Source organism: Schistocerca americana, chromosome 1 (assembly GCF_021461395.2).
Source record: "Schistocerca americana isolate TAMUIC-IGC-003095 chromosome 1, iqSchAmer2.1, whole genome shotgun sequence".
NCBI lineage: Eukaryota > Metazoa > Arthropoda > Insecta > Orthoptera > Acrididae > Schistocerca > Schistocerca americana.
Window position 1 is genome coordinate 1,105,127,717 of NC_060119.1, and position 72,089 is coordinate 1,105,199,805.

At 39.8% G+C, this 72,089-nt stretch overlaps 1 protein-coding gene across 1 annotated transcript; it reads right to left on the minus strand.

Annotated features, from left to right (window-relative positions):
- Positions 1-969: 969 nt before the first annotated feature.
- LOC124550686 (UPF0389 protein CG9231) lies at positions 970-28,993 on the minus strand. Its single transcript, XM_047125414.1, has 4 exons — positions 28,806-28,993; positions 24,932-25,082; positions 10,595-10,688; positions 970-2,079 (listed from the first exon to the last, which is right to left on the minus strand). Exons 2-4 carry the CDS (start codon positions 25,080-25,082, stop codon positions 1,887-1,889), a joined length of 438 nt encoding a protein of 145 aa, XP_046981370.1. The 5' UTR covers positions 28,806-28,993; the 3' UTR covers positions 970-1,886.
- Positions 28,994-72,089: the final 43,096 nt, after the last annotated feature.

Sequence of the window (72,089 nt, forward strand, 5' to 3'; positions counted from 1 at the left end):
TTGTTTTATGTTTTAAGATCTCTCTCTCTCTCTCTCTCTCACACACACACACACACACACACACACACACACAGAGAGAGAGAGAGAGAGAGAGAGAGAGAGAGAGAGAGAGAGAGAGAGAGAGAGAGAGAGAGAGAGAGGCTCCATTTCATTCTCATTTCTATGTATATTGTTGCCTACATGTACGGCACACAAGCATCACATGAGGAAACTAAGTACAGTGGGGAACTTTCCACAGACACTGTAGGCTGGTAGTGGTGTGTAATTTGCTTGTGTATTTATGTTACGAATAATAAATACCTTTGCTATTAAAATTATTTCACTTACATTCTTATTAGCATTTCCTCCAGTCTCCGAATTGGTGAATAACCAATTTGTGTACCAAGTTTAAATACGTTCTGCATTACAATAAAAATGGAAGGCAGTAATACCACCTTATGAGTCCCATCTTTCACAGCCAATGGAATTTTATCTGTTTGAAGTTGAGTTATTGCCCATGAGCGATCTTATAAGCTACATTTCTCTCCCCCTTTTCAATTCAGTTGTTAATTTATGTTGTCGTGCGGGTGTGTGTGTGTGTGTGTGTGTGTGTGGTGTGTGTGTGTGTGTGTGTGTGTGTGTGCGCGCGTGCGCATTTTTGAAATATTCATCATATTCTTAAAATAGGTTAAGGAGTTAAACAAATCACTCAAACATGTACATGAAACTAAAGCAACTCAAATACTTAAATGTATGCAGTTTAAAATATTCATCTCCTTGCACTTTATTGTGCCAAATAAAGTATTGTTTTCTGTGATGATTAAAAAAAAAGAGGTAGGGGGGAGAGGGGGGGGGGGGGGGGGGGGAGAAGAGAGAGAGAGAGAGAGAGAGAGAGAGAGAGGAGAGAGAGAGAGAGAGAGAGAGGCAACAATATTTTCTGCATTAATATGGAATACAAAAGGTGATTAACAGAAACACAGATAAAATAACTCAACTTTTTTATGAAAATCACACACTTTATTTCAAACAACAGTTCATAAATGAGGACCAACTTTGTTCATATAATCAAGTGATCGAAAATAATATTACCATTAAATTAACACGCCAGAAATTGTCCACCACTGAATTCCGTGCCAGCACACATCCATATCAAACACTTAAAACATTCCATATCAATCATACCATTTCCACAGATTCATGTTGCCTCAATCATTTAACCTGAATTTTTTTTCAGAGAACGAGACTCAGACACTGGTTTGTTAAACGTCTACACACAATACTGGTATCAGTACATGCAATGTTTCTGCATGAAGACCATACTTTTAACATAGAGAAGTTTATGCTGTTTGAGTATTCGGCTGAAAGTATATATCTGCAAAAAAATTATTAAAAAGAAAAGGAGAGGGAATATTTTTCAGAACTTTCACATTAAATAAGTAGCTAGTTATATTTTTAAAAAAGCGAGGTATCCCCTTTTCTTATTTAAAATGTTTTCTCGTACACTGACAGTTCTTGTAGTGCTGTACAATTTTTAAAGAAGTTCAGTATGGCATTACACACATTGCAATCTCAGTTTTATGTAGAAGCTTTGCTAGTGGTTGTATAAACTCTTGTTTTACCTGTGGCATGCTTCTACAGGCACATCTATGAGGCAATGACATCATGCTACCTGTATCAGAGTAGACTCTGCTACAAATTTATACTAAAGAGTAGCATGCAAAACACACAGCTAATAACATTAATACAATTTTTAAGCAGATCACAGTTTCCAAACAATTCTAATAGATACAAATTAAAAAAAAAATATCTTTATGACTACTGCTCACAGCAACGTTCTGCTGAAATTAAAAAACATGATCTCCAATTTGAGACCAAAAACAGATTTATTAGGACTGAGGGGAATAGCCTCACTTAGCAGTCTTCTCTTCTTCGTTTACTTTTTTGTGCCAATCCAAATTCATTTTCTTCACGGATTCACCTCTCTTTGCAGCCTCCTTGCCAGCAAAGGCGAATATCACACAACCAAGAACTGTCAGTCCAATCATGTAATTGGCTGCACGGATGCGAATCCTGTTTCTGGCTCTCTCAATCACATCCATCCTGTAAAAATGTTGCAGAAATCATAAAAATGAATTCTTCTATGAAACATAGATTTTATTTTTATTGTGTCAAGGTTTTAGCCACTTTTCTGCCATATGAAGATATAAAGACCTACGAAAAACAGATAGTCAAGAGTGACCACTGGTTTGTTGCTTACACAATAATAACCAATGAATAAGGTACTTAAAAATACAAGTTTCACATGTGTTGTTTGAACAATAGCAATCTAACCAATATTGACACATTGTAACAGCAGTCCAAAGGCAAGCTCATCAATGAAGTACAATACTTAGCATTGAAAACATGTTTATTATGAATGTCAACATAAAGTTAGAAGAAAACTCCTAGATGGAGAGTGCTGCTATTTATACAGGCATATTCCATAATATACATACAAACAAAAGAAATAGTGAGAATCTTCCAGAAATGAAATATTAAATATCAAACAACTGCTGGCAGTTGGATTTGTACCGCTGACCCGCAGTATGTCAGTCAGCGACACTAACCCCTATGCCACACAGCTTGAAGCAATATAAAACGCTGTTTGTCGTAGAGATAAGAAGAAGAAGAAGAAGAAGAAGAAGAAGAAGAAGAAGAAGAAGGTGTTTCACAAGAAACAGTATGAGAGTAATAAGGGCAAAAGAAGAACTTGTTGATACGCTACAAAAGAAAGTAAATGGCTGGAGAAACAAAGGTAATTCATGATGGATAATTCAAGATGAAAGTTTTACTTAACATACACTGCTTCAGTTTTCACAATACAATAGAAGTTGTGAAGAAATTTACATTATTAATAATAAATTCATGGCTGTAATTTTCAGCAACTGTAGTATTATTTTTTCCGAATAATTTCAGTCATCAGTTGCAAGTAAATTTTCATTATCTTTACCAGCTTAGACGAATTAGTCATATTCAGAAGCTTATTTAGCAAACAGTCAATATGTTTTTCACAGAAGGATGATGCCATGGTATGTTCAGAAATTTACATATTATATGTGATTATTTTAAATACTGCTTCAGTTATGGTAAATTGTCAAACTGCTCAAAACAATCACATACAATATGTAAATCTTTGAACATACTATGGCATTATCCTCCTGTGAATAAGATATTGACTGTCTGCTAAACTAAGCTTATGAATATGACAAGTTAATTTGTCGAAATCAGTAAAGATAATAAAAATTCATTTGCAGCTGATGACTGAAGTTTATTCTCAAAAGGATCCTCGGGCAGGGACTACTCAAGAGGACGTCGTTATCAGGAGAAAGAAAACTGGCGTTCTACGGATCGGAGCGTGGAATGTCAGATCCCTTAATCGGGCAGGTAGGTTAGAAAATTTAAAAAGGGAAATGGATAGGTTGAAGTTAGATATAGTGGGAATTAGTGAAGTTCGGTGGCAGGAGGAACAAGACTTTTGGTCAGGTGAATACAGGGTTATAAATACAAAATCAAGTAGGGGTAATGGAGGAGTAGGTTTAATAATGAATTAAAAAATAGGAGTGCGGGTAAGTTACTACAAACAGCATAGTGAACGCACTATTGTGGCCAAGGTAGACACGAAGCCCATGCCTACTACAGTAGTACAAGTTTATATGTCAACTACCGTATTTACTCGAATCTAAGCTGCACTCGAATCTAAGCCGCACCTTAAAAATGAGACTCGAAATAAAGGAAAAAAAAAAAAAAAAAAAAAAAAAAAATTCCCGAATCCAAGCTGCACCTGAAATTTGAGACTCGAAATTCAAGAGGAGAGAAAAGTTTTAGGCCGCACCTCCAAATCGAAACAAAGTTGGTCCATTGTAATATGAGACACAACTTAGGTGGAATGAATGACGATACAGCTACAGTACTTTGGTTCGAGTCGTAAGCTTAGCAGTTAAGCTTTACCAGGTAGCCACTGCTATGCATCAGGCACTCTGTCCGTATTTATACGGGTAGCCTTCCTTTTTCACGTGCTTCATCTGGTTTGAATCGTTTGCTTATTTTGCTTTGATCTGATAAGTGCCGTTTTCTTTGTTATAGGTGTTTACGTCACTCTAAGCTGAAAATGCATTACTGTACAGTGTCATGCATTGTTTGTCGCATTCTGATAGTGCATGTTTACGGCCTGTCGCCGCTCACGGCATGTCTTGCTTTTGTTCGCAGGTGCAGGCGGTTTTTTGGATTACAAAAACCAGAAAAAAAGTGCGGCTTAGATTCGAGTAAATACGGTAGCTCTGCAGATGATGAAGAAATTGACGAAATGTATGGGGAGATAAAAGAAATTATTCAGATAATGAAGGGGGATGAAAATTTAATAGTCATGGGTGACTGGAATTCGAGTAGGAAACACAGTGGGTGAATATGGATTGGGGGAGAGAAATGAAAGTGGAAGCCGTCTGGTAGAATTTTGCACAGAGCACAACTTAATCATAGCCAACACTTGGTTCAAGAATCATAAAAGAAGGTTGTATACATGGAAGAATCCTGCAGATACTAGAAAGTATCAGATAGATTACGTAATGGTAAGACAGATTTAGGAACCAGGTTTGAATTGTAGGACATTTCCAGGGGCAGATGTGGATTCTGACTACAATCTATTGGTTATGAACTGCAGATTAAAACTGAAGAAACTGCAAAAAGGTGGGAATTTAAGGAGATGGGACCTGGAATTTAAGGAGATGGGACCTGGATAAACTGAAAGAACCAGAGGTTGTACAGAGTTTCAGGGAGAGCATAAGGCAACAACTGACAGAAATGGGGAAAAGAAATACAGTAGAAGAGGAATGGGTAGCTCTGAGGGATGAAGTAATGAAGGCAGCAGAGGATCAAGTAGACAAAAAGACGAGGGCTAGTAGAAATCCTTGGGTAATAGAAGAAATATTGAATTTAATTGATGAAAGGAGAAAATATAAAAACGCAGTAAATGAAGCAGGCAAAAAGGCATACAAATGTTTCAAAAAGGAGATCGACAGAAAGTGCAAAATGGCTAAGCAGGGATGGCTAGAGGACAAATGTAAGGATGTAGAGGCTTATCTCACTAGGGGTAAGATAGATACTGCCTAAAGGAAAATTAAAGAGATCTTTGGAGAAAAGAGAACCACATGTATGAACATCAAGAGCTCAGATGGAAACCCAGTTCTAAGCAAAGAAGGGAAAGCAGAAAGGTGGAAGGAGTATATAGAAGGTTTATACAAGGGCGATGTACTTGAGGAAAATATTATGGAATGGAAGAGGATGTAGATGAAGATGAAATTGGAGATAGGATACTGCGTGAAGAGTTTGACAGAGCACTGAAAGACCTGAGTCGAAGCAAGGCCCCCGGAGTAGACAACATTCCATTAAAACTACTGACAGCCTTGGGAGTGCCAGTCCTGACAAAACTCTACCATCTGGTGAACAAAATGTATGAGACAGGCGAAATACCCTCAGACTTTAAGAAGAATATAATAATTCCAATCCCAAAGAAAGAAGGTGTTGACAGATGTGAAAATTACCGAACTACCAGTTTAATAAGTCACAGCTGCAAAATACTAACGCGAATTCTTTGCAGACGAATGGAAAAACTGGTAGAAGCCAACCTCGGGGAAGATCAGTTTGGATTCTGCAGAAATATTGGAACACGTGAGGCAATACTGACCCTACAACTTATCTTATAAAATAGATTAAGGAAAGGCAAACCTACATTTCTAGCATTTGTAGACTTAGAGAAAGCTTTTGACAATATTGACTGGAATACTCTCTTTCAAATTCTTAAGGTGGCAGGGGTAAAATACAGGGAGCGAAAGGCTATTTACAATTTGTACAGAAACCAGATGGCAGTTATTAGAGTCAAGGGGCATGAAAGGGAAGCAGCAGTTGGGGAGGGAGTGAGACAGGGTTGTAGCCTGTCCCCGATGTTATTCAATCTGTATATTGAGCAAGCAGTAAAGGAAACAAAAGAAAAATTCGGAGAAGGTATTAAAATCCATGGAGAGGAAATAAAAACTTTGAGGTTCACCGATGACATTGTAATTCTATCAGAGACAGCAAAGGACCTGGAAGAGCAGTTGAACGGAATGGACAGTGTCTTGAAAGGAGGATATAAGATGAACATCAACAAAAGCAAAATGAGGATAATGGAATGTAGTCAAATTAAGTCGGGTGATGCTGAGGGAATTCGATTAGGAAATGAGACACTTAAAGTAGTAAAGGAGTTTTGCTATTTGGGGAGCAAAATAACCGATGATGGTCGAAGTAGAGAGGATATAAAATGTAGACTGGCAATGGCAAGGAAAGCGTTTCTGAAGAAGAGAAATTTGTTAACATCGAGTATAGATTTAAGTGTCAGGAAGTCGTTTCTGAAAGTATTTGTATGGAGTGTAGCCATGTATGGAAGTGAAACATGGACGATAAATAGTTCAGACAAGAAGAGAATAGAAGCTTTCGAAATGTGGTGCTACAGAAGAATGCTGAAGATTAGATGGGTAGATCACACAACTAATTAGGAGGTATTGAATAGAATTGGGGAGAGGAGGAGTTTGTGGCATAACTTGACAAGAAGAAGGGACCGGTTGGTAGGACATGTTCTGAGGCATCAAGGAATCACAAATTTAGCATTGAAGGGCAGCGTGGAGGGTAAAAATCATAGAGGGAGACCAAGAGATAATTACACTAAGCAGATTCAGAAGGATGTAGGTTGCAGTAAGTACTGGGAGATGAAGAAGCTTGCAGAGGATAGAGTAGCATGGAGAGCTGCATCAAACCAGTCTCGGGACTGCAGGACTGAACACCACAACAACAACAACAACAACAACAACAACAACATTACAAATGTCTCACAGTTATAGTGTACCACTGTGTATATCTACACTTTTTCACACAATCTGAAGTAAGTAAGTATAGGCAACATAAATTAGCAACATTTTAATATCAGCAATTATGGAGAGGACAGATTGCTACTCACTGTAAAGACGACATGTTGAGTTGCAGACAGACAAAAGACTTATTTCTTCAGAACCCCCCCCCCCCCCCCCCCCCCACACACACACACACAAAAATCACTGTCTCACTGCTCTGGTTGGATTGCAGCTATCACTCTGAACAATGGCTGTTGTTACTTGATTTAAAATATTTCATTTTGTATTCTTAGCTACTGTATGTATTCGGCTATTTACAAGTTTCTTCTACATAAAATTAATTCTATCCACAATGGTTAGACTCCATGATTGTTCTTTCAGTTTAAAGGGTACTGTTTAAGAGATCAGCTACCGGTCACTTATGAAGGTGATTTATTTAAAATACAGTTTCAAGCTTATGCCCATCTTCAAGCAATTGCATTCAGTTTTATCTTTTCACAATCACTATTAAATATAGATAGTGTATCCAAGTGGTAGTAATCAACCCCTAAGCAGTCATTTGACACACCATATTCCTATATTCACACACTAATTCCACCGAAAATGTTATAAACAGTGGATGAAATACTCACAGCATCCAATATGTTAGCGTTCAAATGTATATACAATGGGTGTTAACAGTTCCTTTTTTGTTTTGTCCACAGTTATAACATTTTAAGTGGAACTGGTGTGTGAATATAGAAATATGGTGTGTCAAATGACTACTTTGGAGACAAATATGCTAAATGTGTCAAGATGAAAAGTAATGTAATCGCCTGAAGATGGACATAAGCCTAAAACTACTCATGTTGTCAATAAACCACCTTCCAAAGTGACAGGCAATGGATTCTTTTCAACATAATCATCTGTAATAGATAGTGAAACTTCGAAGCATTAACCCACACCTTTTCTCCAGCCATTCACTAACGCATTTACTCAAATCTAAGCCGCACTTTTTTTCCGTTTTTTTTAATCCAAAATAACCACCTGTGGCTTAGAATTGAATGCAAAGTAAGCGGAAGTTCTGAAAAATGTTGGTAGGTGCCGCCACAACTAACTTCTGCCATCGAATACATGTAGCGCTACACAGGCATGCTTTGCAGGCACAAAGATAAATACTGGTGCCAAAACCTCTGAGTAGGCAAAAAAAAAAAAAAAAAAATTTAAAAAAAGGTGGAAGACTAACTATTTTCTCCGCCCCGAGTTTCAACCACCGAATTTTCATACCTCCATAAGGATGGAGTGCCTGACGCATAGCAGTGGCTACCTGGTAAAGCTAACAGCTAAACTTACAACTCGAACCAAACTACTGTAATTGTATCGTCATTCATTCGACCTAAATTGTGTCTCATATTACAATGGGCCAACTTTGTTTCGATTTGGAGGAGCGGCCTAAAACTTTTCTCTCCCCTTGAATTTCAAGTCTCAAATTTCAGGTGCGGCTTAGATACGGGAAAGATTTTTTTTCCTTGATTTCGAGTCTTATTTTTCAGGTGCGGCTTAGATTCGAGTAAATACGGTATGTATGTAAGTTGCTCCGAAGTGATAACCTCAAACAGCCATCAGGTTCTACTGCCAGAAATTCAGCTGATGCTTGTTTAAAGTTATCCCCTCACAGTTACGTACAAATGTGATGAACACCTGTAGAAACAGTGTAGGTTAACGCTTCCATTATTTATTATGTATCAAATGCCTGAAAACGGCCACACAGCTGAATTCATACAATACTGTAAACTACAAAGAAAAAAGGATATTTCATTGAAGTAATGACAGCTAGTGTGGCACACTATTCGAGTCAGAAATTTTTTTTTTTTTTTTTTTTTTTTTTTTTTTTTTTTTTTTTTTTTTTTTTTTAGATACTGATGCAACTAAAATCTAAATATCTGTGTTTTATAATCTGACTTTATAGTACAAACATTCAAAGACTATCTGGCAGTTTATACATATGAACGAAAAACAACTGAAGCCAACTTCCCCATACTATCACTTTAGGGGAATTGAGAAGGACTGTGGAGAAGATGGCCCTCATTTCTGGGTCAATCATAAGTAGTCTAAACACTAGCATAGGGTATGGTTAACTTGTTCCAGTCCAGAATATTATTTGTTAATCCATTGCCCACCCGATCTACAGTATATCCTGGTTCAATCTTATGCTACACTATTCCCATGGGCCATACTGTGTGGAAGACAAGTGCAAGATCCCTCCTATGCACCACATCCAGCACATCCTATTCCAGCCGTCACAGGCGTATCCTACCCTACCCTATCCTATCCTCCAAGAGGCAGGGTCACCTGCGAAGGCAGATTTATCATGCACCAGCTCTGCTGTAAATTCTGTACAGCATTTTATGCGAGTATGACCACCAATCAGCCATTCACCTACGTAACTGGGTCTAGGAACACTAACAAAATTGGATATTAACAACACAATCATGAATAATACACTACAAAATAGACAAGAAAGCAGAAACAATAAGGAAAAGTAGACTGCCATATTTTGCGCATTTGGAAAGAATGAAAGACATGAGGCAAAAAAAAAAAATTTTTTTTTTTTAACCTTTGGGAAAGCATATAAACAAAAAGCACCTTCATAGGAGTTAAAAAATATCTAAAAATATACAAAACAGAAGAGAAAGTAGCACAAGAAAATATTCCATAAAGTGGTAAAAATAGATGTATTCTAAGGTGAAAATAAGAAAGCGAGAATTAAGTGTTCTAAAGAAAGAAAAAATGAGACAATATAACAATGAAAGAGTATTGGAGGACAAGAAAACAATAAATGAAAGTGATTTCATATTAGCACATTATGTTTACATGGGTGTTATGAGGTGAATGAAACAGTGCTGATTCAAGACATGGGTAATATGTATAACAATCCATGAAATTCAAGGACTAACACACTACAAATTTTTACTACATACATCATGGAAATCACTTAAGAATCCAAACATAATGGCATTTGAAAAAGCTAATGCCTCCACATCACCACAGGGAATGCTCCACAAGTTGCTGTCAATAATCTGGTTACAATTAAAATGTAGAGGTCACTTCCTTTCCTTTTTAATCACAGCCAACAGAAACCTTAGGTTTGACAATGTGATCTATGTGCAAAGTGAACTCTCTACTTAGTATTACTAAAACACACAAAAATTGGTAACTGATGCATTGCACCACTTCCCATGATGGATTCATAGTAATTTTTTAGTGTTTTATTACCTTCACATTTTTAACTGGACAAAACAGCAACCTAAGTTGTCTATGTTATTAAAATTTCAATAACTCAGTTAAAATCAGGTCTTTTGCTGTTTTACTCCTTGCATGGTATTTCTGCAACTAATTTTATGAAAATCAGTATTTAGTGATTGGTTGTTATCTTGTTTATATTAATTATGTCAATAGTGGAAACTAAAAATCCGCACATTCATTAAATGCTGAATGAGAGTGGTTGTTCTGAAATTCTTTAAAATTCATTTTCTGTCACATGGAATAATGTTTTCATTTAATATAAGACCTATCCTGAAGTTGAAACTGTATTTTATGCGGAACATAAACAGTTATTTTTAAAACTGAATTGTTACCAGTACAAAGGTGAGCATTCTATCAATCAATGTAAATTGTCAATAGTTCTTTTTTTACTACAGTACTTTACTGATACTTACGATACGCTATCAGGAACATCTGCTATTGATTTGTATTTTCCTGTCCAGACTAGAAACCTTTTCTCCAAGTTGTCCAATTTACGGTAATTACCCACTGAAAAAGCAACAGATCATTTAATTGGCATTTAAGCTGGAAAAAAAAACAGAGGTCAGCATGATAAAGTGAAAGGATAAATCTCATCACTCCAGGTGAAGCTACCATTCGGCTATTTTCTTAAAAAAAAATCTTCTGTCTACCATACATTTATTACATAAATGAGCAAATTTTAATGAAATGATTAAGAAATTTAGTTTTGTCTCATCAATGACAACACTAATTCTTAGTGGCTTTTCAAACAACTTTCATTACAGCACCGTCTTTGTGCATAAACTTCTCAGTGTGTTTTGTCTTAAATCACCAACTCAATATGACACAAATTGCCAACACCACAACCACAATACTAGAAGGAAAGATTATCTCCACATCGAGCAAAAGCATTTCGCTCTTGTATGAAAGAGGGAAAATTCAGTGATAAGAAGTATCAAAGACACAAGAAGTAATAAATCTTTGTTTAAATTGACCTGACTGTAGCCAATTTTAGCTAAAATCAAGATCAAGGCCAGCAGCAGTTGTGGTGCTTATCTATTGCTCACAGGTTGCCAACACGTCAGTTTTGTGTTGCCAGTGGGATGATTGTTTGGCATGACCAATGAGAGGTGAGGAGTGAGGCAATGTATTTCTAGCACCAAAATTCAAACCATTTGCCAGTTTTTGGTATATTAGTGAGATTCAACAGAAATATTTTATGACAGTGACACTACAAAGTGGACTAATTTAAGTGATTCAGGTCCGTATGACATTGTCCATTTATGCCTATCTCGTGTATTAATTGCAGAGGCATGAAAACTTGTCAAACATGGTAGTGAAATGGCTACAAAGTTAATCTGTGAGAGCACACTGAGTAATTGGATCAATGTTTTTTTAACACTGGGAGAAGGAAGGTAGATCAATGTTTATTCACAATGAAGTTTCACATCTGATATATTTACAAACATTGATCCACATCCCTTCTCCCATGATTTTATTGAAAAAACATTGGTCCACTTACTCAGCGTGCTCGCACAGATCGATTGCATAGAAACACAGAGCAGGGAAATATTTCACAGCTTTTTCGAATATATCATGAGTTGTGACACTGTCCTTGGTTTGCAGATACTAGTACAGTTTAAATAGATGTGACTCGAACAAGGAGCACTTAAATTTATAATCCTCATTAACAGCAAAATTTCACACTTTGGAACACATCATCCATCTGCTGCTCTCCCATTGGCTGTATAACACAAACAGCTGACATGCCATCTTTTGGACCCGCCATACCTCACGGCAAGGACCGAAAACATTCCTGCACGAAACATGTAAGTATGCCTCTGGCCCTATTCTAGACTTTTACCACCCATTTTACTTTTTGGAAAACCTTCAAACTAATGTTCTTCAAAGAAGTGGAAATTCCTGTTAACTATCTGTGACAATACATAGACATAGATGATAAACCTAAAGATTGTGTAATAAGCACAATGTTTTTAGGGATGAATACTGATTATCAGTTAATGTGGACTGAGCACTCAAGGATACTGGGATAAAGAATGTTAACAACATGTTATGCTCTCTGGGTTTCCATCACAGTATGTAACAGCCAATGTCTTGTGGTGACATACTATTCCTACGTACACTATTCTTAGCTGTGGGATTCTATTCTGGGAACTGAAGGCCGGAAAAATAGACACAATTTTTAAATTTCAGAAGAGGGCCATAAGAATATTATCTAGAAGTAGTAGGCATACTCACTATAAAGAGCTATTTAGAAAACTGGACATGCTTACTGTACCAAGTGACTACATCTCTCAATCTGCGGTGCACAACAGGGATAACATTGCTAAGTATTCTACTAATAGTTCTACGCCTAACCATGGAACAAGAGCCAGTATGGACTTACTTTTACCAAGGAAACACAAACAAAAAGCTCAAAGCAGTATTTTATATCAGGAAATAAAATTATATAATAAACGGTCCAAGGAAATGAAAGATGTTACTAGTACACTGCTGTTCAAAGAGGCAGCTGAAACATTTTTCACAATTAATGCACGATACATAATTAAAGGTTACCTGGAGGACACAGAGTAGCGAGTAATAATGAAATGAGTTACTATGAGGGTGAGTAAAATGAAAACCTTAAATTTGTAATAACAAATCGAAATTTCACGGCGTTCTTCTGTAAGTTGGTAAGCATGCTACAAACAGTGTGCAGAATGGCCTGTAGGTGGCAGCATAGTGCAGATGCACACATACCGTTGCAGTATCAGTATAAAGATGGCCACCCCACTTGCGACTTGCACCAGGGAAGAACAGCGTTCTGTTATTCGGTTTTTGCGTAGAGAAGGTGTGAAACCTATTTAAATTCATTGACGAATGAAGGTTCAGTACGGTGACGCATGTTCGTCAGAGCAGCAAGTCTATAAATGGCGTAGGAAGTTCGTAAATGGTGTGACTTCAGTGGAAGATGCTCCTTGTCCAGGTCAGGCACAATGAGTTGTGACTTCACAGAACACTGCAGCAGTTAAAGCCATAGTGAAGGAAAACCACCGAGTGACACTGAATGACATTGCAGCTTGTTTACAGATTAGTGATGGGTCAGCACACCACATTGTGCATGATGTGCTCCAGTTTCGCAAAGTGTCTGCAAGACGGGTGCCGCAGGAGCTGCCTCCAGAAATGCGAGAACGACGCGTTGATGCTTGTGAAGAACTTCTTCGGCACTTTGAACGAGAAGGTGATGGCTTCCTTGCAAGAATCGTTACTGGGGACAAAACCTGGGTTCACTTCCACCAATCAGAAACAAATACGGCGAGCAAGGAATGGCGCCATTCCTCATCACCAAAACCAAAGAAGTTTCGAACAGAGCCATTGGTAGGGGAGGTTATGCTGACTCTTTTGGGATGAAAAAGGTGTCATTTTGGAGCATTACATGCCTAGAGGGACCACTGTCGCCAGTGCATTATCACAGATCTCCTAAAAAAATCATCTGCGGCCTGCAATCAAATCAAAGTGACGTGGATTGCTGTCAGCATGTGTCCTCTTGCAACATGACAATGCAAGGCCCCACACTGCCCGTACAACAGTTGTAAAAATCATAGACCTGCATTTTGAGTGTCTTCCTCATCCATCATACTCACCAGACCTTGCCCCAAGTGATTTCCATATGCTTGGACCACTCAAAGATGCAATAGGAGGAGGAAGTTCCGTTCTGATAAAGAGGTACACCACGCGCCGAATGAGTGGTTGCGCCGACTACCAAAATAATTTTTTTCTAAAGGAATTTATGCACTTTGTAAGCGCTGGAGGACTTGCATTGAGCTGGGGGAGATTATGTTGAAAAGTGATACAGCTTTGTAGCACTTCTGCACTATAAATAATATTTTTAAAAAATATTGAAGGTTTTCATTTGACTCACCCTCATACAATAAATGATCACTCTTCACTTAAAACTTCCAGGCTGATAGGCCGTGGTCGAAGTATAAAAGTCTCCCCTGACGTTTCGTCTCCGACTGCGGAAGACATCCTCGGAGGTACAGCGGCAAACTGCTAAGAGAACTCGAGGAAGCACTGATTATATAGGCAGTACAGAGGGTGCCACTGTTGATCATGTGGCGTCAGCTATGAGATTGTCTCTGGTAATGCCAACATTACCGATTGGAAGTAATCGATCATCATGCTTGCAGTGCAATGCTCACATCCAAATTTTATCCAGTTTAACACCTTCGTCTTTCCTGTTAAAAATTATTACGGTGTTTATCAATCTCGATAGCCTCTCTATACATGCGTGCATAATAATGCGAGGTTTTCGATATGACGCTTGTCTCGCTGAATTTTATTTCATGATCACCTTCCTGGTAAACATGTTCCGCTATGGCCGATTTATCCGTGTGCCCCAGACGACAATTCCTCTTATGTTCAACAAGATGGTTGTTCACACTTTTCTTTGTGGTACCAATATAAACCTGTCCACAACTACAAGGAATTTTAAATACTCCCAGTGTAGCCAAAGGGTGTCGTGCATCTTTTGCCGATCTTAAATATTCTTTTATTTTCCTGGTGGGTCTGAAAATAGTTTCCACCCCATACTTGTTTAAAACTTTCCCAATGCGATCTGTGACCTTACTAATGAACGGAAGAAAAACTTCGCCCATTGGGCGACTGTTGTTTGTCGTTGCACCTGATTCTCTGCCTACAGCAAAGTGCTCAATCTACATCCTTGCTAGAATAGCCATTCTTCACTAAAGTTGACCGTAGATGTTCAATCTCATCTTTTAAATAAACAGGTTCACAAATTTTGTATGCCCTGTCTACCAAAGTTTTCATTACACCTCTTTTTTGTCTAGGGTGGTGGTTTGAATCTTTTTGCAGGTAACGATCAGTATGTGTGGCCTTTCTATACCTTATGGCCCAACGTTCCGTCCCGTCATTTAATCACAGACACATCCAGGAAATTCAATTGCCCATTCCTTTCATTCTCCATAGTAAATTGGATTTTCGGATTAAAAATTCCTTGTAGTTGTGGACAGGTTTATATCAGTACCACAAAGAAAAGTGTGAACACCCGTCTTGTTGAACATAAGATGAATTGCCGCCTGGGTCACACGGATAAATCAGCCGTAGCGGAACATGTTTACCAGGAAGGTGATCATGAAATAAAATTCAGCGAGACAAGTGTCACATCAAAAACCTCGCATTATTATGCACGCATGTATAGAGAGGCTATCGAGATTGATAAACACCGTAATAGTTTTAACAGGAAAGACAAAGGTGTTAAACTGAATAAAATTTGGATGTCAGCATTGCACCGCAAGTGTGACGATCGATTACTTTCAATCAAGAATGTTGGCATTACCAGAGACAATCTCTTAGCCAATGCCACGCGATCACAGTGGCGCCCCCTGTACTGCCTATATAATTAGCACTTCCTCGAGTTCTCTTCGCAGTTTGCCACTGTACCTCCGAGGAATTCTCCCGCAGTCGGAGACAAAACGTCAGGGGAGAGTTTTATACTTCGACCACGGCCTATCAGCCCAGAAGTTTTAAGTGAAGACAATACCAGCCGTGAAAGCCTACATTGTATGATCAAATGATCACTGTTTCCTACTCCGGCAAGAAAGTCAAGTGTCAGGATCTGAACTGCATGGCAGTAATGCCTTGTTGACGCAGTCTTTGCAGTTGGACAGATGAGAGGAGAGTATGCCCCATGGGCATACTCTAATGTTGGTGGCCCAGGAACTGGTTGTCTAAAAAGGCTGGAGTTATCGCAAGGGGCATAGCAGCATCTTCATGGCCCAGAAGTCATCAGCAGATGTCATTACTGTGTGTGGCAATGGAAATCAAAATTATGTTTTCATTTTATTAGTTATCATAAGATTTGTTTGTGTAAATCAAACAACATTGCATAACAGGCATCAACTGAATGAGGCAATGCATCTTTTAAGACAGTGACTTCACACTCAGGAGGGTGGGATTCATTCTGTCTGGCCATCCTGATTTGGGTTTTCCTACACCACTTCAGGCAAAAGCCATGATGGTTCCTTCATTAAGGCCACGCCTGACCACTTGTCCTAGCCTTAAAGCATACTTTAGTATTTTGTATAATCTACATTTTGAGATATTCATTTTTATTATAATATTACCACGACAACTTCTATATTACTTGCATGAAATAAATAAATCAATAAACAACAACAACATTATTTTAATCCAACGAAAAATACTACAAACACAACACTGTAAACTTAATTATCATTTCTGCAGCATTATTCTTATTATTATTCTTATTATTATTTCTCTTTCCTGTCACAGACTTTATGTCTGGTTAAAAATGGAAAGCGGTATATGTTACATTGCATTTAGGAACTTTCAGGCAATTGAACATGTATCAATAATTACAGATTCCTGTAGTTGCATGTATACGTTTGGATGTAGCTGTATTGCGTTGATGTACTGGTGGATATTGTGTGGTATGACTCCAGTTGTTGATAGTATAATTGGTATAATGTCAACTTTATCCTGATGCCACATGTCCTTGACTTCCTCAGCCAGTTGGATGTATTTTTCAATTTTTTCTTCCTGTTTTCTTCTGTATATTTGTTGTATTGGGTATGGATATTTCGATTAGTTGCATTAATTTCTTCTTTTTATTGATGAGTATGATGTCAGGTTTGTTATGTGGTGTTGTTTTATCTGTTATAATGGTTCTGTTCCAGTATAATTTGTATTCATCATTCTCCTGTACATTTTGTGGTGCATACTTGTATGTGGGAACGTGTTGTTTTATTAGTTTATGTAGTATGGCAAGTTGTTGATGTATTATTTTTCCTACATTGTCATGTCTTCTGGGGTATTCTGTATTTGCTAGTATTGTACATCCGCTTGTGATGTGATCTACTGTTTCTATTTGTTGTTTGCAAAGTCTGCATTTATCTGTTGTGGTATTGGGATCTTTAATAATATGCTTGCTGTAATATCTGGTGTTTAATGTTTGATCCTGTATTGCAATCATGAATCCTTCCGTCTCACTGTAAATATTGCCTTTTCTTAGCCATGTGTTGGATGCGTCTTGATCGATGTGTGGCTGTGTTAGATGATACAGGTGCTTGCCATATAGTGTTTTCTTTTTCCAATTAACTTTCTTTGTACCTATTGATGTTATGTGAACTAAAGGGTTGTAGAAGTGGTTATGAAATTGCAATGATGTAGACAATGTATTTATATGAGTGATTGCTTTGTGTATTTTGCTAGTTTCTGCTCGTTCTATAAAGAATTTTCTTAAATTGTCTACCTGTCCATAATGTAGGTTTTTCCATGTCAATAAATCCCCTTCCTTTCTGCTTAATGTGAATCTTTCTGTTGCTGAATGTATGTGATCTATTCTATATTTGTGGCATTGTGATCGTGTAAGTGTATTCAGTGCTTCTAGTTCTGTGTTACTCCATTTCACTACTCCAAATGAGTAGGTCAATATAGGTATAGCATAAGTATTTATAGCTTTTGTCTTGTTTCTTGCTGTCAATTCCGTTTTCAGTATTTTTGTTAGTCTTTGTCTATATTTTTCTTTTAGTTCTTCTTTAATATTTGTATTATCTATTCCTATTGTTTGTCTGTATCCTAGATATTTATAGGCATCTGTTTTTTCCATTGCTTCTATGCAGTCGCTGTGGTTATCCAATAAGTAATCTTCTTGTTTAGAGTGTTTTCCCTTGACTATGCTATTTTTCTTACATTTGTCTGTTCCAAAAGCCATATTTATATCATTGCTGAATAATTCTGTTATCTTTAGTAATTGGTTGAGTTGCTGATTTGTTGCTGCCAGTAGTTTTAGATCATCCATGTATAGCAAATGTGTGATTTAGTGTTGGTATGTTCCAGTAATATTATATCCACAATTTGTATTATTTAGCATGTTGGATAGTGGGTTCAGAGCAAGGCAGAACCAGAAAGGACTTAATGAGTCTCCTTGGCATATTTCATGCTTAATCTGTATTGGCTGTGATGTGATATTATTTATTGAGGAAACAATAAAAAAACACACAAAAACACACACAAATTTCAAGCTTTCACAACCCAAGGTTGCTTCATCAGAAAAGAGGGAAGGAGAGGAAAAGACAAAAGGATGTGGGCTCCCAACACAGTATATGCAGTGTTGTCTGAAAGCTGACGCAGTCCCTCAGCCACATACTCCCGACGATGAAGTACCACGGTCGTGGAACCCTTGTCAACCGGAAGAATGAAGATGGATTGGTCAGCCTTCAGATCACGGATAGCCTGGGCTTCAGCTGTGGTGATGTTGGGAATAGGATTAAGGTTTTTTAAGAAGGATTGAGAGGCAAGGCTGGAAGTCAGAAATTCCTGGAAGGTTTGGAGAGGGTGATTTTGAGGAAGAGGAGGTGGGTCCCACTGTGACGGAGGACGGAACTGTTCCGGCAGGGTTCAGTTTGGATAGTGTCTTGGGGAGTTGGATCATTAGGAGTAGGATTGAGATTATTTTTCTTCGTGGCAAAGTGATATTTCCAGCAGAGACTACAAGTGTAGGACAGCAAATCTTTGACAAGGGCTGTTTGGTTGAATCTGGGAGTAGGGCTGAAGGTGAGGCCTTTGGATAGGATAGAGGTTTCAGATTGGGAGAGAGGTTTGGAGGCAAGGCGCACGGCCAGCACATCTTGGCACAGTGTTACACCATCCAGGTTATCTGGATACTTCCCACTGACACCAACTTATCAGAAATTCGGAGATGGGAACTTGCCCTTCAATATATTCTCTCCTTCCGTTACCCACCAGGCCTCAACCTCCACTAATTTCAAGTTGCCGCCCCTCGTAACTCACCTGTCATTCAACAACATCTTTGCCTCTGTACATCTGCCTCGACTGACATCTCTGCCCAACCTCTTTGCATTTACATATGGCTGCCTGTGTCTGTATACGTGCAGATGTGTGTGTGTGTGTGTGTGTGTGTGTGTGTGTGTGTGTGTGTGTGTGTGTGTGTGTGTGTGTCCTTTTTTCCCCCTAAAGTAAGTCTTTCCACTCCCGGGACTGGAATGACTCCTGGGCCATGTCAAGTCACCCAGGCCTTGACACCAACCATGTCAGATTTTGATGACACTTGGTACAATTACTTCTTTTATCATCCTGAAAGCACTTGTAAAATTTTTTTACTCTATCTCTTATAGTTTTTTTTAATAAATTTTTAAAGTTTTTAGATTTGGCGTTGTTTCAGCAGTCGTAAATCGTAACTTAAACGTGTACTCACAACTAAAAAAATTTGTATATTAAAGAATACTCAAGATATCAGTATGAAATTTTGGAATAAGTTTTTAAGCTAACGGATGTTTAGTTTTACAAAAACTGCAATATCTAGAGTCTCAGGCCTGATAGAAAGCTCAAATTTGTTTTAAAATACTCTTAATTGTATAGGCTATTAGATAAAAGAAAAATTATGTTGGCTTTTTAACCTGTTTAATAGTTATCTAATTTTTAAAATAATATTAATTATATTTTAAAAATAAAAAGTACCAAGTGACTTAGACACCGAAAATAAGTTTTTGTCTTCTTGGAGTAACAATGTACGCTTGGATTTTGTTCTGTTACTCCTGTGTTTTGAAGCAAAAAATTCAGTGTTAAATAGTGCTTGGCTAGTATTTTATTAAGTTTATTCGAACTTTCAGTAAGCAGTGTTACTTAGTTTACAGAGATTCTTTTCCAATATCCTATAAAAGTAACCAGAACAGTAATCAGACCAAAAGTGAAATCAGTATGTCAGATATTCAAACCTGTAGTGTAAGATTATTTAAAAAATCTGACTGTTTCCAAACAACGTACACACCTTCAAAAAAGTTACAACCAATATCTGAATTGAGTGAGGAAGAAAAAGGTTTGATCCACTTACGATCTCTAATTAATCTGTGTGAATTTAAGAATATATGTTCACACCACAGCTACTACTTTTTAAATGTTTTTGAAAAGTATCAAACAACATGTGTAGACCCACTAAAAAAAAAAAAAAAAAGCCCATCAAAAAATTGTTGAGAAGTGTAGGCTTGGATCTTTCTAAACAATTACTGACAAAAAATATTAGCATAAAACCTGGACAAAAGCTTTGCTCAACATGCCGTAACTTTTGTGAGGAAAAATTAAGAGTTGAAGTCAATGAAAGTGAAACAGATGATGAAGTCACGGTTGAATTAGAATCATTGGAATCCAGAAATGAATCCCTCGTACAAACAAACGTTGCTCTTGATAATTTAGATTTAACACCGATAAAGCTTCATGGCTTGTCAGAACAAAGTAAAGGGTCTTATTTTAAAAGGAAGGTTAGCAGTATTGAAATGACTGCAAAAAAGGCGGTTTCAAAAGCATTAAAATATTATGCACCAAGTTCTGATGACGAAGAAGATACAAGTGTGGTTGAGAAAGCAAAGGATTGTGATGTAATGATTTCTCTTATGAAAGAGAAGATTTCATCTGTTGGGAGGTCTAGAAAAATCCAGATTCTGACCTTGGCTCCAGATTCAGTCGAAATAAAGTGATGAAAGAATTTAATGTAAGTGAGTACATGGTGCGACAAGCTAGAAAGCTAAAATCTGTAAAGGGTATTTTGGAAACTTCTGGTCCAAAAAAAGGTAAAACTCTTTCTGGAAATAAAGTAAGACTTGTAACAGATTTTTATGAAAAGGATGAAAGTTCCAGAGTGCTGCCTGGAACAAAAGACAAAGTAAGTGTTCAAAAAAATGTGTACATGCAAAAAAAGACTCATTTTGTGTAACTTGAGAGAACTCTATTATTCTTTCAAACGGGAGAATCCTGAGGTAGAAGTAGGATTTTCAAAATTTTGTTTCTTGAGACCTAAATGGTGTATCCTTGCTGGTGCTGCAGGCACACACACTGTATGTGTATGCAGTATCCACCAGAATGTTAAACTAATACTGGATGCTGTGAAAATTGAAGAATCTTATAAAGACCTAATTAATATGCTTGTGTGCAACACGGAAAACCAAAACTGCATGCTACATCATTGCGACAGCTGTCTTGCAAATACTGTACTAACTGAGTACTTAACTGAAAAACTAAGTGGAGATTATGATTTAGAAGAAGAAATTGTAATCAGTCAGTGGGTTAACACAGACAGGGCGGAAATGATCAAACAGTCCGTCAGTGTTTAAGACTACATTTCTTTATTGGTTAGGTCATTGGAAAAGCTCACCCCACACTACTTTATAGCAAAATCCCAATCAGCAGCCTTTAAAAGATTGAAAGAAGACCCACCACCCAAAACAGCAATTATTGTGATTGATTTAAGTGAAAATTATTCCTTTGTTATACAAAATGAGATCCAAAGTACCACTGGAATAGAGGTGGTTGTACTCTACACCCAGTTGGAGTTTTTCTAAGAAATGAGGAAAACAATGTTTTTGTTTCCAACCACTGTTTTATTAGTGATGACCAAGAACATGACACTGGTTTTGTTAACTTTGTACAAAAAGAAATTACAAAGTGGCTGTCATTATATCATACTGACATTGACTCAGTTCACTACTTCACAGATGGCTGTGCTGGGCAGTACAAAAATAGAAACAGTTTTAAAAATTTCACTAAACACTTGAGAGACTTTAATTTGAAGGCCCACCACTCTTTTTTTGCAACAAGTCATGGGAAGTAAATTTGTGATGGCCTAGGAGGAACTATTAAAAGAATTTTAAGGAAAGCCAGTCTACAGCTTTCAGACGAAGAACAAATAATGACAGCAATCTGTGTGTACAAGTTTTGTGAAGAAAAAAAATATTGAAAACCATTCATTTTCACTTTATTGACAAAAAAAGAAGCTGATTTGCTACGGTTAAAACTAGAAAAACTTTTTTCAGCAACCCGAACCATTCTGGAACAAGAAGTTTTCATAACTTCAAACCACTTCCAACAACCTTGAAATTAGAAGGACTACAGATAGTGTAAAACCCTCCTTAGTCTTTTCTTTCCATTCTTCTTCTGATTGGGTTCATGTTGAACCATCCATAAATAGCTATGTGGCTGCAAATTATGATGGTAACTGGTACTTTGGACTGGTAAAAACAATATTCAATGATGAAGAAGATGCAGAAATTCTATTTCTACAGCCTTCAGGACCAGCTGCATCATTTTATTGGCCTGAAAGAGAAGATTCTTGCATAGTGCCTTTGGAGCACATAGTCTGTGTAGTAGACGCACCTCAATCAAGCAGCACTGGAAGAATGTATTACTTCAAAAAAGACTGTATCAAAAGAACTGAAAGCTCTTGGATGAAGTGGAAAAACAGTTTGAATCAGCATTAATGTTTATTAAAAAGACAAAATTACTCAAAAAATTCAATGTTTCAAGCAATCAGTTGGGTTATACATAAGTGTCGTAAGTACACTATCTTTGTACATAATTCTAATAATGTAATCTACTATAATTAATAAACATGTTAAAAAGCCATCATTATTTTTGTTTTATCAAGTAGCCTATATGTTTAAGAGTAAATTAAAACAAATTTGAGCATTCTATCAGGTCTGAGACTCTAGATATTGCAATTCTTATGAAACAAAACATCGGTAATATATATATTTCATAGAAAATATTAATACATTTTAATAGTATCATTTTTATCTTCAGATATGTATAATAAATAAACTTGCTGCAAAAATTCATGATGTTATCTAAAAGAGTTTTTAAGATAAGCAATTTTAAAGTTTTGAATACAAATTAAATTTACCATTTCCGAAGGTTCGGAAAACGCAAAGCATAAAAACTTTAAAAATTTATAAAAAGAAACTATAAGAGATACAGCAAAAAAAAATTTTGCAGGTGTTGTCAGGATGGTATTACAACCATTTGAGCCAAATTTCATGAAAATCTAAGGAGGTGGGTGTAAAATTTATTTTTTATTGGGTGATTTGATATGGAATGACCCTCCTTACCCTCTCCCTTAAAACCGACATCCTTTTGTCTTTCCCTCTCCTTCCCTCTTTCCTGATGAAGCAACCTTGAGTTGCGAAAGCTTGAAATTTGTGTGTGTGTGTGTGTGTGTGTGTGTGTGTGTGTGTGTGTGTGTGTGTTTATTGTCTCCTATCATCATACCAACGCTTTCGTTTGGTAAGTTACAGAGTCTTTGTTTTTAGATATATTTTTCCCACATGGAATGTTTCCCTCTATTATATTCATGTTAAATAATTTAGTTAGATGTGAATGTGTTGAGGTGAACTTCTTTAGCCAGAAATTTGCTATTTTATCTTTTCCAGGGGCTTTCCAATTTTGCATAGAATTAATTGCTGGGGTGACTTCATGTTGAAAAATTATCACTTCAGGCATTTGTGGTATCATCTTGTATGTGTCTGTTTCTGCTTGTATCCACCGTGCATGTCTGTTATGTTTGGTGGATTGTCTATTTTAATGTGTGTGTTATCTATTGTCTGGTAAAATTTCTTTTTGTTTGTGTTTAATGTTTGGTTTTGTTTCCTTCTATTTTCATTTTTTTTTTGTATCTTCTACGTCGTTTGGCCAATGCTTGTAATTTCTGCTTCTTTTCATCTAATTGCTCTATCGCTTCTTGTTGTGAGATTTTACCTAACCTTTTTCGTTTTTTGTCTGACATTTCATTTCTTATAAATTGTGTTAGCCGTCCGATGTCTTCTCAGTTTTTCTATTCTGATCTGCAGCCTGTGTTGCCATGCTGGTTTTGTGGGTTTCTTCCGTGTGTTGGTTGGTTCGTTCTGATCTATGCCTAGTGTGTATATTTAGTGTAGTGAGTGCTCCTGTATAAACCAGTAGTTGTAACTCTTCCATAGTTGTATTTTCATTTATTTTGTTGTGTATGATTGTGTTGATAGTTGTTATTGTTATTGTTGTTTTGACTTGTGGGTTATTTGGTGGTCTATGCAAGATTGGTCTAATGTCTGTATTTGTGTCTTTGTATTCTATATACGTCAGCTCAATTTTTTCTTTTATATCTAACATGTGTGTCACTTCGTGTTCTATTTGTGCTTGTCCTGGTGGCTGTCTTAAGATTTCGATTTCCTCTGATTGTTTAATTGATGCGTGTTGTTCTTTGTTTGTTTGCTCTGGGATGTTTGAGTCCATTACTGTATTTTCTTCTTCTTCTGAGATCAGCTAGTCATTGTTCTGTTAAAAATTTTAATTCTGTGTATCTGGTAATAAATGTTGTGTACACTTGTGATCTGTATCCAGTTGGTTCCTACATTTGTTGCTTGGTAATAACAGAACATGAGGTGTCTGTTGACTTCATCTGACCATCTCATCCTCTGTCTTTGTTTTCCTTCTATGGTGATTGCAGGAAGCATATCCTGCAAAACACCTCTATTTGGATTTAAATCATTTTCCGTGTGGCTAGCAGTGTCATTACCATTGTGGACGGGCATAGGGTTCAAGCGGCGTCCCCGACCATGACGGTGCTTGTCCGAGGCTTCTTTAGTTCTGTCCTGAACCGACTAATCACACTAAAAGGGGGGTTAGCCCTATTAGTGGTTTGTTCTTTTCGTCACCTTTTACGACATAAATATCACACTGTGTAAAGATTAATGGAGTAGCTCCCAGTGTCAATGAGTGGGTACGGACCTGCAGTCTGCACCACAAGCAATAACCAATATTTCAATGAAATCATTAACCAAGATCTGGCTAGATGCTTCATGAATTACATTCGTATAACTTTTCCTCCAACACCTATATACTGTGACCTGCCGTTATCTTCCATCAGTATTCAGTACAGAACAAATTAACAAATTAATCTCTCATACCACGGCCTGAAGTGAATGCTCCTGCTTTTGGGGCACTGGTGGCTGTCTCTTGCACAGCAGCTGTTGTCTTGGTTGCTGCAAACTGAGTGTTATGAGTGGCAACCGCTACGTGCTGCTGTCTCTGCAGCAGACTTTTTATATGTGGAAACATCTAAAAACAGAATAAAAATCACATTACTATGCTGAAATGTGTGAACACCCCTTCTCTCTCTCTCTCTCTCTCTCTCTCTCTCTCTCTCTCTCTCTCTCTCTCTCTCTCTCTCTCTCCCTCCACTAGAGAACATTAAGATTATTGATCAAGACGAACCAATGTGTCAGTAAGCCAATTAAAAACATTATTTAATGTGCTTCACCTGCTGTGGGGAAAAGGCATACCAAAAACCAACCCTTACAGCTATGAGAAATAAAACCAAAACCACACACCTCAAAAATCTAAAAATCAAACATCCCTAAACCAATTAAAACACATTCTATACACCATAAATACACAAAACATCACAACTTGTGAAGAAAAAAAGAAAAAAAAATTACATACCACCAACAAATTCCAGCACTGCAAACTTGGTTGGCCCCAACAACAACAACAACAACAACAACAACACCACACACACACACACACACACACACACACACACACACACACACACACACACACACACTAAACTCCATGCTGTCATGACGTCACACAACACCCTTACGTCACGGGTCAAAGCTGACGGGTGGGATCGGACACCTCCACTGACCCGATGTGTGGAATTGGATGCTTCCATTGGCCTTGGGTTACTGTATGGTGGAACAAAGTAGAGATTGGTCTGCTTAGCTTAATGGATGGAATTAGCTGCATACCCACCATTGGGATGGAGCCTGTGCTGGACACGACCCCATCACGCTTGTGGGTAAAAATGGAGATGGCAGCAGGAGTATACAGGCTAAAAACTAGATATAGATGGGTACCTTTAGGATATCCAGAATCCCACTGCAAAACAGGGAATGTGAAACACAAGAATGGCTAGGGAAACACCGGCTATAAAATACCTTCCAACTGCTTCAATAGACATTTCAGTGTAACAATTGGATGTACGGATCAGAGGAAAAACAAAACACAACACCAAGCAGAAGAGAGAGTATGATTTACTGGAGAGTCAAAAACAAACAAAGATGTTGGAGCCAGGATTCATGGGGTCCAGGCTAAACCAGAGTGTGTCATCTTTCTACGGAAGCTGGTCACAGTATTCCAGGTAGAAATATCTGCCATCAACATGTGTGTGGCTGGAGAGTGTTTGCATGGGCACTACAAAAACAGTAGCATCTACGCTTATTCAGACAACCAAGCAGCTCCTGAAATCTGTCAGCCCATGTGATGAGATCAAAGATTGTTGCAAAATAAAGCCCTTGTGACACCATGGGTTGCTCTTTAAGAAACTGAAGGCTTCCAACACCGAGGACTCATTTATGCAATTACTGACCACTACATGACAAATTGCAAACAGTGTACTAAATTTACATGTAAAACAGATAACTAGGTAATAGATTGCCAGTCTTTTCGAGATACAGTAATCCAGAGATCGATCTTTGGTCCCTTTCTCTTTTAGTGGTTTATGTCAATGACATGACAACCCTTCAACTCCCATCCAGTAATCTATGCTGATGACACCTCTCTCTTATTTTATGATAAAGACTTGGAGATATCACACTCAGCTGCAACTAAGGGCATGATGAAAGTAACTAAATATTTTCTACAAAAAGGCCTAAACACCATCAGTAAATCCCAGCTACTTACATTTAAACAATTAGTTCCCATGAGGCTGAAATAAACAATACTTGTGATATTACATCAACAGAAACAGATAACATTAAATTTCTTTGTGTCGAACTGGACAAAAATTTCCATTTGGGAAACAAAATTTCTTCTGTATGTGAGAAAATCAGCTGCTGCCTGTATCTGATAACTCAGTTGGTAAAAATAGTCCCTACTCGAATACTAAAAATTATTTACTGTGGAACAGTTTACACATTTCTTAATTGTGGTGTTGGACTGTGGGGTTGTGCAGCAGACCTGCACCTGAATAGAATATTAGCATTACAGAAAAGAGCCATTGGTTAATGCATGGACTAAAATCCAGACAGTCCTGTCATGAAACCTTTGTCCAACAAAAATATGTAACCGTATACTCCTTGTATTTGTATAAACTTAATATACTTTTTCTGAATAGTAAAAACGAACTAAATAAGTGCACTGATGCACATAATTATCATACAGAAGTAAGGATAATTACTTCACGCAGAGGAAAAAATTAAAAATAACCGATAATAGTCCTTATATTAATGGGCAGATATGGTTCAACAAGCTGCCATGGACATGCTTTGAAAACTTGTGAACCAAACTGTTCCACAGGGAGTTAAAAGCCTTCTTAGTAAATAAATATTTATATTTACTCAATGAATTCTAATCTACTTGCCCTCTGTTGTAAGATGTAATATAATTCAACTATTAAGAGAAATGTATGTAGCATTACTGTGAGTAAGTGTAATATAGATATTATTTTAATCACCCTTTGTACGGCATTTGCAAAAGACGTCAGCTTGCTGGCCTACAAGCAGAAAATGTAAATAAATAAAGATGAAAGCAACAGGGTAAACCTGCTGTAAGTCCCTGGTTACTCAGGAATCAAGTGACAATGAACAATCCGATAGCCTGCCCAGGATAGGTGTGACAACTTCTTTTATTGCATTGGATCCTATCCTAACCATCACGAAGGAATGGTTAAATCATAACTATGAAACTGGATCAAAAGGCAACATGGACTATGATCCAAAAACAAACAACATGTCAAGCTCATGATGCCGATGCCCATGCCATGCTTTAAGAGAAGTTCCTTAACCCAGGGCTTGAACATAAGATATACTAAACTCACGATAGGGCTAATGAAAGGCCATGTGAACTTTTAAGACAAACCTACACATGAGGTGTATAGAGAAAGGAGACCCTAGGCGAAGTCTTCCGTACAGGTGATGAACCAGCACCATATACTCTCTCCCAATGTGGAGCTTTAGAGATCAAATAACCTGAGCTGATATGAACACACAATTAGTTACATTAACCAAAAAGCTCAGCCCTGCCTGGTTTGCATTCTTTCCCACTGTGTTGTCCTAAAAAAAAAAAAAAAAAGGGATTGCACACATACCCGATACCTTTCTTTTGCATAATCATCTGGGGCAATGCAACTAAGATAAAAAAAAAAAAAGTTTGTTCTACAGAAACATGACGTAACAATGTCATGTAAAATTGATAACACAACTACTTGTGGGAATGTCTTCGGAACCTCTTCACATACCTACAGTTTGCCACATAACTTGCCAATACAATACATGATATTTGTGGGTGCCATCAAGAATGAATCTAGCATAACCTGTGAAATTCACAATCACTTACAATCAGAATTAGCGGACAGCAATAACAATAACATTACTAAAGGGACACTACTTTGTGGACACTTCCTGCATACAATGCTTGACAACTTACTGAGCTGAATAGTAACCACTATTCATTGTTTCAACATTAAGAGCCAGATGCGGTAATGAACATTTTCCCATAATTAATTATAAAATGTAGGAGGCCCAAGAGAATGAATCTGCTACAAAAACGTTAACCAGTTAACACATCCCATAATTGTCGGCACCTACTAAAAACAATGTTTATAACGGCAAACTTCTCCCTGGTCCACCAACTAAAGACACAGCTGGAGGGTACTAAGAAAATCGACAAATATTTATGCAACGCGATATGTATTCCAATTAGTGAATGACAGCTGTGCTAAAGTTCTTCCAATTCATGACAACTGTTACAAAAAGGGCATAATAAAAATATAAATACCTTATGCCGTTGGAATTTCGTTCTGTTGTATCATACACGAGCACAATTTCACTGTTAATACTATGACCGAGTAATACAACTACGTGAAATTTTGTACACAGATCAACCCTAGCACTGGGCTACTACGCGTAACAGAACTGCGCTGGTATATATACCTCACTCCACTTAAACTCTTTGACCTTGATAGCAATTAGCAACCTCCTCATGGCTACGTAGTCAAAACATTTGAATCAATTGTGAAACTTTGTCACAAAATATGTCACGAAACAAATAAGATTGCTAAGACAAAAGCCATGTTTTAATTTTCAAGGTGTACTAAGACCAATTTAATAGCAATGTGCATTGTCAAAGTATTTCAGTAGACTAATGTGTTTACATTTACGTCATGAGTGTTCCTGCCTCTGTCATGCGGGAGCCTCTGTCATGCTTAGTCGCGGGGAAGCGGCAAGAGAGGTGGGAAAGGGAGCGTTCTGTAAAGTTGATGACAATTCAATTACTACAACACCAAAAAAAGTAGTTTACAGTCGCCAATAAGTTTTAGTCTGTCAAAATTTTCTTTCCCGTGTGTTGCTGCTAGCATCAGAAAATCAGTACATACTACTATTTTTCTGAGCTAGTAGAACAGTTCCCCAAACCAGTTGTAAAATTAACACTGAAAGATGAGAAACGAATTACGTATTTGTGCCAGTGCTGTAAGTATGTCTGATATTCCATTTTTATAACGTTGATATCCCTATGCAAACGCCAATTGTGCGAATTTGTAATGTGGAGCTTCGTAATAATCGGAAAACGTACCGAAGAACTAAGCCTGTTTCCAAAAGTGAGATTTTATCGACTGAATGCTTTCTATTGTTAACAGCCTATTAAACAGACGAGGAATACGTGAAGTTATTACGAAGGTGAATGATGCCTGTAAGGTGTACCGGTAGTGTAATATGACGTGAATGCTACACTAAATCAGTGAGTGAAAAACGAATGTTAAAAACGTGTTTTTTTTGTTTTAGCTGTCGTAAAATATTAGGCTACAGAGCGTAATTAAGCGAAAGAGCATCTTCTCGCGCAGAGAGACAGTTCTTCCGCAATTTCACGAAGCGAAAACATAAAACTGACACTGAGATAGTAGGCCTGTCGGTATTTTAGAAATTTGGAAATTACCACATAAAGAAAGTACCTGTAGACGAGAGACAGGGAGAAAGAGGTTTGAAGTATAGACAAAAAATGAAGTAAAAGCAACAAATTATTTGGTAAGACGATAACAAAACTGTTACAACAGCAGCAGTGAGCGTTATTCATGGGCGCCCATAGGATAGTTCGTCGGGTGGGCTACCAGTATCGGGTGGGGGGTTTGGATTATTTTTAATATTTTGAAGACGAATGGCGATGTTTCTCACGCTGCAGTGCGCAGCCCCAGTAGAACAGTAGGCAGAATTTCTGTCCAATTAGAACTGTTATGGGCCTTGATTGCAGACTTCAGTTCTATGTAGTCGCTCAATTTTGCCATAGCATTGAGGATGATATGGCGTTGTGTGCTGAATTTTCATTCCACATACTATGCCCAAACTATTAAACAACTGCGATCTAAACTGTGCTCCTTGGTCAGTGATTACCTGCGATGGTACACCAAATCTTGCAATCCAGTGCTGGTAGAAGGCTGTTGCCACTTTTTCAGCTGAACTATCTTCAAGTGGTATGACTTCCATCCAAGATGTGAAACGGTCAATACAAGTTAAACACTAAGTCATGCCATTAGAAGGAGGAAAAGGTCCGATGAGGTCAATGTGTACAACACTGTAACGTTCATCAGGTTCTTCAAACTTCTCTAGCGGTGATTTTGTGTGGCGAGTGACCTTGGTTTTCTGGCAACTGACACAGGATTTAGTCCACTGTCGCACATCACTTTTGATGTTTGACCAAATTGCACTGCTACTCAACAGATTCACTGCTGCCTTTATGCCAGGATGAAAAGCTAAACCGTGAATATTTGATAAAGAAAATGTTGAGGAATATAAGGTCTGATATTTGCAGTGGATGTGTCACACCACAATATTTTCATGATGGAAGTTGATATGACTTGAAGTTTAAGGAATTGTTCCCTGTTCGGAGTTGCTGTAGTTCTTGATCTTGTTGCTGGTTTTTCGCAATTTCATCATAGTCCAGTATTACTACTTCATCAACTCTGGATAGGGCATCTGCAACAATATTGTCATGGCCACTGACATGACGAATATCGGTCGAAAATTGTGAAATGTACTGCAACTGTCTCATCTGTCGAGGAGATGCCTTATCATTGTTTTGCTTGAAAGCAAATGTGAGTGGCTTATGATCAGTGAAAATTATGAAGTCTCTTCCTTCCAGTAAATGCTTAAATTTTTTACAGAAAGGTAAATTCCCAATACTTCTCGGTCATAGGTACTGTAAAAGAATGCAACAGGTCTCCAATTTCCATTTTCCAGTTGCTGGAGCACAGAACCAACAGCAATATCTGATGCGTTTGTACATAATGCTAGGGGTAACTTCGAGTTAGGAAAAGCCAATAATGCAGCATTTACTATATCTTGTTTAGATTTCTCAAACATTTTCTTTGCTTCTTCAGTCCACTGAATTTGTCTAATATCCTTCCTTCTTGCTCCCTTAAGATAGTCATGCAAAACAGCTTGAGTCTGTGCCGCATCTTTAAGGCATCGACGGTAGCAGTTGACAATGCCAAGAAATCTGCGGAGCTCATGAAGTTCGTCAGGCAACTTATACTCTAAAATTGCTTGTACTTTCTCAGGTAGTGGACGGGATCCAAAGCTCATGACATTAAATTCATACAGTCCAAATGGTGTGATTACAGCTGTTTTGTGCTTATCTTCTTCAGCAATAGGTATTTGATAATAGGCCTTAAAGAGATCGATTTTAGAAAATATGTTTTTGCCTTGAAGAATGCAATGGAAATCTTCTATTCTAGGTACAGGATAACGGCCTGGAATTGTTCTTTCATTTAACTGTCTACAATCTCCACACGGACGTATTGAGCCATCCTTCTTAGGTACAATATGGAGAGGACTTGCCCATGCAGATTTAGATGGTCTAATGATGCCATTATCTAACATGAATTTAAATTCTTGTTTTGCCATCGCCATGCGCTTTGGGTCTAATTGTCTTGCACTAGAAAACACACGCGGGCCTTCAGTGGTAATATAGTGTTTGACATCATGTTTAATTTCGCTAGATACCAAATTATGTTTAGCTATGTCTGGATACTGTAACAGTAGATCTGTAAATTTTATGTTTTGGCTCATGGTGCTCAGGACGTTTTCCTCTGAGATTGACTTAACTTTACCCTCAGCATTGAGCTTGGTTACATCATCTATTAACCTTTTATTATGGACATCTAATAATTGAAATTTATTCAAAAAATCGGCACCCAATATAGCTTTATTGATCTTCGCAACTATAAATGGCCATTGAAATTGACGTCGCAGTACCAGATCAATAGTACGAAGTTCGATTCCGTAAGTAGGAATTTCGGTACCATTTGCAGCTTACAATTTATATGGTGACTCACCATTAACATTTGCATGAGCGGGAATTACAGAAACATCCGCCCCACTGACGACTAAAAATTGCAATCCCGTTTTTTTGTCGGTTACAAATAAGCGGGTTTTGCGGCAATGGACTTGGGCAGCAGAACTTGCCGCTAATTCAGCTGCTGGGTCGCGTTTCCCTTTTCAGTTCATCTACATGGAGGTGTGCATTTTTCAGGCTTGCAGCTCTGCCCAAAGCAAAAGTGGTAATAACAGTACTTGCCCTTGGGGTTGTATTTATTTCGAGACTTACTGCGACTTCTTTTACATTGACGCTCACAGCTTCTGTTACGAGACCTGCCTCGATAACCAGTTGACAGCGCGCTCATTTGTTGCCCCAGCCCCGAAAATTCTCGTCATCAAGTCACTCATTGTTATCGAAACATCCTGTTGGCTACAAGCACCACTTTTTGTACCGAACAATTCGTTACGGTGATTTATTTCTGTTATTCTATCAGCCATTACAGCCACCTTTTCGAGTCCCTCGTCACTGACAATTAAAATGCTCCTTATAGAATCCGGAAGTTTTTCTAGCCAAAGTGTCTTTAGGACTTTTTCTGACACATCTACACCTGCCAAGGCTTGCATTTTGCGTAATAACTGACTAGGTTTTTGGTCTCTCAAATCAATTCCAGTAAGTAATCTCTTAATACGCTTATCTTCACTTTCTTCGAAAATATTCAGTAGACGTTCCTTAGCCAACGAATATTTATTCGCATCTGTGCCGCAAATAATGTCCCAAATATTCTCGATGTATTTTGGTTCTAATTGTGACACTAAGCGATTAAATTTAGTTTCTTCTGTGACAATTTTGCAAATGCTGAACTGTGCTTCTACTTGATAGAACTAAATTTCGGGTTTTTCACTCCAAAAAGGCGGAATTCTGATGCTAACCTTGTTTGCTTCCAGGCGATCTTCGGAAACGCTCCGGTTTGTCGTCATATCTTCTTATTATCACGTCAGGGTCACCAAATATAACTGCTGTAACGTAATATTAGCAGCATTTCCCAAAAGATGTTGCTTGACGATATTTAGTCTAATTTTAAATCACCAAGAACACACGCCACTTCACCTGCTTAAGACTTCTTTATTGACTTTATTTAGCAGCTATCCCAGAATCATCATATCTTTGCTACCAAAGAATAAACAAAAAAATTTTAAAGATAGTACATCATATTATCAGTAATGAACTATAACTATTAACGGTCTTGGCATCTTCATAAAATATAAAAATTCCATTTAGATTTCATCACTGTTGCCTTTACAAGTTCTAGTTCGCCCTTGCCCAAGGGTGTAGGCACCCTTGGCGTTATTTCTGGGGATACTGCTTATGAACCAAAGCGAAGAGCATGGAATTTGTAAATGTGAATAGTCCATTGGCAAAGCACTTCTGCATCTCACATCATCTGATAGGTTTTACGTTAGCATGCCAGCGGCAAAATGTTAACAGTAAATTGTACTTCAAAATCAGTAAACTAATGTAATGTGATCAACCATATATTTTCACGTTTAATTATGTCATAAAGTTGTGTGTATCAGTGTGATAAAGTGTTTCAGTTTCAAATTCTTGCGTTTGATTCCTGGCGTGAGTATATGTGACACTGTTGATGGTCAGCCGTCCATCGGAAGAGGACGTTATATTTGGCACCACTCTCGGAGATTTCTGAGCGGAGGCCCCTCTCATTTTCACTCATATCTAAAATGATCCAAAACAACGCAAATAAATCCGTTGAGCGCCCTTACACTAACTACACACGACCAGTACCTTCACTTGACACAAGCCGCTGTGAAGAGAAGAGCGACCCAGTGTGTTCCACGAACACCCATGAAATCAACTCATCACGATTACCATCAACATCTGCGCCCGTACTATGTAAACCACTGCGAATAGCATGACAAAGAGTGCTTCCCACATTAGGTTTAATATCCGTTCCATTCGCATGTGGAGCACAGGAAGACTAACTTCTTAAATTGCTGTGCGCGTGCTGTTCTTAGTGTAATCTTATAAAGCCCTCTTACACCGAAGTGAATACAAGCGAATGCGCATTCACGGACATGAGCAGGTGATTCGCTTGTGGGTACTATCCCTGACTTGGACCTTTAGACACCTACTCTGCTGCCTCGCTTCATTACTTCAACATGAGGTCATACTGCAGGACTTGTTCAAAGACATTCTGTAACGGCGCCGATTGCCTTTCCGTGACTTCGTTGGTGATCCCTCTCACCTGCACTGGCTCGACCGGAAAGTGTTGTTCCTTGTGGCTAACTCTCCCTCTATCACCCATAAACCGATTTTCCACTTCCACTATATTATTGGTCATCATCTCGCGCCATTGTTGGCTCTGAGCACTATGGGACTTAACATCTGGGGTCATTAGTCCCCTAGAACTTAGAACTACTTAAACCTAACTAACCTAAGGGCATCACACACATCCATGCCCGAGGCAGGATTCGAACCTGCGACCGCAGCAGTCACGCGGTTCCGGACTGAAGCGCCCAGAACCGCACGGCCACCGCGGCCGGCTCGCGCCATTGTTTAATTGTCTTTAAATCGGTTCTTGCTACGTCCATTTCCCACTTGTTGTCTTCAATGTATGTGGCAAGCTTCGTGTTTTGTGCTTCGATCTTTCCACGTACGTGCGTAGCGATTGAGACAGCTGTAACATAAGCTTTTGGTATGCTACAGAATCAAATCCGGCAGAAGTCGTGTTGTTGCGGGCGTGGTTTTCATGTCTGTGGGTTCATCTACATCTACAACTACATGATTACTCTGCAATTAACATTTAAGAGCTTGGCAGAGGGGTCATCGAACCACAATCGTACTATCTCCCTACCATTCCATTCCCGAATAGCGCGCGGGAAAAACGAACACCTAAACCTTTCTGTTCGAGCTCTGATTTCTCTTATTTTATTTTGATGATCATTCCTACCTATGTAGGTTGGGCTCAACAAAATATTTTCGCATTCGGAAGAGAAAGTTGGTGACTGAAATTTCGTAAATAAATCTCGCCGCGACGAAAAACGTCTTTGCTTTAATGACTTCCATCCCAACTCGTTTATCATATCTGCCACACTCTCTCCCCTATTACGTGATAATACAAAACGAGCTGCCCTTTATGGCACCCTTTCGATGTCCTCCGTCAATCCCACCTGGTAAGGATCCCACACCGCGCAGCAACATTCTAAGCGCAGCAACATTCTAACAGAGGACGAACGAGTGTAGTGTAAGCTGTCTCTTTAGTGGACTTGTTACATCTTCTAAGTGTCCTGCCAATGAAATGCAACCTTTGGCTCGCCTTCCCCACAATATTATCTATGTGGTCTTTCCAACAGAAGTTGTTCGTAATTTTAACACCCACGTACTTAGTTGAATTGACAGCCTTGAGAATTGTACTATTTATCGAGTAATCGAATTCCAACGGATTTCTTTTGGAACTCATGTGGATCACCTCACACTTTTCGTTATTTAGCGTCAACTGCCACCTGCCACACCATACAGCAATCTTTTCTAAATCGCTTTGCAACTAGACGGTAAATTACAGCATCATCTGCGAACAACCTAAGAGAACCGCTCAGATTGTCACCAAGGTCATCCATATAGATCAGTAACACCAGAGGTCCCAGGACGCTTCCTTGGGGAACACCTGATATCACTTCAGTCTCATGTGTTACCTGAGTTGTTTGATGTCTGGTTTGTGTGGCGCAAGTGCGCGGTCATCAGCGCCCGTACAAAGCCCCAGTTTTTTCACAGTACAATTTTTTTCACAGTCCAATCTAGCCACTGTCACGAATGATGAGGGTGATGAAATGATGAGGACAAAACGAACACCCTGTCCCCGGGCAGAGAAAATCCCCAACCCAGCAGGGAATCGAACCCGGAACCACATGATCCAGAGGTAGCAATGCTAGCTACTATATTACACGACGAGCTTCGGATTACCCGAGTTGTGCACAAGGGGGAATCTTGGCCCGCGTTAATGCTGTTTGTTAGTACGTGGTAGCTCATGGCCTACGTGGACAGCGCCAGGTCGGGGAGGGGGCTTCAACTATCCTACCGCCAGAGTGCTCGCTCCTCCATTAACAGAACACTCTGGTTCTCTGAAACAATTTTGGATTCGCTTAGCGGTCGTAATTCAACGCACTAACATTCTGTTTGCGATCCATTTCAAATAACTTTTTCGTATGGGCTCTCGCACATCTATACATAGCGCACCACAAGGAGCAACAACCGAAAAATCTCCACCGAATTCTAAGAAGCAGCTCTATTCTCCCTAATAACTGGTGACAAACACTCGTTATCTTACATACGGTACATATGCATATCATTCAAAGACAAAATTATTACCCGTCCAAAACACATGAACTACTGCAAAACTATGACGCTGTTGTATACGACTCTGAAATTGCAGTACTGTAAATTCACGCAACACAGAAATTACATTTTTCCTGTAAGAAAAAGTTACACATTAAAAATTACGTAGCATCTAACGCTTCCCGGAAGATCCGCGGTGTCTAAAATATCCTACCACGTATCACCAAACAAAAGCCATCCACTGTTCTTGTCTAACTATTGGGTGTCAGTTCTTTGGTGGGTCGAACTTTCGCCCCATAACAGGGAATTTCCGTAGCTGCGAGATTCGTGTTGAACAAGTACACTATCTAACATTCACTGCCTATCCCTGAATGCCAACTTGTCCGAAATCCAAGGACCAGAGCTATTAAGTGAATCTATCACTGGCTTCTATCACAAAGAAAATGGAAATGGAAATGTCGTGTGGCTAGGGCCTCCCGTCGGGTAGACCGTTCGCCTGGTGCAGGTCTTTCGATTTGACGCCACTTCGGCGACCTGCGTGTCGATGGGGATGAAATGATGATGATTAGGACAACACAACACCCAGTCCCTGAGCGGAGAAAATTTCCGACCCAGCCGGGAATCAAACCCGGGCCCTTAGGATTGACAGTCTGTCACGCTGACCACTCAGCTACCGGGGCGGACTATCACAAAGAAAAACGCGTAACCGAAATCCAATTACTGGACCTCAGATCGCCCGATTAGCAATTGAACTTTTTTGCGAATTTGTGTGAATTTGTGTTTTATTCATCTCATGACGTACATTTGCAATCCATTTGGTTTGCGTACAGGAGACACGTCAAAATTTTATAATACAGTTACAATCATTTTTACACAAATAATAGCACTACAATAAATAATAAAATTATAAGTATATTTCTTGGAATATGTAACATATTGTATCCAGTTCAAATTTCCAGTTTGTCCTGATAGATTCAGCCACTGAGTAAAAACATTTCAGTCAGTACCTGATATAGCTTTATGTTAAGTAAATCTAAATTCATCTGCATTAATTTATTCCTTTTTAATTTATTACAAATTTTCACTTCCATGTATTGAGGTCCCTGGGCATATAGTCTGAGGCGGTGGGTGGGGAGCATAAAATTTTCTTTGATTCTAGTATCATGTGAATGGACAAACTGGTTTCCCTCAAATAATTCATGTCTGTTGTACGAAAATATTATAATCTCATATGCCGGTATGTATAGGGATGGCAGAGTTAAAATAAGTTTCCTAAATAACAGACGACATGGTTCTTTATGATTTGCAGTGCACATATTTCGAATCATTTATTTTGTATTTTTAATATCCGCACTATGTTTGACGAGTTACCCTGACAAATAATACCATTAATTGTCACTGACTGTCTCCTAGTAACTTTTCCTTCGTGGCTGCGTGTGGTTAGTGATCAAAGGACACATGATGGCGTGCTGTTATCCACATTGGGAAAAGTTTAATGAGCTAAATCGATGACCAGAACGCATTTATTCACATAGGGGAGTGTATTCCTGAACATGAGCATGCAACACGTTTAAAAATTCTAGTACTATGGTTCTGGAACGAGGAAGTGCATTCATAACAATAATCCAGCAGCGATTGGACTGGGTCAGGAGCGCAGCATGGACACGCATACACTCACAAGGGAAGTCTCAGACATTCACAGAATTAACGAAAATAATATTCACAAATTGCGAACCAAAGCTGAGATGTCAAAACCGGCAGCCGGCCGCTGTGGCTGAGCGGTTCTAAGCGCTTCAGTCCGGAACCGCGCGACCGCTACGGTCGCAGGTTCGAATCCTGCCTCGGGCATGGATGTGTGTGATGTCCTTAGGTTAGTAAATTTAAGTAGTTCTAAGTTCTAGGGGACTGACGACCTCAGATGTTAAGTCCCATAGTGCTCAGAGCCATTTGAGCCATCAAAACCGACTTGCCCGTCGCAACGAAAAGCAAACATGAACCTAATAAGGATCACGTCGCATGGAGTGAGTCGTGTCCAGGTAAAGTACAAGTTCTTTCCCATCTGAATTTATTGAAATGATACCAAATTTAACACAAGTGAAAAACCCTTAACGCTCCTCACAAATGACTTTAAAGTAAAGGAAAGTTCCTAACTTGAGAAGCCTGATCAAGTTCCTGTGTAAAATGTCGCTTAAGTGCGAGCACCACACATTCTCTACGATCATAGCGACACTGATGTGACTCTACTCGTCTCTGACCGGGTGGCTTATGTCTCAAATCCAATCTGCCTTGCCTCTAAGAACTGAGAGTGAAAAAACTTGGTGAGAGCTGACCAATCCACAACATGTACCCGTAAGTGGCGCTAGGCATCTCCTCCAATCAGGAGACAGGAGAGACCACACCTTATACACATTTTCAAAATTTTCCGTCAGTTTATCGTCTAAAAACTGAATGTAAACATCCCTGTCGTGCTATCTGGCAGAGCCAATCTTGAGAGCCTCTGCTAAGAAACCTGTGCAGATAACGATCCCAATCCCACCATAGTGGAGCCTTGGAACCGGCTTCGAAATTTCAACTGCCATTCCCAGACTTCTACCACAAAGCTAAATCAAGAAAATAAAACTGAATTTACCAGTTTATATGTATTTGTAATTATATCCACATTCATTCATTCTAGCGATCACACCTATTGAGGACAGGTACACTCTTTGACATAAAACTTGACCGGCGGCCGGCCGCTTCCGAGGCTAAGTCCGCGCCGATCGCGACATGGGACAAAAAAACTGGCCAACTCGCTAATTCTCTAAGTCCGGTTATCTGCACAATCTGGCAACACTGTAGACTGCGGCACTTCCTGGAGGAAAACTTGTCCCATGATAGAGAAACTCTAGGCTGATTACGCCTGTGGTCTAGCGGTAGCGTGCGTTGTTTCTGTTCATAATGTCAGTGGATCGAGAGCAGCTGGCATAAAATATTTTTATAGCCTCTTCTGTCTGAATGCTGAAGACGTGAATGTAATGGTAGCGCAGATTCAATCTATTTCGCTTTGTGACACACCGATATCAAAATTTTATCCAGTAACGATTTTGCGGCAGATTTCCTGCAGACTGTCCTCCTCTGGACGCCGTATGCGACAAAGCTCCGGGATCCATTTGCTGGCTACTGGCAGCGGCCGTGGCGACAGCAGCGGCGCTGCACTCCCCCGTTCTTTATCGAAAGCGCCTGCTACCGCTCATCGCTTTTGATGATTTAAAACGCTTTATTATTAAATGTTGCTCCACAGAAAATTTCTACAATTTCCATTCACGCTCAAAAGCAACGGAGACAGACGCCCTGATTAGTAGGCGGGTATTATATTACATTAATCGGCAAGAGCTGAGTATGGCCCGAAATTAATTTTATAGACTGGGACGAAATTAAACCACCTCACTACATTCGATGAATTTATAAATGCTTCATACCTCGTTTCTTTTCCTTTCGAACTCAATTATTTGTGCAACTTTTGGTCAATGTTTGGATGTTTTCGTCAAGCCAGAGTGAGCGTCTGTGGTGTAAAGTGTATTACAGTTCTTGTTTCATTCCTTATGGTAAGTCTATGCGATAAACTGTGTGAATACCTTGCAATGCATGCTCTGTAGCAGTGCAGGAACACTGCACATTTGGAGTTCCATGTATGGGTTCATGAAGTATTTATTGTTGATCGGAAGTGATAGTTAAGGTCATCAGATTTAAACCAGAAAAATTTGTCGTTTTGAAGGTTTCAGAGAACGGAAAGGAATTGCTAACGCCGGTGTTAGAAAACGTCTACAGTTAAATGGTATTGCAAAAATTTAGAAGAAGGGAACTACATTAATGAACATGTGCACTTCATAAACAACCTTCTGACATGTTAGACCTATATGACGAACAAAGCTCAAATTTATATCGTTGACAGTCGGTTTGAATCTTTTCAGGGTCTATTTTACAGTGAAGCACCTTGGAATTTGCAAAGCAGAAATCCATGATATTAACTTAATTTACTAAGTCGAAATCGGACGAAGATTGATGTTTAAAGGCATTCTTCAGATTTCGCATAAGAAATTTTTACTAGCAGTTTGCAACTCCATTAATTAAAATGGAAAATAAAAGGTTGTACTCAGCGGCTTCTACCGTGATTCGAACTGCTATGTCTTATAGTACAAGCACTGCAACGCACAAGGGAACCTCTGAGCTAACGACACACTGGCGGCCAGAGGCGGAATATAGTCACTGTGATGTTGCCTGAACCTCAAAACGCAACCTTAAACACACGAACAGAGGAGGTGGAGATTACTGTTTTAACGTCCCGTCGACAACGATGTCATTAGAGACGGAGCACAAGCTCGGATTAGGGAAGGATGGGGAAGGAAATCGGCCGTGCCCTTCCTAAGGAACCATCCCGGCATTTGCCTGAAGCGATTTAGGGAAATCATTGAAAACCTAAATCAGGATGGCCGGGCGCGGGATTGCACCGTCGTCCTCCCGAATGCACACACAAACAGGTGTTACTTATGTGAAGAACGCCGTTCTTGGAGTCCAGAAATTAAATATACTTTCTAATTGTGTCATCTTGTAGTGGATTATATCGTACGAGTCTTCGATGTGGAAAACGAATGTCAAGTGAATTTAGCGAGGTAACGCCGACCTTCACCCGGAAGTAAATGCACTATCAGAGTGTTGACAAATACTTGCTACGACGCTGCCATTTCTAGGCTCTCTGACGAGGCAGCTCTTCAGCGAAATGCTTGCCGTGATTCTCCGATACGGTTCTTCAGAGTGGAGACGCGCGCGCACGTTTGGTTTTTATGCGGCGTTCTCCCCTGATGGTTTCTGACGTCGCCTTCTGGGCTATGTATACATATGGGACATTCAATTATCATTAATCCAGAATGATACAAGTTTCAGCTTCCGGCGTGGAAGAAGGCTGTTGACGCCGACATTATATCATTTCAACGTAGGGAAAGCAAAACGGATCATTCAATGTTTCTCATTCAACATAAAGCATGTGAGATAATTTTCCGTAACGTTCATAATCATCTAAAAATACAAACGAAGTAAAAATACACCGGAAGCTTATTCGAATTGAATATAACGCTTTGCACCTCGATGTCGAATTTGTCCACTTGCAATCTTTTGCAGCATACACATAGAATGTCATGATTACCACGAGAATGAAGAAATATGTTGGTAAGGATGGAAGCAAGAAGAGACGCAGTCAACAAATATTCTATTCCTCATGGCATTCATTTCATTTGACACGTAAGAAGAGGTAAAGCGGGAATTTACTTTCGTTAACACGAAAGATATGCCGCACATATTGATAACGAGGAAGTCTGCGTCTTCATACGTTTCCTCCTTGAAATCTGTATGCTCTATTATATACTAAGTAGCCCGATCATTGTTTCAGTAATGTTACCCTCTTGTTTGACCCCGTAACGATGAACAGATTCCAAATGCATGTCTCCCTTCGTGGGTTGTTTTTTGTGTTTTATTGCTTGGAATTCCTGAAGCAGACCACTGTGCCTTCCCCCCTCGTGGGTTAGGTCTCAAAACTAAACCGCTTTGTATCCAATGGCATAATTTATTCAGACAGCATCAGCATAAGACTATCAAACAAAGCCTTCCATTTACAGTTGCAGCACTCTAACCAGCACTGACCAAAGTGTAATCCACGGTCATGGTCCTAAATTACCAGCTGTCTGCTACTGTGGCAAAGTCCGTACTACACTGTCGATTCCGCAGCACCATTTTATCTGGTAACACTGTGTAGTTGCACAGTTGTGCTACCAGGTCTGTCCTCACACTGTCAACTTTATGTATCTCACTTCTCCTGTAGCGTAGATCACGAGGAGCCGAAGTAAATGAGTGTATTCTGCATGACGTAACATTCAGTATTCCCTTCTTTCATAGCCACTCTTCATGTGCATCGATACCAAATAGGAATGCGAAAACTCTTGCGAGTGAGAGAATGACAATAACAATCGTAACAAGAACAAGCAAATAATGAATGATGTTTATTCCAACGCAGAACGAGAATGGCTTTAAATATAAAAATCTGTATCTATATCTATATCCATATCTATTGATCTTTGAGTTGGCACAATGCAAATATATTCTTAGCATTTAGTTACTGAATTTAGTTCTGGATGTTTGCAGAGAAAAGGAAAAGTCGGTACTTCTCGCTAGTGTAATATAATGTGAACCAGCAACTACCCTTTCCTTAGAACACGACTCAAGCAGGTCCTCAAGTAGGTAGCAAGGCACTGCTGCATTCTGTTCCCTGACATTGCTCTGATGACGGTTAATGCAGATAGTTCCGATTATGAAATACAAAACGTATTGCAGGTTAGTTCCTAGGATAGTAACATTAAATTTGCGTTGTAGACGGCACATGAACGTGACGACTATCCATATTACTCATCAATATAAAAAGACAATATTTAGGGAATTTAGCAGGATTACTCAAAATGAATTCTGAAATTGGGTGACTGACTGCACAGGTGCTAAACGTCGTCAAGAGTATACGATGTCCTAGTCGCATTAGGAATATGAAGATCGTCTTCGACAGCTCGCAACTTTCACATTGTTATCTCCACCCTACTCCAGACAGCCCTCGGTGGAGTTGCACTACGTTGCCGATGTTATGGAAGGCCTTCAAACCGACAACAGACCACATATTGAAAAATACAAGCGAATTCTCTTGCAGCGTAAGCTTATTGTAACTAATCTAAAAATTATTGGAGAGGAACATTGTCCTATTCAAAAAAAGTAAAATGTTACACACTGTTGACGTCAAACGGACATTATCTATGTCCTGTCTTGTGTCCTACTCATCTATAATATCAAGTGTACTATGTAAATGATTATATATAATGGACGATAGGGTAATGCATTGATACCAGATGGTGGAGGCCGGCCGGTGTGGCCGTGCGGTTCTAGGCGCTTCAGTCTGGAACCGCGTGACCGCTACGGTCGCAGGTTCGAATCCTGCCTCGGGCATGGATGTGAGTGATGCCCTTAGGTTAGTTAGGTTTAAGTAGTTCTAAGTTCTAGGGGACTGATGGCCTTAGAAGTTAAGTCCCATAGTGCTCAGAGCCATTTGAACCATTTGAACTATTTAACACAAAATGACATTAAAAATTAAAGTTATTCACGAGCAGCTAGTTGAGAATATGTATGAACATTAAATGACACGACGAACTGAAATAATATGACGAAGAGTTCAGCGCTCACTGGGAATAGAGCCCCACACATATCGTTGTTGACTACACACAAAGAGACGTCAGCTACCGAATTTTTCTCCACCAGCTGCTCAGAATAGCATCTTGAACTTACAGTCATCTCGCAAATAGTTCTGTGTCTCACTGGGAGTTAAAAACGTCAGATATCGTTAGTGTTGACAACGAATGAAAATACATTAAAAATCAAAATTATTATCCACCAGCAGATAGGTGTTCTCATGATAGAGCTTGATAATACATAATTAAATCTTTAGTGCTGGGGCAGGATTCGATCCCATTCACGCGTAATATGTGAAGGTGTTGAGGAATCTGCAGTTTTGAACAAACAACAAATTGTAGCCGAGCTGTATTGTCACGAAGGGATCAAATTCCGCGTTAAGGGCGGTCTGAGTTGCATTCCCAGTTTAGAACCAATTTTATCGACATACAGAAGCTCAAATAAAAGATGGAATAAGTGTCCTGTGACCATACATAGCGTTTGTGTCGTCACTTGAAATAAATAACTAGTATAAGAAAGGTTACTGGTGATAGAGTTTCTACATGTCGCCACTCCAGACTTTATTGTGGTTCAACCTACCGCCTACTTGGTAAAGAAGGAATATCATCTTTAATGTGAATTTTCAGACCACGCAGCCATTATATCTCCTCACTTGGTGTAGCCAGGAGAGAATGGAATCTGTCTCTCCCTATCTAAAATCATTGACGGAAGTGGGAATCGAACCCAGACCATAGGTATAACAACCTACCATCCGTCCAACAGACCACGAAATCCTCTTCTCTGCGAGTCATTTTTCTATCGTAACGCAGTTGCGCCACACTGGATGAGAATTCTGACACACAGGCTCCCTGTAGTAATTTGCAGCATGTTCAGTAAATTCATTTACTTGGTTGACCGAATCACCATGAACTAGCTGCCTCGGCTACCCAGTGCATACATTCGACTATTTTGTAATCACAGAAATAAAATCACGTAACTGCCACCTACACACAACTGCCAACAGTGTAGGATGCAGAAGTTTAAATAGGAAGTGTTCCTTTCCACTTGAGCTATTCTATTGCGCTATCTGTTACTAGAAAACGTCGTTCAGTCCAAAAGAAAAGCTGTAACTGTTTGTCTCTCAGAAGTCAAGGCCTGGCCATATGCAGAATCTCACAGTGCTGTGGAATCCAAAAGTTCTGGAGGAATAGTTGCCGAGCTCTGGAGCTGCTGTAGCTACGTGTCAGCTTGTAGCATAGATAAGATGTCGCGAGTTCGAATACATTCAGTGCTACATTTTTTAAAACGCAATTCTGCTCTCTGCTGAAGGTATCAATCTAATGGAACTTTGAACATAATTCCCTTCACTTCTCAACCCAAAGTAGTCGCATGTGGAAAAAGGGCTAACTACTGTGACATTTTGTTCTATTCAGGTTTAATAGACAGCAGGCAGCAGATGCATCTCGAAGATGTGCAGGGAGAGCGCATCGTTCCATAATATGTCAGAAAAGTATTTTCTATATTAGCCGTCGTGTGGTAGTGATATTTTATTCTTCTTCAAACTTTGTTTGACAGCTTTAACTCAGAACAAGTTTTCTACATGCATGTAATCAATAAACTGCATGTGCATTGTCAGACTGTCATAGGTAACATCTGAGAATTCGCATATATCGTTGATGATTAATTTCTCTCTCATGTTTACTATTGTTTTAACAACACTAAAGGAAACCTTACGAAAATTGTGCACTGTATTATAAGAAATGAAATAAAACTAACCATGGTAACCTTACGACGAAAGTATCTGTACACAAGCATGCCTCTATCGACACGAATTAGTAAAATACTACTCACTTAGATTTTGATTGGGTCTGTGTTTAATTGGTATGCTGTGTCATACTCAAGAGGTATGCAAATGTGGCATTTCATAAATATAGTTACGTATTCCTAGAAACCCAAAATTCGCTTGTCAGCAGCGGAAAGAGGCCTTACCTGTTGTGCAGCATTGTAAGTTTTTCAACATTGCACTATGAGCTGAAAGCATTTTCTTGCGATTTCCTTATTGATGTTTGATCTGACTGCTTGTAGCTCTTTCACAGAAGGGATAAAAACGTTACAGTCAGTGAGACTGGAACTGCGAACCGTAACAGACGCTTTTTCACAGCTCAGCACGTTACCACAGAGCTGGCGAGGAGGTATGGGTCTTAGCTCCCTATTACGAGGGCAATAGTAACTAGAACTCGTAAACCGCTATTTGAATGTCGAGATTAGTTGCTGTTTCCACCTGCAACGACTTTCCTGGGCTGGAAACCGTAAATTTTCAATCTTTTGTTACCCTGCAAGCGATAATAACTCAGATTATTCAATGGAAATGACAGGTAAAATCAAGTGAACTTTGAGGCTTAATTCCGTGCACACCGGGAAGTAACTCGTGGATCACAGAGTTGCCAAACATACATTGCCTTGTTGCCAAATCTCAGTTACAGTACCAGCAGGAAGAAGAGGAACCGATGTGATCCTACAGCGGTCTGGGAAGTGACCATAGCTGGTGTCTCCAAGTCACGGCTGCTACGGCCTGGAATACGTAATGCGTCTCATTCGCTTTCTGTAACTAGGTTTAGGGACTGGAGCGTAGTTACTAATAATACTCAGAACTGACTGCAAACTGAGCATCATAAATCAGTAACTCTCATTGTTGTTTTTATATTTCTTTCGTAAGTGTACTCAAAACTAAGAAAGTCATTCACAGGCGTTTTCGTGCCTCGCCGATAGTCGAGCACAACATACAAATAAAAATAAAAAAGAATGTGTGTGTGTGTGTGTGTGTGTGTGTGTGTGTGTGTTTGTGAGAGAGAGAGAGAGAGAGAGAGAGAAATAAAAAGCAATGAGAGAGAGTGTAAAAAATTGTTGTAAAGAAATTGAATCATGGTATTTAAAGAAATCTTTCATTAAAATGACACGTTCCATATCATTACGAAATGTCGTATTCATGATCTATGGAACAAGAGTTAATCTAATGTAATCTAATCTAATGGAATCACATCATATTGATGATTAGCCATGAAGAGTCATGAATTACCGAAATTTTGGCCAATACCAGTAACCAAATCTAAACTTGAAAATAAAAGACGACAATTTTTGTAATAAACCGTGACTGCTATCAAGACCCTTTCGTCCCTGTTATCGAACCACGAAAGATGTCTGATATACCTCCATTCTGAAGTAACAAAGTGTGCATGCATTTAAAGATGAAGTGCATGATGTGAAGTTCTGTGACGGAGATACGAACCCAACACGTAATCCGATTGTTAACTAAGAAAAATCAAATGTTACGTATCGGTTTTTCTTACGAGCCGCTAGGTGTCTGAATCTAAAATAAGGATACAAACTTTTGTGCCTAAGCGACAATCGAACTGCACACCTACCGTGCATCCACGAATATAGCTTAAGTTTCAGTTGCTTACTCATGAACAGTAAGATGTGTGCGTGTTTGACCAGAAATAACGACACCTGTTGCCATTGTTGGAAACACATGAACAGACATTGAAATTGCGCGTTAATTTTCACTAGCAGGTGGGTGTGCACTTGATAAAGCTAGAAATGAAATTATGAATATTTTTGTACTGGATCAGGTTTCAGACCCACATACTTACCTTTGGAGGAGACCTAGAGAAGATTGCAGTCTTGGGAAAAGGAACGAAATGACTGAACTATACTGTTCCGAGAGATTCAGATCCTCGAAAGAGGAGATACGAATTCGAATCACAGTCCAGCACCAAATTTTTAAACGTCTCTAGTTCAATCAAGTACAAGTAAAATAAGAGCCCTGTCCCTTTAAATGGCTATCGGTTCATCAAATAAAATAAAATTTTCTAATGTAAGTAAGCTTACTGGCGACTGTATTTCTGTTTACCATGACTTCCGCTGTGTCATTTCCCAACGTAAACCGGCTCTGCCCAGTTGGTAATGAAGGAACGTGATGTTTAATGCGGATTCTGGACTATAACGTCTTTCTCTTGAGGTTACCAGAGGTAAAATAAATCTGTTTGTGCCTCTTAAAAGTAAATGCCTGAACCCACGCATTGCACCTGTGATAGCTCGTTCCACCATACCATTGTGGCCACATTACCCAGCCCCAAGAGTGTGCTGTAACGGATGATGTGCTTAGCTTACAAAATTAGTCACGGTGGAAAAAATGCGAGTCTATTAAATGGTCGAGTAGAAGCAAGCTTCTGACGCAGAGATTATGCTATTCTCATGTCAGCAGGATGTAAAGACTCTTCTAGGCATCATAGGCTGGATGTGAAGCCATTTTGATTTTTCACAAATTCAGCAAATTTCTTAGTTCGAGAAAATCCACTGCAAAGTGTGAAGTTGCCGGATAATTCGATTATTACTGTTATTATTAATATCATTTTATTCATACCGCTGCTGTAACATCATTTAATGCCTTTTGGTCACTATAGATGTAGTTTCCCATGAACAGGTTCTTTCCCTGTCTACGGAATCCTTTTCATGTTAATATCAAACACCAGCAATTACTCGTAGATTACTTTAAAACTAAAGTAATTGACGAAGACGTTACTTGGTAACAAAAACGCACTGCCTTTCTTCATTTACTTTCGCCTAGAAATGGCTATCGAGTACTGACAAACCAAAAGGCAAGAGATCTTACTGCCTTCCGATATACGTTGCTGTTAGTTCTTCCACATGATTTGGTCGACATGACCTGTTTCAAGTTGTGTATGACAGACAGTGTTTTAGAAAATCTATTGTTTCCCTTTGAAATAAACAGAAGTATTTTCATTCTAAGCTGTCCAAGTACAAAATTTTCGCAATATTAGTTCAAATTTAATATTCGCTTCTATAATGTAGGAAAGTATTTCACAGTCGCAAAACTCGCATCCAAAACGTTGACCTTACACTTAGTCGCTGACCATAAATTCTAGCTCAGAGTGACACCAGTTTAAATAACCTAATGTAGTGAAGACTGTTTGCCAGTGTTCTTTCTCACCGGAAAATACGCAATTCACTCATTTGGCTCCATAAGTACACTGTAACAGTAATTTCTGTGTGAAATTTGTCAGTAAGCTTTTGCCTTCCAACCGGCAAAATACGGCAGAGTACGGCCGGTAAACAATTCACAAACCACGATTTAGTGCCAATAAGACGATTTCTTTAAACATTGTCGAAGCTGAGGAAATTTAGTTTCTGCTTAAATCGTCTTAAGCAGCAACAATCACAGATATCTCAAATAGGAAAAAGCTGAATATCCAAGTACGAAGGTTGTAAAACAAACTTCTCACAGTTTGTGTCAGGTTGATCTTTTCGTCTGATAACACTGCTTAAGTATTTTGTCTAAGAGGTATCACAAGTAGTATCCCTGTAGCTGTGGGAATCATTGGTTGAAAACGAGTTTAACACCAATGGGTACAGTGCTGCTAAATTTTCACAATTATTATCAACCTAAGTCTGAGTTCATCCACAAACTGAGGCGTATTTATAGTATTGGAGCTAGACTGTGTATCCTTGTCTTTCTTGAGTGGTCATTGGAAGGCGTTTACACACACGTATACAATACTATGAATACTTCGAACGCTATAGTTAACGTTGCTCTCATAAACTACTTTTTTTTAAAATTCTTCTGGGTCTTCAGCGTGCAATATGTGTTGTAGAGACAGTCTCAGACCAAAAAATTGACCGCCGAGTCGTTCACGTAAGCTGGACAATACAGTCGTGCTCCTCTCAGAATTCTATGTCTGGCAATATGCTCGATCTAGCAACATGTAGACTGCGGCACTTCCCAGAGGAAGTCTTGACTCCAGTCTTAGTACATTACTCTTGACTACGACCGTAGTCTTGAGGTAAAACGCGAGACCAGCTAATATGATATTGTAGATTCGCTTGAATTACACTCATAGCTTCAGCACCGAGAGGAAAGGGGCGATAAATATTTTGTCGATATGTGCTTTCGGTCGCCAGACGTCGTATTAGCTGGTCTCGCGTTTTACCTGAAGACTACGGTCGTGTTCCAGCAGCGGTATGAATAAAATGATAGTAATAATAACAGTAATAATCGAATTATCCGGCAACTTCACACTTTGCAGTGGATTTTCTCGAACTAAGAAATTTGCTGAATTTGTGAAAAATCAAAATGGCTTCACATCCAGCCTATGATGCCTAGAAGAGTCTTTACATCCTGCTGACATGAGAATAGCATAATCTCTGCGTCAGAAGCTTGCTTCTACTCGACCATTTAATAGACTCGCATTTTTTCCACTGTGACTAATTTTGTAAGCTAAGCACATCATCCGTTACAGCACACTCTTGGGGCTGGGTAATGTGGCCACAATGGTATGGTGGAACGAGCTATCACAGGTGCAATGCGTGGGTTCAGGCATTTACTTTTAAGAGGCACAAACAGATTTATTTTACCTCTGGTAACCTCAAGAGAAAGACGTTATAATCCAGAATCCGCATTAAACATCACGTTCCTTCATTACCAACTGGGCAGAGCCGGTTTACGTTGGGAAATGACACAGCGGAAGTCATGGTAAACAGAAATACAGTCGCCAGTAAGCTTACTTACATTAGAAAATTTTATTTTATTTGATGAACCGATAGCCATTTAAAGGGACAGGGCTCTTATTTTACTTGTACTTGATTGAACTAGAGACGTTTAAAAATTTGATGCTGGACTGTGATTCGAATTCGTATCTCCTCTTTCGAGGATCTGAATCTCTCGGAACAGTATAGTTCAGTCATTTCGTTCCTTTTCCCAAGACTGCAATCTTCTCTAGGTCTCCTCCAAAGGTAAGTATGTGGGTCTGAAACCTGATCCAGTACAAAAATATTCATAATTTCATTTCTAGCTTTATCAAGTGCACACCCACCTGCTAGTGAAAATTAACGCGCAATTTCAATGTCTGTTCATGTGTTTCCAACAATGGCAACAGGTGTCGTTATTTCTGGTCAAACACGCACACATCTTACTGTTCATGAGTAAGCAACTGAAACTTAAGCTATATTCGTGGATGCACGGTAGGTGTGCAGTTCGATTGTCGCTTAGGCACAAAAGTTTGTATCCTTATTTTAGATTCAGACACCTAGCGGCTCGTAAGAAAAACCGATACGTAACATTTGATTTTTCTTAGTTAACAATCGGATTACGTGTTGGGTTCGTATCTCCGTCACAGAACTTCACATCATGCACTTCATCTTTAAATGCATGCACACTTTGTTACTTCAGAATGGAGGTATATCAGACATCTTTCGTGGTTCGATAACAGGGACGAAAGGGTCTTGATAGCAGTCACGGTTTATTACAAAAATTGTCGTCTTTTATTTTCAAGTTTAGATTTGGTTACTGGTATTGGCCAAAATTTCGGTAATTCATGACTCTTCATGGCTAATCATCAATATGATGTGATTCCATTAGATTAGATTACATTAGATTAACTCTTGTTCCATAGATCATGAATACGACATTTCGTAATGATATGGAACGTGTCATTTTAATGAAAGATTTCTTTAAATACCATGATTCAATTTCTTTACAACAATTTTTTACACTCTCTCTCATTGCTTTTTATTTCTCTCTCTCTCTCTCTCTCTCTCTCTCACAAACACACACACACACACACACACACACACACACACACACACACATTCTTTTTTATTTTTATTTGTATGTTGTGCTCGACTATCGGCGAGGCACGAAAACGCCTGTGAATGACTTTCTTAGTTTTGAGTACACTTACGAAAGAAATATAAAAACAACAATGAGAGTTACTGATTTATGATGCTCAGTTTGCAGTCAGTTCTGAGTATTATTAGTAACTACGCTCCAGTCCCTAAACCTAGTTACAGAAAGCGAATGAGACGCATTACGTATTCCAGGCCGTAGCAGCCGTGACTTGGAGACACCAGCTATGGTCACTTCCCAGACCGCTGTAGGATCACATCGGTTCCTCTTCTTCCTGCTGGTACTGTAACTGAGATTTGGCAACAAGGCAATGTATGTTTGGCAACTCTGTGATCCACGAGTTACTTCCCGGTGTGCACGGAATTAAGCCTCAAAGTTCACTTGATTTTACCTGTCATTTCCATTGAATAATCTGAGTTATTATCGCTTGCAGGGTAACAAAAGATTGAAAATTTACGGTTTCCAGCCCAGGAAAGTCGTTGCAGGTGGAAACAGCAACTAATCTCGACATTCAAATAGCGGTTTACGAGTTCTAGTTACTATTGCCCTCGTAATAGGGAGCTAAGACCCATACCTCCTCGCCAGCTCTGTGGTAACGTGCTGAGCTGTGAAAAAGCGTCTGTTACGGTTCGCAGTTCCAGTCTCACTGACTGTAACGTTTTTATCCCTTCTGTGAAAGAGCTACAAGCAGTCAGATCAAACATCAATAAGGAAATCGCAAGAAAATGCTTTCAGCTCATAGTGCAATGTTGAAAAACTTACAATGCTGCACAACAGGTAAGGCCTCTTTCCGCTGCTGACAAGCGAATTTTGGGTTTCTAGGAATACGTAACTATATTTATGAAATGCCACATTTGCATACCTCTTGAGTATGACACAGCATACCAATTAAACACAGACCCAATCAAAATCTAAGTGAGTAGTATTTTACTAATTCGTGTCGATAGAGGCATGCTTGTGTACAGATACTTTCGTCGTAAGGTTACCATGGTTAGTTTTATTTCATTTCTTATAATACAGTGCACAATTTTCGTAAGGTTTCCTTTAGTGTTGTTAAAACAATAGTAAACATGAGAGAGAAATTAATCATCAACGATATATGCGAATTCTCAGATGTTACCTATGACAGTCTGACAATGCACATGCAGTTTATTGATTACATGCATGTAGAAAACTTGTTCTGAGTTAAAGCTGTCAAACAAAGTTTGAAGAAGAATAAAATATCACTACCACACGACGGCTAATATAGAAAATACTTTTCTGACATATTATGGAACGATGCGCTCTCCCTGCACATCTTCGAGATGCATCTGCTGCCTGCTGTCTATTAAACCTGAATAGAACAAAATGTCACAGTAGTTAGCCCTTTTTCCACATGCGACTACTTTGGGTTGAGAAGTGAAGGGAATTATGTTCAAAGTTCCATTAGATTGATACCTTCAGCAGAGAGCAGAATTGCGTTTTAAAAAATGTAGCACTGAATGTATTCGAACTCGCGACATCTTATCTATGCTACAAGCTGACACGTAGCTACAGCAGCTCCAGAGCTCGGCAACTATTCCTCCAGAACTTTTGGATTCCACAGCACTGTGAGATTCTGCATATGGCCAGGCCTTGACTTCTGAGAGACAAACAGTTACAGCTTTTCTTTTGGACTGAACGACGTTTTCTAGTAACAGATAGCGCAATAGAATAGCTCAAGTGGAAAGGAACACTTCCTATTTAAACTTCTGCATCCTACACTGTTGGCAGTTGTGTGTAGGTGGCAGTTACGTGATTTTATTTCTGTGATTACAAAATAGTCGAATGTATGCACTGGGTAGCCGAGGCAGCTAGTTCATGGTGATTCGGTCAACCAAGTAAATGAATTTACTGAACATGCTGCAAATTACTACAGGGAGCCTGTGTGTCAGAATTCTCATCCAGTGTGGCGCAACTGCGTTACGATAGAAAAATGACTCGCAGAGAAGAGGATTTCGTGGTCTGTTGGACGGATGGTAGGTTGTTATACCTATGGTCTGGGTTCGATTCCCACTTCCGTCAATGATTTTAGATAGGGAGAGACAGATTCCATTCTCTCCTGGCTACACCAAGTGAGGAGATATAATGGCTGCGTGGTCTGAAAATTCACATTAAAGATGATATTCCTTCTTTACCAAGTAGGCGGTAGGTTGAACCACAATAAAGTCTGGAGTGGCGACATGTAGAAACTCTATCACCAGTAACCTTTCTTATACTAGTTATTTATTTCAAGTGACGACACAAACGCTATGTATGGTCACAGGACACTTATTCCATCTTTTATTTGAGCTTCTGTATGTCGATAAAATTGGTTCTAAACTGGGAATGCAACTCAGACCGCCCTTAACGCGGAATTTGATCCCTTCGTGACAATACAGCTCGGCTACAATTTGTTGTTTGTTCAAAACTGCAGATTCCTCAACACCTTCACATATTACGCGTGAATGGGATCGAATCCTGCCCCAGCACTAAAGATTTAATTATGTATTATCAAGCTCTATCATGAGAACACCTATCTGCTGGTGGATAATAATTTTGATTTTTAATGTATTTTCATTCGTTGTCAACACTAACGATATCTGACGTTTTTAACTCCCAGTGAGACACAGAACTATTTGCGAGATGACTGTAAGTTCAAGATGCTATTCTGAGCAGCTGGTGGAGAAAAATTCGGTAGCTGACGTCTCTTTGTGTGTAGTCAACAACGATATGTGTGGGGCTCTATTCCCAGTGAGCGCTGAACTCTTCGTCATATTATTTCAGTTCGTCGTGTCATTTAATGTTCATACATATTCTCAACTAGCTGCTCGTGAATAACTTTAATTTTTAATGTCATTTTGTGTTAAATAGTTCAAATGGTTCAAATGGCTCTGAGCACTATGGGACTTAACTTCTAAGGCCATCAGTCCCCTAGAACTTAGAACTACTTAAACCTAACTAACCTAAGGGCATCACTCACATCCATGCCCGAGGCAGGATTCGAACCTGCGACCGTAGCGGTCACGCGGTTCCAGACTGAAGCGCCTAGAACCGCACGGCCACACCGGCCGGCCCCCACCATCTGGTATCAATGCATTACCCTATCGTCCATTATATATAATCATTTACATAGTACACTTGATATTATAGATGAGTAGGACACAAGACAGGACATAGATAATGTCCGTTTGACGTCAACAGTGTGTAACATTTTACTTTTTTTGAATAGGACAATGTTCCTCTCCAATAATTTTTAGATTAGTTACAATAAGCTTACGCTGCAAGAGAATTCGCTTGTATTTTTCAATATGTGGTCTGTTGTCGGTTTGAAGGCCTTCCATAACATCGGCAACGTAGTGCAACTCCACCGAGGGCTGTCTGGAGTAGGGTGGAGATAACAATGTGAAAGTTGCGAGCTGTCGAAGACGATCTTCATATTCCTAATGCGACTAGGACATCGTATACTCTTGACGACGTTTAGCACCTGTGCAGTCAGTCACCCAATTTCAGAATTCATTTTGAGTAATCCTGCTAAATTCCCTAAATATTGTCTTTTTATATTGATGAGTAATATGGATAGTCGTCACGTTCATGTGCCGTCTACAACGCAAATTTAATGTTACTATCCTAGGAACTAACCTGCAATACGTTTTGTATTTCATAATCGGAACTATCTGCATTAACCGTCATCAGAGCAATGTCAGGGAACAGAATGCAGCAGTGCCTTGCTACCTACTTGAGGACCTGCTTGAGTCGTGTTCTAAGGAAAGGGTAGTTGCTGGTTCACATTATATTACACTAGCGAGAAGTACCGACTTTTCCTTTTCTCTGCAAACATCCAGAACTAAATTCAGTAACTAAATGCTAAGAATATATTTGCATTGTGCCAACTCAAAGATCAATAGATATGGATATAGATATAGATACAGATTTTTATATTTAAAGCCATTCTCGTTCTGCGTTGGAATAAACATCATTCATTATTTGCTTGTTCTTGTTACGATTGTTATTGTCATTCTCTCACTCGCAAGAGTTTTCGCATTCCTATTTGGTATCGATGCACATGAAGAGTGGCTATGAAAGAAGGGAATACTGAATGTTACGTCATGCAGAATACACTCATTTACTTCGGCTCCTCGTGATCTACGCTACAGGAGAAGTGAGATACATAAAGTTGACAGTGTGAGGACAGACCTGGTAGCACAACTGTGCAACTACACAGTGTTACCAGATAAAATGGTGCTGCGGAATCGACAGTGTAGTACGGACTTTGCCACAGTAGCAGACAGCTGGTAATTTAGGACCATGACCGTGGATTACACTTTGGTCAGTGCTGGTTAGAGTGCTGCAACTGTAAATGGAAGGCTTTGTTTGATAGTCTTATGCTGATGCTGTCTGAATAAATTATGCCATTGGATACAAAGCGGTTTAGTTTTGAGACCTAACCCACGAGGGGGGAAGGCACAGTGGTCTGCTTCAGGAATTCCAAGCAATAAAACACAAAAAACAACCCACGAAGGGAGACATGCATTTGGAATCTGTTCATCGTTACGGGGTCAAACAAGAGGGTAACATTACTGAAACAATGATCGGGCTACTTAGTATATAATAGAGCATACAGATTTCAAGGAGGAAACGTATGAAGACGCAGACTTCCTCGTTATCAATATGTGCGGCATATCTTTCGTGTTAACGAAAGTAAATTCCCGCTTTACCTCTTCTTACGTGTCAAATGAAATGAATGCCATGAGGAATAGAATATTTGTTGACTGCGTCTCTTCTTGCTTCCATCCTTACCAACATATTTCTTCATTCTCGTGGTAATCATGACATTCTATGTGTATGCTGCAAAAGATTGCAAGTGGACAAATTCGACATCGAGGTGCAAAGCGTTATATTCAATTCGAATAAGCTTCCGGTGTATTTTTACTTCGTTTGTATTTTTAGATGATTATGAACGTTACGGAAAATTATCTCACATGCTTTATGTTGAATGAGAAACATTGAATGATCCGTTTTGCTTTCCCTACGTTGAAATGATATAATGTCGGCGTCAACAGCCTTCTTCCACGCCGGAAGCTGAAACTTGTATCATTCTGGATTAATGATAATTGAATGTCCCATATGTATACATAGCCCAGAAGGCGACGTCAGAAACCATCAGGGGAGAACGCCGCATAAAAACCAAACGTGCGCGCGCGTCTCCACTCTGAAGAACCGTATCGGAGAATCACGGCAAGCATTTCGCTGAAGAGCTGCCTCGTCAGAGAGCCTAGAAATGGCAGCGTCGTAGCAAGTATTTGTCAACACTCTGATAGTGCATTTACTTCCGGGTGAAGGTCGGCGTTACCTCGCTAAATTCACTTGACATTCGTTTTCCACATCGAAGACTCGTACGATATAATCCACTACAAGATGACACAATTAGAAAGTATATTTAATTTCTGGACTCCAAGAACGGCGTTCTTCACATAAGTAACACCTGTTTGTGTGTGCATTCGGGAGGACGACGGTGCAATCCCGCGCCCGGCCATCCTGATTTAGGTTTTCAATGATTTCCCTAAATCGCTTCAGGCAAATGCCGGGATGGTTCCTTAGGAAGGGCACGGCCGATTTCCTTCCCCATCCTTCCCTAATCCGAGCTTGTGCTCCGTCTCTAATGACATCGTTGTCGACGGGACGTTAAAACAGTAATCTCCACCTCCTCTGTTCGTGTGTTTAAGGTTGCGTTTTGAGGTTCAGGCAACATCACAGTGACTATATTCCGCCTCTGGCCGCCAGTGTGTCGTTAGCTCAGAGGTTCCCTTGTGCGTTGCAGTGCTTGTACTATAAGACATAGCAGTTCGAATCACGGTAGAAGCCGCTGAGTACAACCTTTTATTTTCCATTTTAATTAATGGAGTTGCAAACTGCTAGTAAAAATTTCTTATGCGAAATCTGAAGAATGCCTTTAAACATCAATCTTCGTCCGATTTCGACTTAGTAAATTAAGTTAATATCATGGATTTCTGCTTTGCAAATTCCAAGGTGCTTCACTGTAAAATAGACCCTGAAAAGATTCAAACCGACTGTCAACGATATAAATTTGAGCTTTGTTCGTCATATAGGTCTAACATGTCAGAAGGTTGTTTATGAAGTGCACATGTTCATTAATGTAGTTCCCTTCTTCTAAATTTTTGCAATACCATTTAACTGTAGACGTTTTCTAACACCGGCGTTAGCAATTCCTTTCCGTTCTCTGAAACCTTCAAAACGACAAATTTTTCTGGTTTAAATCTGATGACCTTAACTATCACTTCCGATCAACAATAAATACTTCATGAACCCATACATGGAACTCCAAATGTGCAGTGTTCCTGCACTGCTACAGAGCATGCATTGCAAGGTATTCACACAGTTTATCGCATAGACTTACCATAAGGAATGAAACAAGAACTGTAATACACTTTACACCACAGACGCTCACTCTGGCTTGACGAGAACATCCAAACATTGACCAAAAGTTGCACAAATAATTGAGTTCGAAAGGAAAAGAAACGAGGTATGAAGCATTTATAAATTCATCGAATGTAGTGAGGTGGTTTAATTTCGTCCCAGTCTATAAAATTAATTTCGGGCCATACTCAGCTCTTGCCGATTAATGTAATATAATACCCGCCTACTAATCAGGGCGTCTGTCTCCGTTGCTTTTGAGCGTGAATGGAAATTGTAGAAATTTTCTGTGGAGCAACATTTAATAATAAAGCGTTTTAAATCATCAAAAGCGATGAGCGGTAGCAGGCGCTTTCGATAAAGAACGGGGGAGTGCAGCGCCGCTGCTGTCGCCACGGCCGCTGCCAGTAGCCAGCAAATGGATCCCGGAGCTTTGTCGCATACGGCGTCCAGAGGAGGACAGTCTGCAGGAAATCTGCCGCAAAATCGTTACTGGATAAAATTTTGATATCGGTGTGTCACAAAGCGAAATAGATTGAATCTGCGCTACCATTACATTCACGTCTTCAGCATTCAGACAGAAGAGGCTATAAAAATATTTTATGCCAGCTGCTCTCGATCCACTGACATTATGAACAGAAACAACACTTATAATAAGTGGATGAAATTCATAATTATATGAAAGACGGACTGATTGTCACCTTTCAGCATCTCTTTCTCTGTGGTTGAATGGTGTTTTTCTTCCCTATGAAGCTGTCTCAACATGCGAGCCACAGAACGTTTCTCACAGTTGTTCTCTAGACTTAGGACACGCCACAAAACATGGTTAGATGCGCACAAAGAAGTATAAACTCTTTCCGAAAATCCGAAAAATTAAAATTGGAATTCACATTAAAACTTTTTTCAGTTCTTCGAAATGTGCCATGGCACTCTTCTATTCGCATTAATTTTGTACCTTTTTTCAACAACTGCGTAAGTGACCGCGATATATCAGCGAACCCTCTCACTAATCTTCTATAACAGTTCGAGAATCTCAAAAGCGATTGTAGTTGGCTTTGGAGCTGGGAATCTTGTACCACTCGTATCAGTCTACAATCTATACTACTGGCCATTAAAATTGCTACACCAAGAAGAAATGCAGACGATAAACGGGTATTCATCGGACAAATATACTAGAACTGACATGTGATTACATTTTCACGCAATTTGGGTGCATAGATCCTGAGAAATCAGTACCCAGAACAACCACCTCTGGCCGTAATAACGGCCTTTTACGCCTGGGTATTGAGTCAAACAGAGCTTAGATGGCGTGTACAGGTACAGCTGCCCATGCAGCTTCAACACGATACCACAGTTCATCAAGAGTAGTGACTGGCGTATTGTGACGACCCAGTTGCTCGGCCACCATTAACCAGACGTTTTCAATTGATGAGAGATCTGGAGAATGTGCTGGCCAGGGCAGCAGTCGAACATTTTCTGTATCCACAAAGGCCCGTACGGGACCTGCAACATGCGGTCGTGCATTATCCTGCTGAAATGTAGGGTTTCACAGGGATCGAATGAAGGGTAGAGCCACGGGTCGTAACACATCTGAAATGTAACGCCCACTGTTCAAAGTGTCGTCAGTGCAAACAAGAGGTGACCGAGACGTGTAACCAATGGCAACCCATACCATCACACCGGGTGATACGCCAAGGCGATGACGAATACACGCTTCCAATGCGCATTCCTTCCCCCATGAACCATGGACCTTGCCGTTGGTGGGGAGGCTTGCGTGCCTCAGCGATACAGATGGCCGTACCGTAGGTGCAACCACAACGGAGGGGTATCTGTTGAGAGGCCAGACAAACATGTGGTTCCTGAAGAAGGGCAGCAGCCTTTTCAGTAGTTGCAGGGGCAAAAGTCTGGATGATTGACTGATCTGGCCTTGTAACATTAACCAAAACAGCCTTGCTGTGCTGGTACTGCGAACGGCTGAAAGCAAGGGGAAACTACAGCCGTAATTTTTCCCGAGGACATGCAGCTTTACTGTATGATTAAATGATGATGGCATCCTCTTGGGTAAAATATTCCGGAGGTAAAATAGTCCCCCATTCGGATCTCCGGGCGGGGACTACTCAAGAGGACGTAGTTATCTGGAGAAAGAAAACTGGCGTTCTACGGATCGGAGCGTGGAATGTCAGATCACTTAATCGGGCAGGTAGGTTAGAAAATTTAAAAAGGGAAATGGATAGGTTAAAGTTAGATATAGTGGGAATTAGTGAAGTTCGGTGGCAGGAGGAACAAGACTTCTGGTCAGGTGACTACAGGGTTATAAACACAAAATCAAATAGGGGTAATGCAGGAGTAGGTTTAATAATGAATAGGAAAATAGGAATGCGGGTAAGCTACTACAAACAGCATAGTGAACGCATTATTGTGGCCAAGATAGATACGAAGCCCACACCTACTACAGTAGTACAAGTTTATATGCCAACTAGCTCTGCAGATGACGAAGAAATTGAAGAAATGTATGATGAAATAAAAGAAATTATTCAGATTGTGAAGGGAGACGAAAATTTAATAGTCATGGGTGACTGGAATTCGAGTGTAGGAAATGGGAGAGAAGGAAACATAGTAGGTGAATATGGATTGGGGCTAAGAAATGAAAGAGGAAGCCGCCTGGTAGAATTTTGCACAGAGCACAACATAATCATAACTAACACTTGGTTTAAGAATCATGAAAGAAGGTTGTATACATGGAAGAACCCTGGAGATACTAAAAGGTATCAGATAAATTATATAATGGTAAGACAGAGATTTAGGAACCAGGTTTTAAATTGTAAGACATTTCCAGGGGCAGATGTGGACTCTGACCACAATCTATTGGTTATGACCTGTAGATTAAAACTGAAGAAACTGCAAAAAGGTGAGAATTTAAGGAGATGGGACCTGGATAAACTGAAAGAACCAGAGGTTGTAGAGAGTTTCAGGGAGAGCATAAGGGAACAATTGACAGGAATGGGGGAAAGAAATACAGTAGAAGAAGAATGGGTAGCTCTGAGGGATGAAGTAGTGAAGGCAGCAGACGATCAAGTAGGTAAAAAGACGAGGCCTAGTATAAATCCTTGGGTAACAGAAGAAATATTGAATTTAATTGATGAAAGGAGAAAATATAAAAATGCAGTAAATGAAGCAGGCAAAAAGGAATACAAACGTCTCAAAAATGAGATCGACAGGAAGTGCAAAATGGCTAAGCAGGGATGGCTAGAGGACAAATGTAAGAATGTAGAGGCTTGTCTCTCTAGGGGTAAGATAGATACTGCCTACAGGAAAATTAAAGAGACCTTTGGAGAGAAGAGAACCACTTGTATGAATATCAAGAGTTCAGATGGCAACCCAGTTCTAAGCAAAGAAGGGAAGGCAGAAAGGTGGAAGGAGTATATAGAGGGTTTATACAAGGGCGATGTACTTGAGGACAATATTATGGAAATGGAAGAGGATGTAAATGAAGACGAAATGGGAGATAAGATACTGCGAGAAGAGTTTGACAGAGCACTGAAAGACCTGAGTCGAAACAAGGCCCCGGGAGTAGACAACATTCCATTAGAACTACTGATGGCCTTGGGAGAGCCAGTCATGACAAAACTCTACCATCTGGTGAGTAAGATGTATGAGACAGGCGAAATACCCTCAGACTTCAAGAAGAATATAATAATTCCAATCCCAAAGAAAGCAGGTGTTGACAGATGTGAAAATTACCGAACTATCAGTTTAATAAGTCACAGCTGCAAAATACTAACGCGAATTCTTTACAGACGAATGGAAAAACTGGTAGAAGCGGACCTCGGGGAAGATCAGTTTGGATTCCGTAGAAATGTTGGAACACGTGAGGCAATACTAACCTTACGACTTATCTTAGAAGAAAGATTAAGAAAAGGCAAACCTATGTTTCTAGCATTTGTAGACTTAGAGAAAGCTTTTGACAATGTTAACTGGAATACTCTCCTTCAAATTCTGAAGGTGGCAAGGGTAAAATACAGGGAGCGAAAGGCTATTTACAATTTGTACAGAAACCAGATGGCAGTTATAAGAGTCGAGGGGCATGAAAGGGAAGCAGTGGTTGTGAAAGGAGTGAGACAGGGTTGTAGCCTCTCTCCGATGTTATTCGATCTGTATATTGAGCAAGCAGTAAAGGAACCAAAAGAAAAATTCGGAGTAGGTATTAAAATTCATGGAGAAGAAGTAAAAACTTTGAGGTTCGCAGATGACATTGTAATTCTGTCAGAGACAGCAAAGGACTTGGAAGAGCAGTTGAACGGAATGGACAGTGTCTTGAAAGGAGGATATAAGGTGAACATCAACAAAAGCAAAACGAGGATAATGGAATGTAGTCAAATTAAATCGGGTGATGCTGAGGGAATTAGATTAGGAAATGAGACACTTAAAGTAGTAAAGGAGTTTTGCTATTTAGGGAGTAAAATAACTGATGATGGTCGAAGTAGAGAGGATATAAAATGCAGACTGGCAATGGCAAGGAAAGCGTTTCTAAAGAAGAGAAATTTGTTAACATCGAGTATAGATTTAAGTGTCAGGAAGTCGTTTCTGAAAGTATTTGTATGGAGTGTAGCCATGTGTGGAAGTGAAACAAGGACGATAACTAGTTTGGACAAGAAGAGAATAGAAGCTTTCGAAATGTGGTGCTACAGAAGAATGCTGAAGATAAGGTGGGTAGATCACGTAACTAATGAGGAGGTATTGAATAGGATTGGGGAGAAGAGAAGTTTGTGGCAAAACTTGACTAGAAAAAGGGATCGCTTGGTAGGACACGTTTTGAGGCATCAAGGGATCACAAATTTAGCATTGGAGGGCAGCGTGGAGGGTAAAAATCGTAGAGAGAGACCAAGAGATGAATACACTAAGCAGATTCAGAAGGATGTAGATTGCAGTAGGTACAGTAGGTACTGGGAGATGAAGAAGCTTGCACAGGATAGAGTAGCATGGAGAGCTGCATCAAACCAGTCTCAGGACTGAAGACGACAACAACAACAATGCGCATTCGCCGCCATGTCCCCAAACACGGATGCGGCCATCATGATGCTGTATACAGAACCTGGATTCATCCGAAAAAATGACGTTTTGCCATTCGTGCACCCAGGTTCGTCGTTGAGTACACCATCGCAGGCGCTCCTGTCTGTGATGCAGCGTCAAGGGTAACCGCAGCCATGGTCTCCGAGCTGATAGTCCATGCTGCTGCAAACGTCGTCGAACTGTTCGTGCAGATGGTTGTTGTCTTGCAAACTTCCCCATCTGTTGACTCAGGGATGGAGACGTGGCTGCACGATCCGTTACAGCCAAGCGGATAAGATGCCTGTCATCCCGACTGCTGGTGATACGAGGCCGTTGGGATCCACCACGGCGTTCCGTGTTACCCTCCTGAACCCACCGATTCCATATTCTGCTAACAGTCATTGGATGTCGACCAACGCTAGCAGCAATGTCGCGATACGATAAACCTTTATCAAAGTCGGAAATGTGATGGTACGCATTTCTCCTCCTTAAACGAGGCATGACAAAAACGTTTCACCAGGCAACGCCGGTCAACTGCTGTTTGTGTATTAGAAATCGGTTGGAAACTTTCCTCATGTCAGCACTTTGTAGAAGTCGCCACCGGCGCCAACCTTGTGTGAATGCTCTGAAAAGCTAATCATTTGTATATCACAGCATCTTCGTCCTGTCAGTTAAACTTTGCGTCTGTAGCATGTCATCTTCGTGATGTAGTGGCTAGTAGTGTACTCTCATTCCTTCCTTGCTGATAACATGAACTAAGTAACCCCCTTCCTCTAAAGAAAAATGACATTTTTCTGTACTTAACGTCACGTGCCCAGTCTGGAACTCCACAAATGACTCTCTCAGCTACTGACTGTGTTCCTCCGCGCCCTTTGAGAATACAGTTATACCAGCCAGGTGGACTAGACACTGGTGAGACTTCAGTCCCTTCAATACTCTTCCAACAATGGCTGAAACGTCGCAGGAGCATTCTTCAACCCAATCGTCATCCTCCAGTACTGAAAGTGGGCTCAGGGTACTGAAAATGTTGCTTTCCCACCACCAGGGCCGAGTTTAGATGCCCTGAGTCACAGCTACCAGAGTGCTACGGACGTGTATACAAGCAGAGCTGTCTTTCCGCGCTGCTCTTCTAGGAGCTGTTGAATTGTTGTGTAGTTCGAGAGTGCATATAGCTTTGTTGCTGTGTTCGCTCTTTGCAGAATTCGTCTTAGATTCCCGTATTTTCGTCAGTTTTCTACGTGAGAAATGTCACGTCGCTGTGGTTGCACAGATAAAGAAATCCTGGATGTGCCCACTAAGAGCGACAATGAGTGTGAATTATCTGACGTTGCTAACAGTGATGAGTCTTCAACAGAATCTCGAAGCTGTAGTCCTCAGCCCTTTACATCAGAGGAGAGAGCATGAATTACAGTCAGCAGTGCCTCCGAATCCGAGGAATCAGAAAGTGACAGTGAAACGGTTCAGAAAAGTGCGCGTTTAAGTGACACATTTGACTGGAATGAAAACGATTCCCAGCCGTTAAACCATTACTTCGATGACTCGAGTTTAGGACACAAATGTCAATTAGATACTGACCCAAGCATTCTTTCGTGTTTTGTGATATTTATGTCTCAAGAACTGTCACAATTTATTGCAGACGAAACAAATAGTTTTTACGTTTGTAACGCCGGAAATGCATATCCTCCTATTTCCATCTATTGTACTATATTTTTTTCCTTATTTTGTCACCTGAAGGTATGACATTTCTGTCTCTTTATATATTGTAATTGTTTTACTGTTTGTATTTATATATATATTTATGCATTTATGTTGGTTTGTTTTGTGAATATTATTTGTATTTATACGCTGGGTCCGGTCTAGGGAAAACTATGCTATCGAACGAATACATCGATAGGTCGTGTCGAGAACCAAAGTGTTTAGGATCTTTGGTAGTGTTAACTCTTGTTGGCAGTGGTAAGAATTCTTACCTCCATGGTTAACTCTGTCACGTGGAGCGCGGGCAGAGGAGGAGTCTGCCTGGAGTAGCGAATGGAGCAGGTGTGTTGTGCGACGCTCCCGCGAGTTGCCGCGCTTTCGGGGTTTGACAGCATGAAATTGCGCTCGACTTGCTATGATAGTTTCTGACACGGTGTCGCGGACGAGAAGCATTAGCTGGCGCACATCAAGAGCCCGTTTCACCTGGTGACCGTGTCGAGAAGGAGGCGCGCCAACATCCAGCTTCTGCAACAGCGACGGCCGACAATGAGTGACTGTCGCCACCTCCTCGATCGACGGCTTCAAACCTTCAATCAACCAACAGGGAAGACTGGAAGCACGTAAAGTTTTAGAACTGTATGGCAGACCTCAGCTTTTAAAACTGTTCAAATCACAAAATTACAGCAACGTAGCATGAACCTTCGTTGTTCATTGTCCCAATTGCATTACCAAGCAGGGTCCCTTCCTTTTCCGGAATGAACCCGAGTGTCGTTGAAATTCAAACGCCAGCATTAAAGCAATATTATTCTATTTCACTGCTTTAATTTCAAAGTTCAGTTAAAGTATTCATAGCTGGCTACAATATTTAGATTACACAAGCACAAATTATGAGTGCGAGTTTTGTTACCATATTTTAGCTTACCTGTGACTACAGCTCAGCTTGGTACGTACTAAATTTTACTATTGTTAATTGTTCAGAATCATTTAATTCAAGTTCAAAGTTAAATCTCTTATTTCTAAATTGCGTAGATTCAAGTAGCTTTTGGAATGATTGTTGAGGTAGTCCAAGACTAACCTTATTTTACTGAATTTCGATGTGCTTCAGAAAGAAAGCTCACTATTAACTGCAGTCACTAAATTAACTTTCAATTTTCCGGTTTTATTAATTCTTTTGCTAAATTAAGTCAGAGTGTAGCGAAATTTATTACTTCTGACAAACTTTCAGTTTTCACGCTACACGTGTCAACCTTCAGTTGCCACGCTTCTAGTGCTAATTATATGTGTAATAACCCTTCTTTTTCAGTTACTATAGTAATTGTCCTTAGGACTGGCGACCGTAATTTCCCCCAAATCTCAAATATCTAATTACCGCTAGTTAATTGTTAACGTAACGGCCGCACATTTACTTTCTTTATTAACTTTACCCCTTTTCAAAATTAATTTCCACCCGTTTCATTTGCATTTTTCCTTTAATTTAGATGTAACCCTTTCCTCCCTCTTTACCGACAGATTAACTTCGGTGACGATTGCCTTTCCCAAATTTCCATTAGGTACACGCGGTTTAATTTTTCACTGTCATTAAGGTCGATAAGGGAGGGTGAGGTTACACGTTTACACCAGAGAAAATACTACAGAATCTATGAATTCTCGACTCTAAAAGTGGAAAGACACTGGATTTGAGGAAATGTATTGCTTTGTAGCTGTTTGCCTTCTAATGGCGCAAGTTAAGAAGTTAAAATTAAGTGATTATTGGTCCAGAGATACACTTTTGAACACACCAGTTTTCAGCAAAATTATGTCCCGAGATCGTTTTTGTCTACTTCTGAGAATGTTACACTTCAGCAATAACTCTGCGAGTACTGGGGGCGACAGTCGACTTAAAATTAGGGCGATTGTTGACTAAGTTCGTAAGACGTTTCGGAATTCATTTCGCCCACATCACAAGCTTTGTATAGATGAAAGTCTCTTGCTGTTCAAAGGACGATTATCTTTTAAGCAATTTATTCCTACGAAACAAAGAGTATTGGAACAACGTGAGTTCTGCGACAAAGTACCGTTATCCAAGATGGTGGCGATGACGTCATCCAAGATGGCGGATTTTGGTGGGAAAGTGCCACGCCCCCCTCGCCCAGGAAAATGGTGGGAAGTTCAAATACCAACATGATAATGCGTCACACCTAGGAAAATGGCGTGAAAAATGGACTTGTCTTTATTATGGAACCAATTTCAAGCATGTGCGTTCGCCACTGGGTCTGGACTCCAAATGGCTTAGTTCATATCGTCGCCACCAGAGAGCGCCACTGTGACGTCATCCAAGATGGTGGATTTTGGCGGGTAGATACGCCACTTGGGCTACCTCCACTAACCTAACCCCCTTCCTCCCAGAAAATGGCGGAAAGTTCAAATTCCAGTACGATAATGGCGCGGAAAAGGGACTTGTCCTTATTATTTAACCAATTTCAAGCAGATGTGGTCGCCTCTGGGTCTGGACTGCAACTGGTTTAGTTCATATCGGTGCCAGCAGAGGGTGCTCTCCTGACGTCAGGTGATGACGCAGGTACCGTCATTCAAGATGGCTGGACCCGATGTATCCACTACGAGCTCCAGAGCTCAACTGACTTAGTTCATATCATGCCCACCAGAGGGCGCTACCGTGAAGTCGTGTGATGACATAAGATCGTCTACTCTCTCTCGCGTGCATGCTGTATAACCGGACACGCACCGCGCCACCCGCCCGCGGGCGTCCGACCGCTTATGTCACATACCCTCGGCCGCCACCTCTATACACGCGCCGGACATAGTCGTCTGTAAATATGCTAACTAAATGTCCAGTAAGTCTAATATAGACATGTAGTGTTCAAGATTGGTTTTCAGACCATCGACTAATTTGTGGCAATTTTGCTTTGAGTATTCTTAGAATGTCCCTGTTCAAAATGCGTTTGTCCCTGTTTAGTGTCTTATTGAAGTATTTTTCAAAGTATTTGCGGAAACTTCTCTATCTACTGTTTAAGGGTTCTGAACTGAAGACCTTCTTATGGAGTCTTTCTTGGTCACAGCCAGACCAATATTTCGATAAGAACGACCTCTTGAACTGTTCATAATTTTGACAACTTTCTGTGGTCTCAGTTGCACAAAGGATGGCTTCTCTTGAGTGAAATCTGTGTTTTAAGTGGATCTTCTACTGATCTGTTTACAACTTTGGTAACACGTCCTTGAGCCAGCCGGAGTGGCCGAGCGGTTCTAGGCGCTTCCGTCTGGAACCGCGCGACCGCTACGGTCGCAGGTTCGAATCCTGCCTCGGGCATGGATGTGTGTGATGTCCTTATGTTGGTTAGGTTTAAGTAGTTCTAAGTTCTATGGGATGCCCGCATCTCGTGGTCGTGCGGTAGCGTTCTCGCTTCCCACGCCCGGGTTCCCGGGTTCGGTTCCCGGCGGGGTCAGGGATTTTCTCTGCCTCGTGATGGCTGGGTCTTCTGTGCTGTCCTTAGGTTAGTTAGGTTTAAGTAGTTCTAAGTTCTAGGGGACTGATGACCATAGATGTTAAGTCCCATAGTGCTCAGAGCAATTTGAACCATTTCTACGGGACTGATGACCTTCGCTGTTAAGTTCCATAGTGCTCAGAGCCATTTGAACCATTTTGAACACGCCCTTAAAGGACTTAGTGAAAACAATGAGATGAATACTTTTTTTGTCTGGGGTATACACTTCAAACAAGAGACTTTTCCTGTTTTGACCATAAAATGCAAGATGACTGAAACCATATAAGGAAATTCATGTATCTGAATTTAATATCGGGACGCAAATGATAATATTGCTGAGTGAGAACATTTCAGAAACATGACATTACTGAGACGAAACAATAAAGAACTGCTGTGCAATTTCGCGTGCTCATGACGTGAAGTCAGCATTCTTGTACAAATTAGATTTTTGCTGTTGTTAAAGCTAATTACCATAACGACTTTAAAAGTTTAAATACCAAGTACACGTATACCGCAAATCTACCCTACACACAGACAGAGGAAATAAACAATTTGTCCTTACCTTTTGTCTTATGACTTAATCAAAAGTTTAAGTCCTTTTAATAAACTTGTAATAGTTATTCAATTTATTTTGGTTGTTTTGTTCCTGACGTGCTAATGCCCCACTGTTTAATACTCAACAGTTTTGCAGAACGTGAAAAAATACAGGAAAAGTTATAACAATGTGACGACAATAAAGTTAACATATAATGCACATTACAAGTTAAAAAAAAAGTCCTATCACGATGTCACCATTGTAATGTACCCCTCAAAGAAGATAATGAAATGAATAAGGCGAAATTTTTGAATGTTGATTTTTTTGAGAGGTGGGCCACATCATATTGTCGATGGCAGAGATGGAAAATGGTTCAAATGGCTCTGAGCACTATGGGACTTAACTGCTGTGGTCATCAGTCCCCTAGAACTTAGAACTACTTAAACCTAACTAACCTAAGGACATCACACACATCCATACCCAAGGCAGGATTCTAACCTGCGACCGTAGTGGTCACGCAGCTCCAGACTGTAGCGCCTAGAACCGCACGGCCACTCCGGCCGGCGACGGCAGAGATATAATAATGACATGGTATCACAGATATCTTGTCTTAAGGTTAAAATTGACATCCTGTTGCATCGACTAAAAAACCTGAAATTTCATAATCTGATGAAAGTCAGGTGCAGAAGACGTTGTTGGAGAGCAGGAAAGATTGGTGACGCAGCGCCGTGAAAATATTAAATTTGCATGCAAGAAATGATTTACATGGCAATAGTAATGACAATCTGACTTCGTAAAAAGAAAACTGGACTGCTGGTCCGACTTGTGAAAGACGTAAATGTACATTGAACAGTGCACTGATGGCGTGATTTTATCATATCACCAAACCATCCACTTCCAATGGTTTAATTAGCTGGAACATATAAATGTTTCATTTACAGTAGGAAAAAACCATAGTGATCATGTAAAAGAATGAAACAAATTACATTTGTAATTATTAAATGTACTATTAAATCAAATACATCACCTATTTCTCAGTATGCCGATTGAAAAGAGAGGACAATGGGCAAAAGGCAAGTGATGAGAACAGATTAAGTTGTACTTGATTATCTGAAAACAACTGATTGTTTAGTTTCTCACAAAGATTATCATACATGCTAGAAATGAACTATGAGAAAAATGATCATATCTTTGTCTTTAAATAAATCAGTTATCGTCAATTTTTTTCGCTCGTGTTATGAGAGGCTAACAGACTAATTACAGTAAGGACACGATAAGTTGGCCGCTAGGTCTCAAGTATTGATCATTAACAATCTGCACTATTAGACCGATCTGTTTCAGAGTGCCACCATCCACAGCGACCACAAAGCCTGACGAAATGTTGTTGTGCTGTCTGTGTGAGCAGATGATCAGTTGATTAGTAATAGCAATTTTACTTACATTTAAATTCATTCTGTTATATGGGACGTGATCACAAATGTTTACTGAATGTTTTGAATGCCATTTTTCTTCAACTCATCGTGTTGCATTAGTTTCTTCTTATTTCAAAAGGTTCAGTCTTGTCTCTGCAGACAAAACTTTCTCTATTCAGTTGTCCCCTTCACCTCCACCTGTGAAGAACGTCCCATCTCACCGAATATATTTTTAAATAGCATGTTTTCGGTTGTTCCCTTATTTGTTTCCCTACTATCATGCTAAAAGGATATCATGTCTAATTAAGTGTTCAATGAGTTTTGCTCTTCGTTGGGCTATAACTTTCAGCAGTTCATTATCTCCCCATTTCTTGTAGAATCAGCTCATTCGTTTTTCTGTCACTACAGCTAGCTCTTGTAATTTTTCTCCAGAACCACATTTCCACAGCTTCGAGGCGAGCTTTCTCCTGCTTTGCTAACGTCCAGGTCTCAGATCCTTATGTCAGGTCACACCACTTCAAAATCTTTTTCTAGTGTAAGAGCAGACATGCTCCTTCTGCAGAAGGTCCTTTTTATTTTGGAAAGCGCTCTTGTTCAGTGGTATACTTCTGTTGACTTCCTTGAGACGTCTATTGTTTTCCTCCATGATGCTGCCGAGATAGTGAAATTCAGTTACTTCTGTTACAACTCCCCGAACTCAGGGTTGTAATATTTCAGAACGAGCGAGAGGTATGGTTTGGGAGACGGGGGTTGACTCACACCGAAGCCTGCAGAGAAACATAGGCAAGTGTGTCACTGACTTTATTACATCGAAGATACACAGCCGGTCTTGGGCTGAACTCGGCGATGGCGCCGCGCGACGTGCGTGAGTCAGCACCATAGAGTAAATATCTCTGGAGTGAGCATTGCGTTCTGCGCATGTTGTCAACGTTAAACCAGGATTGTCACGTGTTTTTGGGACTTCGCCGTGTGTGTGTGCTTTCTGCAGCGTTTGAAGTTTATAACATCAAGAGTTTTTGTTGTGTTTCACCGTTTGTTGATAGTGTAATAGCGATGGTGAATTACTGTTGTTGCTATGGATGCAAATAAAAATATGTGAAAGGAGGGATAGTAACTTTTCGTGGGTACATACCATGTAGCTCTAATTATAGTTATCATATTAGTAAGAGACACTGTATATGTTTAAAAATTTCGAGACGCATTATAATTAAGGCTTGATTCTGTAGACCTATTTTTCTACGATTTTATGACTATATAATAGATATTACGGCTCGTACACAAGCTTACAAACAATCGCTCCCTCTTGTAAATTTGCTAGTGGAACAGGAATGGGAATGGTTCGTTGTTTCAGCAAATACTAACCTCCGTGCAATTATCAGTGACTTGTCGTTTATGTATATAGATTACTCAGTCTACCATTTATTTAATAAACTGGGAGCAAGTACGTAAAATGCGTTAAATAAATACTTCAAAGTGTCACCAGTAAGAAAAATTGTGCTTTAGGTCGCAGAAACGGGAAAATAAATACGCAGAAATAGCAGAAAAAAGGACGAATTAGCAGGAATATAATCGCCAATATGTGGCAAATTCGGTGTTTTTCGGACACTTGCAAAAGTATTAGCGTACTGTCAAGTCGTTTTGCAAGGCTATCACTGCAAAAGTGTACGTCAGGCTCTGTAATATTATAAAGTGCCGTGTCATACCGAAAACTACCAAAAATCCAGTGCATCTGAACCGTGACACCTATCGCAAAGAAGCAGGATGTAATATCGCTTGCCCTTAAAGTTACGTAGCTGGCCGGCCGGAGTGGTCGAGCGGTTCTAGGCGCTGCAGTCTGGAGCCAAGCGACCGCTACGGTCGCAGGTT

What these genes read in the sequence shown, in the direction of transcription:
- LOC124550686 (XM_047125414.1), bottom strand. Translation starts at nt 25,082, where the DNA reads ATGTTTCCACATATAAAAAGTCTGCTGCAGAGACAGCAGCACGTAGCG. An exon ending in AGCATTCACTTCAGGCCGTG is followed by an intron (nt 10,689 to 24,931) that starts GTATGAGAGATT and finishes TTGCTTTTTCAG; the next exon opens with TGGGTAATTACCGTAAATTG. An exon ending in GATGTTCCTGATAGCGTATC is followed by an intron (nt 2,080 to 10,594) that starts GTAAGTATCAGT and finishes ACATTTTTACAG; the next exon opens with GATGGATGTGATTGAGAGAG.